Genomic DNA, 70130 nt, shown 5'->3' on the forward strand with positions numbered 1-70130 from the left:
CAATACCATGCAATTCACTAATAGCTCGAGAATTTTCCATTAAATGATTCTCTACTCTCATATTAAAATTTTCTTGTTTAACAATATAATTATCAAACTCATCTAAGCATTGAGTAGGAGGTTTTGAATACGGAATATCTTCCCTAGTAAAGGGTTCAAGAGAGTGTACCTCAATCATGGATGAAGGGGGAGTTATCTTGCATAAATCTTCTATGGGAGGTAAATTCTTCACGTCTTCGGATTTAATACCCTTCTCTTTAAGAGACTTCTTGGCTTCCCTCATATGTTCATCATTTAATTTAATCATACCCCTCTTCTTCAATATTGGTGTCGGGGTTGGTTCAGGTGTAGACCAATCATCATGATTCCGGCCTATTCTAGCCAATAATTCTTCAGCGTCGTCTGGAGTTCTTTTCCTGAAAACACAACTAGCACAACTATCCAGGTATGCCCTAGACTCAATGGTTAATCCACTATCAAATATATCAAGTAAATCATGCTTTTCCAAATCATGTTCAGACCGAGCTCTAATAAGAGAGCAAAATCTCGCCCAAGGCTCAGGCAATTTCTCTCCATCTTCCTGATCAAAATTATAAATTCTCTGCAAAGCAATATGTTGAGCACTAGCAGGAAAGTATTTCCGGAAGAAAACATCAAGCAATTCTTTTGGACTATTAATAGAATCAGGTGGCAAACTATTATACCAAGTTTTAGCATCATCCTTTAATGAGAAAGGGATAATTTTAGCAACAAAGTAAGTACGCTTCTTAACATCACCAGAAAACAAGCTACTCAGAGTAGACAGCTCAATCATGTGTTCTACAACACTTTCTTTTTCAGTACCACAAAAAGGTGTTTTCTCAACAATAGATATATGAGATAAATCAAGAGAAAAATCATAATCCTTATCCTTAATGTTTATAGGAGATGTGGCAAATTTAGGATCAGGAGACAGTTTATATCTAACAGTATGTTGTGCAAGCAACTTTTTAATTTTTCTTGCATCAGTAGTAGCATTGCATTTATCAATAAAATCATCATCAAGTTCCACATAATCTTCATCAGGATCATCACTAGAGTATTCAACAGACTCAGGTGAATTAACAGGTGTAGCAGCATTTTCATTAGGAGTTTCAGTATTTTCAATTTGTCTAGACCTAGCAATTGTAGCATCTAGAAAAGATCCTAACGAACCATCATTATCAAGTACAGTAGAAGTATCATCAAAATTATAAGAGGAACTTTTAGATCTAGCAGAAGTACCAGCATGTGAAGCTTGTGGTGGTGAAACAAGTTTATCTATCACAGATGGTGAATCAAGAGCAGCAGAGGTACTCAGAGTTGTACCTTTTCTTGTAGTGGATGGTAATATGGCGACTTTAGTATCGCGAGGTTTACCCATGATGGAGAATTTGCAGCGAACAATATCAATCCAAGTGAACTTCCAAATAAAGCTATGCTCCCCGGCAACGGCGCCAGAAAATAGTCTTGATGACCCACAAGTATAGGGGATCGCAACAGTCTTCGCGGGAAGTAAAACCCAATTTATTGATTCGACACAAGGGGAGACAAAGAATACTTGAAAGCCTTAACAGTGGAGTTGTCAATTCAGCTGCACCTGGAAACAGACTTGCTCGCAAGAGTTTATCAGTAGTAATAGTTTTATAGCGATGAGTAGTGAAATAACGACAGTGAGTAACAAAGACAGCAGTAGTGATTTTAGTAAACAGCAGGATTAAAATACTGTAGGCACAGGGATGGATGACGGGCGTTGCATGGATGAGAGAAACTCATGTAACAATCAAAGCAGGGCATTTGCAGATAATAATAAAACGGTATCCAAGTACTAATCAATCAATAGGCATGTGTTCCATATATAGTCGTACGTGCTCGCAATGAGAAACTTGCACAACATCTTTTGTCCTACCAGCCGGTGGCAGCCGGGCCTCTAGGGAATCTACTGGAAATTAAGGTACTCCTTTTAATAGAGCACTGGAGCAAAGCATTAACACTCCGTGAACACATGTGATCCTCATATCACTGCCTTCCCCTTCGGTTGTCCCAATTTCTGTCACTTTGGGGCCTCGGGTTCCGGACAACAATACGTGTATACAACTTGCAGGTAAGATCATAAAACAATGCATATCATCATGAAACAATAACATGTTCAGATCTGAGATCATGGCACTCGGGCCCTAGTGACAAGCATTAAGCATAACAAGTTGCAACAATATCATAAAAGTACGAATTACGGATACTAGGCACTATGCCCTAACAATCTTATGCTATTACATGACCAATCTCATCCAATCCCTACCATCCCTTTCAGCCTACAGCGGGGGAATTACTCACACATGGATGGGGGAAACATGGCTGGTCGATGGAGAGGCGTCGGTGGTGGTGATGGCGATGATCTCCTCCAATTCCCCGTCCCGGCGGAGTGCCAGAACGGAGTTTCTGGTCCCGAGATGGAGTTTCGCGACGGTGGTGGCGTACTGGATTGTTTCTGGCGACTTCGACTTCTTGTCTCGCGTTTTTAGATCGAAACCCTTAAGTAGTCCAGAGAGGGGCGTCAGAGGCCAGCCGAGGCGGCCACACAGTAGGGCGGCGCGACCCCCTCCTGGGCCGCGCCGGCCTGGTGTGTGGGGGCCTCGGGCCTCCACCTGGCTTGCCCTTCTTGCTCCGTAATTCTTCTGGAAAAATAAGACCTTCGACATAAATTCCGGGGATTTTCCTGAAAGTTGGATTTCTGCACAAAAACGAGACACCAGAGCAATTCTGCTGAAAACAGCGTTAGTCCGTGTTAGTTGTATCCAAAATACACAAATTAGAGGCAAAACAATAGCAAAAGTGTTCGGGAAAGTAGATACGTTTTGGACGTATCACCCCCTCCCCCCCTTCCTCTTCGACATTATTGTTGATGTCCTCAAGCAAATGCTCCTCCAAGTTTCCAGGGAGGGGCTCCTCCTTCACCCTTTAGTCGATGATCTCCCCTGTCCCATCCCCCAGTATGCGGACGATACCCTCATCATCATCAGGGCCATTAGCATGTCGTCAACCTGAAAATGGTCCTTGATGCCTTCTTCGCGGCCACTAGACTCACCATAAACTTCCATAAAAGCATGTTCGTCCCCATCAAGACTGACCCGACTATCTCTCTTGCTATGGCTACCTCCTTTGGGTGTGTCATCTCCTCTTTCTCCCAGACCTATCTTGGCCTTCCCCTCTCCACTCATAAACTTCGCTTCACCGATTTTGCCCCTATCATCTCCAAGAGTGACAAACGCCTCTCAGGATGGAGAGGTCGCTCCCTCCCCATCGGCGGGCGCCTGATTCTTGTTAACTCCGTTCTCACCTCCATGATCTTCCACGCTATGTGCACCGGCCTCGTTCCGGTAGGCGTCATTGAGGCTATTTACAAGCGATGTCAGGCGTTTTCTGTGGACCGGCAACGAAACTTGCAATGGTGGGCAGTGCAAAGTTGCCTGGCCCGACGTCTGTGCTCCAAAATCTTTTGGGGGCCTCGGCATTCTTTCTATTTCAGCCCAAAACTCAGCGCTTCTCGCGAAATTCCTTACCAAGCTCCACTCTGATTCCACCGCCCCTTGGGCCTGCTGGTTCCGCCGGATGTACGGTTGGGGGACATCCAGGGATCTTGGCGATCACCACTATCTCGATACTCCTGTTTGGAAGGATATTTTGGCCGGGCTTGAAACCTTCCGCTCCGTCTCCAAGGTCGTTGTTGGAAACGGCGACTCCACTGCCTTCTGGCTTGACCTTTGGCTTGGATCCACCCCCTTTAATATCCGCTTCCCCTGCCTCTTCTCCCATTCCATCCGTCCCCATGCCAATGTCGCTTCCATCCTTCGCTCTGGCCTCCCCTTGAACCTTGGGCCACGCCTTTCGACCGCTGCTGTGATCGAGCTTCGTGTGCTTACCTCCGAGCTTAGCTCCTTGGAGCTCCGTGATAACCCGAACTTTCGCGATAACCGTCTCAATAACAAAAAGCTTTCAAACAAAAGTTTCTATGTCAATTCTTTCAGGCATCTGCAGACTAACGAGCGTCGTGGGGATCTGGAGGAGCGCTGCCCCCCCCCCCCAAAGTGCAAGGTTTTCTGCTGGCTTGCTAGACGTTGGCGCCTCCCAACCAATGAGCGACGGTTCCGACATCACCTCTCCACCTCCGCCACCTGCCTCTCCTGCCCTGAAGACGAAGACATTGATCACCTCCTGCTTCTATGCCCCCGCGCTCAGGAAGTTTGGCATTTCTTCCACATCAACTTCGGCTCCCGCGGGGTCGCCCGCTTTACAGACATTTGGTTGGCTCAAGACCACTCCTACGAGGAAGCTACGATCAACATCGCCATCGCTTGGACCATTTGGAAGAGGCGGAACACGCTCGCCTTTAACAGAATTGTGGAAGACCTCTCCCTCGTGTCCCGCCGCTGCATTGAGGATGTTAGGCTTTGGGCCTATCGTTGTAACACCCCCTCCTCCTATGACGCTCTTAATTTTTGGTGTAATAGCTATGATCCCCCTAAACTTATTCCCGTTCTCCTCCCCTCCGCCGTCTAAAACTGTCGTAACACTCCCCGGTTTCGCTCCTTTCCGGAGTGGTTTAATATAATCATTCAGGCTGGCGCAAGCCCGCCGTAGTCCAGGTCAAAAAAAAGATAGACAATGATGTGCATGGTTGGGAATGAAATGAACGTTACCTCCCCCCCCCCCCCCGAATTTTCCATTCTTCCTTACAACATGTGAAAACATGAATAATTTTAGGTTCAAGCATCACTCCACACATCATATATCAAATATCTCTTAACAATCATGAGAAAAAAGTAAAGCGACAAAAAATGTGATTATCGATGTGCACAATGAATTTTGTCATTTTATCCTTTTCCATTCACAGTTTACGTGGTTAGGAATTTTAAGTAACATCTGATGGGTTAGTAAACAACTCATCTGGTAGAGACTAGGGTTCTACCGGGTCTAGGGCGGAGGTTGTAAGGGTGGAAGTGAGGGCGGAGAGGTTGGAGAGCTCGGCGCCGGCGGCTGGGCGCCGTCGCGGAGGAAGGAGGCGGCGGCTAGGGTTGGTGCGGCGGGCTAGGGTTCTCCCCCCTCCCTTCAGGAGACGAGACAGGTAATGATACTGAATTATTGTCTGATTAATCTCGAAGGGATACAAGTGTTTATATAGGAGGACGGCCTCCTCTAAACCCTAATTTACTTGGGCTAAGCCCCTAATTTACTTGGGCTAAGCCCATAACTAGCCACTAGTGGGCTTCCTACGTGTATAGGTCAAACCGACCATAACATCTCTCCCCGCCTTCTCAAACAGCTCGTCCTCGAGTTGAACTTCTGGAAACTGCTGGCGGAGATCTTCAAGCTTCTCCCAAGTCGCCTCGTCCTCTGGCAGGCCTGTCCAATGCACCAAGACGTGCCAAACACCACGGCGCTGCTGGGCCTTCAACACGCGAGCTACACTCGCCGGGGCAGGCTCGAGACGCCCATCCGAAGTAGGTGGAAGAGCTGGTGGTGCAGAAGGAGGGTCGCCCCGGTAGGCCTTCAGGAGACCGACGTTGAAGACGTCGTGGAGGCGCGAGCCCGCAGGCAACTCAAGGCGGTAGGCGAGCTTGCCGATGCGCTCCAGCACACGGAAAGGACCGGCGTAACGAGGGCCCAACTTGCGCCGGGAGCGCGGGTCCAAGGACTGGGTCGTCCGGTGAAGAAGGCGGAGCGGACCCGCCGTCCACCGCAAACTCCGCCTCGCGATGATGTGCATCATAGTACCTCCTCGCCACCTGCCGAGCTCGAAGAAGTCGGCGGCGCGCCTCAGCCAGTATCTCGTCGCGGGTACGCAGCAGGTCATCCGCCGTCTCAGTACGGGCCGTGCCAGACGCATAGGGAAGCATCGCCGGTGGTGGCCTCCCGTAGACCACCTCAAAGGGAGTAGTGTGCAGCGCGGAGTGGTAGGACGTGTTGTAGCAGTACTCGGCCCACGCTAGCCAGTCCACCCAAGCTCGTGGACGATCCCCGGTGATGCAGCGCAGGTACATGGCGATGATCTTGTTGACGACCTCGGACTGGCCGTCCGTCTGAGGATGAAACGCCGTGCTCATGCGGAGCTTCACGCCCGCCAACCCAAAGAGGTCCCTCCAGACGTGACCCGTGAACACCGGATCACGATCACTGACGATGGAGGACGGAAACCCGTGGAGGCGAACGATGCCGTCGAAGAAGGCGCGTGCCACGGACGCCGTCGTATAGGGATGGCCGAGGGCGATGAAGTGTGCGTACTTGGAGAAACGGTCGACCACCGTGAGGATGACGGACTTGCCGCCAACCTTCGGCAGCCCCTCGATGAAGTCCATGGAGATGTCCGCCCATACCTGGGACGGCACGTCCAGCGGTTGCAGTAAGCCCGCCGGACGGAGCGTCTCCGTCTTGTTCCGCTGGCATGTGACACACGCTCGCACCCAGTCTCGCACCAGGACGCCATCCTGGAATGTAAAAATCAGCGCGGAGACGGTGCAGGGTCTTTTGGACGCCCTCGTGACCTGCAGAATGCGCCAAGGACAAGGCCTGGTGGCGCAGGTCGCCATGATCTGGCACGAAGATGCGGCGCCCATGGAGGAGTAGTCCCTCGTCCAAGCGCCATGGCGCGGCCAGCTCGCCGTCGACCAGGCGCTGGCGCAGCTGCTGCGCATCCGCGGCCTCGGCAGTAGCGCGGCGAACCTCGTCGATGAAGGCGAAAGATGGCCCGGAGTGGATGCAGAGGGCCGCACCGACCGTGGGCGCGTCCGCGGCGTCGTCGATGTCGCGGCGGGACAGGGCGTCGGCGACTGTGTTGAGGCGGCCGGGGCGGTACTCGACGGTGAAGTCGAAGCCGAAGAGCTTGCTGATCCACTAATGCTGCGGCACTATGGAGAGGCGCTGATCCAGCAAGAACTTCAGGCTGTAATGGTCCGTGCGCACACGGAACGTCCGGCCCCAAAGATACGCCCGCCAGTGGCGCACTGCCTGGACCAGCCCGATCAGCTCGCGCTCATATGCGGCGAGCTTGTGGTGGCGCGCGGCGAAGGGGCGGCTGAAGAAAGCGAGTGGCCCCTCGCCCTGGTGAAGGACGGCGCCGAAGCCGATGCCGGAGGCGTCGCAGTCCACCACGAACGGCTCGTCGAAGTCCGGCATCTGAAGAACGGGGCCCGTCGTGAGTGCCCGCTGCAGGGCGGCGAAGGCCGTGGCCGCCTCCTCGTCCCAGGAGAAGGCGTCGCGGCGAAGCAGGCGCGTGAGAGGCGCGGCGATGAGGCCGAAGTCCTGGATGTACCGCCGGTAGTATCCCGCGAGGCCCAAAAATCCGCGAAGAGCGCGCGGCGACTGGGGCGTCGGCCAGGCGGCGACTGCGGCGACCTTGTCCGCGTCCATCGCGACCCCGTCGGCGGAGATGACGTGGCCCAAGTACGCGATGGAGGTCGTGCCAAACGAGCACTTCGAGCGCTTGAGATGAAGACGATGCGCTCGAAGCTCGTTGAAGATGATGGCCACGTGCTGCAGGTGCTCCGCCCAGGATGCGCTGTAGATCAAAATGTCATCAAAGAAAACAAGCACAAAGCGTCGTAAGTAGGGGCTGAGCACGTCGTTCAACAGGGCCTGGAAGGTCGCCGGCGCGTTGGAGAGGCCGAACGGCATCACCAAAAACTCGTAGTGGCCGTGGTGAGTGTGGAACGCCGTCTTGGCGATGTCGTCCGGGTGCATGCGCACCTGATGATAGCCCGAGCGCAAGTCGAGCTTGGTGAAGAAGCGCGCGCCATGCAGCTCGTCCATGAGCTCATCCACGACGGGGATGGGGAACTTGTCCTTGGACGTGACGGTGTTGAGGGCGCGAAAGTCGATGCAGAAGCGCCACGTGCCGTCGGCCTTGCGCACAAGGAGCACGGGGGCGCAGAACGGCGACGTCGAAATCCGGATGATGCCCTGTGCTAGCATGACCGCCACCTGGCGCTCGAGCTCGTCCTTCTGCAGCTGGGGGTACCGGTACGGCCGCACAGCGACGGGCGCCGTGTTCGGCAGCAGGTGTATGCGGTGGTCACAGGGCCGCGAGGGAGGGAGGCCCTGCGGCTCGTCGAAGAGGTCGCCGTGTTGCTGCAGTAAGTCGGCCAGGAGCGGGTGTGCCTCGTCAAGCGCGGCGGCCATCAGGTGGAGCTGCGGGGATGCGCCAGTGCTGCCCAAGCCCGTCCAGTGAACACGGCGGCCACCCTCGCGCCAGAAGATTAGGGACAGCACGTCGAGGTCCCAAAGGATGGGGCCTAAGGTGCTCAGGAAGTCGAGGCCGAGGATGAAGTCGTAGCAGCCCAAGTCGATGCCGACGCAGTCGATGGAGAATGGCTCGTCGCCTACGAGCACGGGAACCTGTCGCGCCACGCCCTGGCACGTAAGACGGTCCCCGTTGGCGACGGTGACGCTGTACTTCTCCGATCCCGCCGGCTGGAGAGCGAGGCGGCGCATGGCGGTGTTGGATAGGAAGTTGTGCGTCGAGCCCGTGTCCACCAGCGCAGTGAGACGCTCCCCATTGATCGTCACCGGGAGCAGCATCGTCTTTGCCGTCTTGATGCCCGCCATAGCATGAAGAGAGACGACGAAGGCGGACGCGTCGACCGGCGCGTAGGTCGTGACACCGGCCTCAGTGACGGTGGCGGCCGCGAGCTCGGCGGTGAGGGCCTCCACGTCGGCGTCGTCGACGGTCTCCAGGTAGAAGAGGCGGGCGCACGTGTGGCCCGGCACGTACTTCTCGTCGCAGTTGAAGCACAGCCCTTGGCGGCGCCGCTCGAGCTGCTCCGCAGCCGTCAGCCGCTTGAAGGGGCGAGTTGGCGCAGGAGGGCCCGCGGGCGCGGCGGCCGGCGCGGGGCGCGGCGGGCGGTGGGCGTCGGGGCGGGTCGGAGCGCGGGACGAGCGCTGCCACGTTGCGCGTAGACCTGCTGCATGGCGATGGCCCGCTGCTCGTAGGCCCGTGCGTAGTACATGGCCGTCTGCAGGTCCGCAGGCTCGCGCATCTCGACGTCGACGCGGATGTAGTCGGGGAGGCCGCCGACGAAGAGATCGGCGCGCTGCCGCGCCGAGACGCCCGGGGCATGGCACGCGAGCGCCTGAAAACGGTCGGCGAAGTCCTGGACCGTGGTGGTGAAGGCGAGGCGTCCCAGCTCGGCGAGGCGGCTTCCGCGTAGGGTCGGCCCAAACCGCTGGAGGCACAGGTCGCGGAAGCGCTCCCAGGACGGCATCCCGCCCTCGTCCTGCTCGAGGGCGTAGTACCAAGTCTGCGCGGTGCCCCGTAGGTGATAGGAGGCGATCCACGTGTGGTCGGTGCTGAGCGTCCGCTGCCCCGAAAGAACTGCTCACACTGGTTCAGCCAGTTCAGGGGATCGGTGGCGCCGTCGTAGGTGGCGAACTCCAGCTTGGTGAAGCGGGGCGGCTGCTGTGTCAGAGGCGGGACCTCGGGGGCGCCCTCTTGGCGGCCCGGGTTGAAGGACGTGCTCGCGGCGAAGGTGTGGGCGGGCTGCTGAACCGTTGTCCGTGCCGCAGTCTGAGTGTAGACGGGCGACGCATCGATCCATGTGGGAATTGGCGAAGGCGATGGCGGCCACCACACGGGGCGCCCGTTGCTGGCGGCGGAGGCGGCCGGTGGGGCCGGCGGCGGAACGACGGCCGGTGGGGCCGGTGGGTGCTGGCCGGCCTTGATCTCCGCGAGCTCGAAACGGATGGCGCGGAGATCGTCGGCGAGGTCCGCCAAAGTAGCGGGCAGGAGGTCGAGGCCCGTGGGGCGGCGGCGGCCTGGTCTCCGTTGCCGCCGGCGGCGGCTCCCTGCAGCGCGTGGGCGCCGGTCATGGCGGCGGCGGTGGCGGTGGTGGTGTTGGTGGCGGCGGCGGACGTGGCGGTGATGGGGTCGATGGGGGGGCCGTTGGAGCCCATGAGACCTAAGCAATCTGATACCAAAGTGGTAGAGACTAGGGTTCTACCGGGTCTAGGGCGGAGGTTGTAAGGGTGGAAGTGAGGGCGGAGAGGTTGGAGAGCTCGGCGCCGGCGGCTGGGCGCCGTCGCGGAGGAAGGAGGCGGCGGCTAGGGTTGGTGCGGCGGGCTAGGGTTCTCCCGTCTCCCTTCAGGAGACGAGACAATAATGATACTGAATTATTGTCTGATTAATCTCGAAGGGATACAAGTGTTTATATAGGAGGACGGCCTCCTCTAAACCCTAATTTACTTGGGCTAAGCCCCTAATTTACTTGGGCTAAGCCCATAACTAGCCACTAGTGGGCTTCCTGCGTGTATAGGTCAAACCGACCATAACATCATCATTTTTGGGGAATTTCCTGTACTGATGTGGTCCTTGAATCATAAATTAAATAACTTTATCTATTCACTTGACACATCGCCATTTATCTGACCATAATTAATTCCACTACAGATGATCATTATTTTTACTTTTATAAACAATACAATATGATGATTCCGAGCTTCTCCTTATTTTATTGAATCTTTAAGTAGTAAATCTTGAGGCAATCAAATGTACTAAAAAATCATGTAGGCAACAAGCTATTGCATGTTGGGTTGCCTGGACACGGGCAATCAATGTCTTTCACTCCTCGTCTCCTTCCAGAGTACCAACCTCCAACGGCGTCTGCAATAGTCTGCTCCACATAATGGCAATCAAAATTTACATATCTAAACAACAACATTTTGCAGTAGCGATAACACATACCATATGGTAGTGGATTCTTTACTCCATACCTTATTTCCAAGCCTCGGTGAGGTTGGTGAATTCCAAGACATGCTAGAGAGTGTTTGGCAGTGAGTGAAGCATGAATCGATGAACATGCCCCAATCCTCCTTTTCTTTGAGGACCTTCAAGTTAGTAACCATTGTGTTCCTAAATCCTATGGAAGGAGAAAAAAAGTATTTAGTTTTGCAGAGCACATAAAAGGCACACATACTAAATGAAGAGGACAAAATACATATTGATAAGCTGAGCCGCCAACCATCAATTAATGAATTCAATCTGCGTGGAATTGCAGTTTCGGATGTTGTCTTTGCAACTCAACCATGAATTATCAGGAGCAGATGAGTTTGGTACAAGAATGTTTTGTATCTGCGGTGAAGAACCACAGGTAGAAATAGTGAGAAACTTAAAACATAGAAGTGGATATAAGAACAAGAAAAAATATATTTAAAGTTACCTGCCATGAATCATATCCAGAGTTGATTATAAACATGGGTGTTTGTATGGTTTTAATAACCTCAACCGGAAAGAAACACTAGGAACAACATTATGTCAGCTACTGAACTTACTGAGATAACCTTATCGGAGGCATAAGTGCGGGAAGAAAGTCGAACTGTACGAGAAACTACCTCGGTTGGCTTCTTGTCGACAAGACACTCCTTGGGCAACACTTCTCTAACATTCTAAAATAAATTTGGAACAACAAGAAAAACTCAATGACTTTTGGTACAAAGTGACATCAATTACATGGACAAATATTGGCTACCGATACAAGAGTAACAACATTAAAATGAGTTCTACAAAGCTTATTCTAGTAATCATGTTTTAGGAAAGTAGAAAAATGATTATCGGATAACCATAAGGTTTGATTAGAAAATAATCGATGTATTTCGAGGTTTCAAGCTTCTACGATAGCTTACCTGGAGCTGAACAACTCCATCATACATAGACCAAAAAGACCTTTCTCCAGATATATCCTTTCTGACAAAGAGAAGGTACTTTAGTTCATGTGCAATTTTAGTGGATCATATTTATTTTCAAGAGTCTTACTCGTCAAGGAAAAGACCAGCATCAATAAGGCATTTAACTGAAACCTCCTGAGGGAATCTTGCACTAAAGTCATCGCAATGGAGTATCGCGGCTAGACCACCAGCAGAACAACCTGTAAGGAGGGCCTGAGATGTGTAGGAAAATGAGATTGATTAATTTTCACATGGTCCTGTCTTGACCTAAATAACTAATGGTCGTTGCTGAAATTGCAAGAATGATATTTATGTACTAATGTCTCTTATAAAAAGGTATGTACTCAAATTAACTGTGACCTGTGTAGCATTGATCAGTCCTTTTTCCATGAGTTCGTCAATAACCGCTTCATAGATGCGCAATCCTCTGAAGTGAAGTGTGCTTCCATCCTACATCATAACATCAGACCATCATCATTTCAAGCAATGAAAACATCGATGTCAGACCAGGATGAAGAAAAATCACCTGCGCCTGATATTCGGCGTCCCCAGAAAATGACGCGCCATCACAATACCTCACATAGACCCTGTTCCAGTTGTAGAAATCTGACAATGTGCCAATCAATATAGTGAAGGACATATCAAACAAATATCTAGAAGGTACTGAAGGTTGTCTTTAATCCTAATGAACAGTAAGATGTACTTACTAAAAAAGAATTAAAAGCCAAAAAGGGCCAAAATCTCCAAATACGAGTAGTTCCTAATTTCTAGCATAGTTACAAATAACATAGGTCTTGGTGAGTTGAATAAATATTTGCATGGGTAGATGTGATTTCTTGGTGAGTGTTATTAACCGCCTTTCCAGGGTTGCATCCGAGGCAACCTGAACCCGATTAAAATCTCGTGTCTATGTGTAGTTGTGTTCTTCATCTGCGTCGATCGAGCTCATCACGCGTTGCACCCCTGGCTGAACTAAAAAGGGGAGCTCACATCCCCAGTGTAGAAATCCTTGACACGACACCGCCGGCCAAAGCGGTTGAATGGCTCGCCTGCGTCAGGCGACGAGCCAGCGCCCATACTTTATGTCCCGTCGGTAGATGAAGGAGCCAGCGGCGCTTTGACTATGGTTGTGATGCTGCCAGGCTGGCCCCACGCGGTGTGCGTTGTCGATGCCCTCATTCGACCCCGAACCGTTGGACCGGCACGGGGTTGCTGGTCGGTTTATCGGGTCGCCCTAGATGCCGACACGGTCTAGGGGGAACCGCCGGGGAGCGATTTTAGGCCTGAACCTCCAAAGGTCGTTTGGGAGGCCTTTGGGGGCTCCCGGTGGCGATGTTCTTATGCATGGAGGCGTGTACATGGTTTTGGAGAGAGAGCAGTGAGAACGCTTATTGCACGTGAATGGAAGCGTAATGTACGGATCAATTCTGCAGTACCTATGATAGGGATTGTGTGAGGTCTATATGATTCTTATAATTCAGCTTTTTTTCTTTTTTTTGTTTCTTTTGAGGCTTTGTATATCTTGACTATGCATATGCTTTTTGTAATCTCTTTTGAATTATATTACTATCTTATTAGTTTAATGAAGCGTTTTTATCGAGAAAATGAATGATTGTGGAACAAATAGATAAGGAGTGGTATGCGAGAGGAAAGCGCCGATCAGTAGTTACCAGGATTCAGTTGCTCATCATCGGCGAGGATCCCAGAACCGGCGAACCGTAATGATCTCATGAAGTTGGATGAACCAAACTTGGTCATTCTGCGGTCCGAACAATCCTTGACTGTGCTGCACCAGCCTCCTCCCTGTGTGGTTTTAATTGTGAAAATATACCAATTCATGCAGGGACTAGGAAGACAGCTTTTGATCGTAAAATAATAATATGGAAATGCATCTGCTTATGGCACGAGAAGCGAGGACCCAGGACAGATTAATTTCAGTTATGACACTCGCATCTTCCAAAAAGTTATGTATGTTTTGGAAATGTGTGCGAGTGGTTGATAGCACCTACCTCTAGGTGGATGAGCCAGCTGTTGGATCCGTCGCCGGAGCCTCTCTGCAGGTGGTAGCCCGGCGGGGTTCCGTCCAAGCACACTGAAACGAAAATGGCGTCGCCGGTCAAACTACCTCGAGCTAGATGGATGGACTCGTGCAAGAGAGAAGACAATCTGCTGCAGCAAGGTCGGATGCATAACGTACCGGCTCCCTTCTCCATGGCGCCGGCGAGGAGGGTGAGCTCGACGCGCGGCGGCGGTGGCGCGCCGAACGGCCTGCTGGGACGCAGCAAGAGCAGAGAGAGCAGCAGGACCAGAACTACTGCGACGGCGGCGCCCCATACGCGGTTGGTCCGCGGAGGCTGGCGCTGCTGCTGGTGCGGAAGGAGGAGGAGCGGTTCGGTGGTCGTCCTCGCCATTGCTGTGTGTTTGGCCGTCTCCACGAGCGGAGCTGGCTACATAAGGTGATAATGCAAGACCAGTACTGTAGTGGTGGACTCTCACAGTTCAAATGCTTCCACCAACTGTGATCTGTTGGTGCGTCGGCGCCACGCCAGCATGGGTCGTATCGCGCCCGTTCGATCGACATCACACAGTCAGTAAATTAGACATGTTTCATTTGCGTCGCATCACGTTGCTTCCCGCCATGTGACGCCTTGCATGTGGACGTCGTGTCCTGCTGCTAGCCAAGTGATCGAGTGAAGCCCAGCACTGTTAGTGCACGTGTGTACAATTCGTGGACATGTTGGTGGCCGGCGACCCTAGCTTGCGGTCACCTGCGCGCGCGGTTGATTTCCGACAATCTCTTTACGATATTTGTCCCCCCACCTTCTAGTGACGGACGCAGGAAAAAATTGGAGGAGGACACATCTTAATTTTTTTTCACCACCCAAATTGTGAAAATCGTTGTATTTGGTTGTTGGGGGTGAAAGTGGATGTGGTGTTGCATAAATTTCAATCTCACTCTCGGTATCGGAATCAAGGCCACCAACTTTGGTTTCCTCATCATCTACAACTAACAAAAGCCCACCATCTTTGGTTTCTTCATTTCTACACAAAATAGAAATAAAACATATAAGTGACAATGTGACAAATACTCCTCTTCATTTTTAGTTTTCTATAATTTGAGTAAAAAACTTTACGAGCAGCTACATTTTTTCTGAGAAAGTTTATGAGCACCTACACGGGCCTCGATCTTGGCTGGGCCTTACACATAATGGCCCACCAAAGCCCAGCGTCCTGGATATTTCCGAGACGCCGGCCTATATCCGAACCTTGCCTCAGTCGTCGTCTTCGCACGCCTGCGAACAGAACCTTGAACCCATCCAGCCAGATCTCACCGGCCGGCCGCCTCCTCCTCCTCATCGTCGCTGCCCCTCCGGCGGCGGCGGCGGCAGCGGGCCCTCGCGCGGTCGACGATGCAGCCGGCGCTGGGCGCCGCACCCTTCGGCGACGCGCTCGTCCCCTCCGCATCCTGCTCCCACCGCCTCAAGCCTTCTCCCCCTTCCTTCACTTGGCACCCCAATCTTCCCTCCTCCTCCTAAACCCCTTCCCCGACACGCCCTACGCAGCTAGTCTCACCCCTACTACTGCCTAACGTCGTCTTCCCTCCTCGTCCCGGCTCGTCTCTCTGTCAGTGCGGTGGCATTTCTCGACTCCTAGGGTTTTGTTGCGGATTGGATCTGACCTCCTGGCGCCTGGGTTTACTGGTTCGCGACTGATTCCACTGAGTGCAGGTAATGGTCACAGTGGCTTATGTCGGCAGAACCGATTTTGTGCATTCATGGTACTGGTAGGGATCATGTCATGGTAATCATCCACAACGTCCTCGATCACGCGCTTATTTCTATGATTACATAAGGCAGCTTCGTTAGTTGAATGCCTAAGGCGGAACGAGAACTAGAGAGTTCGCAAGGTAGAAGGGGAATGGGGACTTCAATTGCTAATAAGCTCTACACAGAAAGTTGAACCGTCACTGGCGAAAGGTGTCTTAGGACCAGCGTAGTCCTCTTTCTGGTAATGTAATAAGTATGCAACGAAAGTCTCCAAGGGCAAGAGTAGAGCAGATGCATTTGACAGATTTGTTGTCTGCTGATATCCGTATAGCATTTGCATTGCCATTCTTGGCATTTGAATTGGGGAAACATGCTACTTCCTGTCCATCTGAGCGTAATGTAGTTAATTTGTTCAGCAAATGCCGTGATCTGCGTGTTAGTCTGATCCTTCAATCCTGTCCTGTTAGTTGTTTGCAAGATGAACCATAACTGGCTAAAGTTGTTTCGGGATTGGTGTTGTTTTCTTCCTGGTAACGTAACAACAGTCTGCAAGAGCATGAGCAGAGTAGGAGTTTTGCTGGTTTGTTACTCTCCGATTCTGTATGACAGTTGCATTGTTGTTTTTGGTATTTGAGTTAGTGGAACGTGTTGCTAGTATCATTCATGTCCATCCTCTATGCCGTGTAGTTACTCTGTCGAAAAATGTTAATTATGCTAAACCAGTCTGGTTACGAATCTAACATTGCTTGATGAACGCAAGTTGGTCAGAAAACTGACCTGTTAATTTGCTAAACAAATTCATCGTAAAAAAACTAGTCTGCTGTGAATTTAACCTAGATTACCAAACGACAAGATGGTCAGAAGTCAAACTTGTCACTTGCACTTATCATCGATTCTTATGACCCCTTGAACATATTCTAAACACACGCGGAAGAGTAAAGAGATACCCTATCACATTTTGGGTGTGAACCATATATTTTATCGATCGATGATATCTAATTTCTATGCGTACCACTAATATCTAACTGCTTTCTTGTAGTGGCAACCGACTTCATGGGTGATTTGGCTTGTGATTCCGAAACAGTACTGATGGAGGGTGGCGGCGTCTCTTTTGTCTGCGAGGATAGCCCGGTTCTGTTAGAGGCACTTCCTCCAGCAGGGCAGACTGTATGTTCTTGTGGGAAACCCCATCATAGCCAGGATGGAACTCATGAACAATGCATGAATGGTGATTCTGTGGAGACTGAAATGGATATCCCAGTTTCTCCCAGCCCAGGAGGAAAGAGAGGTGAAGGAGGTGATGGGAACTCTCAGTCCCATGTAGTCTCAGAGTACGGTGAACCAAAGGAGTCCTCAGCTTATGAGCCTTCGCCGTCCTTTCCGGTGAGTTGAACTTGTTAAATTATGTTGTGTTTCCTTTAGCTATCTCAGCATGCCGTTAGCATTCTCTGTGTCATGGAAAGTATTTCTATGAGTGGAAAAGGGGTGCTCTAGGTCTGAGTAATCACTTGTTAAAGGGAAAGTGGGGAGGGCATCAGAAATAGAGATATTCTATGATATTATATCCTGGCGTTGGTTTTCCAGGTGGAAATTGTATAGAAGTTCAGAGACAGTGACGATACATGGTGAATTTAAAGAAGTTTTGGTTGATTTGTTCGATGCGCTCAGTCAATTTATCTTCGGTTCTGATGCCAATTATAATCATCTAGCAGTGTAGGCTTGTCTTCCTACCTGGTTGAGTGGTATTGGTACATTTAAGCTGGGACTTTATGATAAGATGGTAATGTAATTGTGGCAGCATCTTGACCTGTACTACTATATGCAGTTTTATCCTCTCTTGACTTCAGATTATTGACACCGATTCCCTTTCTATTTAAGTCAAGCGTTGTAGGCTTGTTTTCCTACCTGATGTATTGGTGTTGGTACATTTAAGCTTGGACTTTATGATAAGATGGTAACGTAATTGTTGCAGCATTCGGATTTATGTTCTGGTTCTCTCTTGACTTCGAATTATTAACAACTATTCCCTTTTTTGTTTCTGTCTAGCCGATAGTAAGGCTTGTCTCTGCTATGAAAGGAGGTCGTGAGAGAAGCGGCGAAGCATCACCAACTGAAGTCCGGCGCGTGAAGTGGGCCCCAGATGTCTACGATCCCCCTGTCACCTCGGTCGACCACTCAGTGAAGAGCCACCAGCAGCGTCCCAGGTCCAGGAAGAATGAGAAGAACAAGCAGAAACTGAAGAAGAAGAAGAGGAAGTCACGCGGCAAAAATAGTGGCTTGCATGATGCTGCCAGTAATCTGCCTGCCCTCCAGGATCCTGGGTAAGAGCACATACAGTTCTTACTGTTGGTGGAGTCATGGTTTCACCCTTCGCGGATTGTGATGGCCAAACTTGGACGACATTTTGTTTTTCTCAGGCTGTCATCGCCTGATGACTTTGGAGATTTAGAGCCCGAGGTGGTGGATTCCGATGCCGTGGGCCAAGATTTTGTGCACGGAAGCAGTGCCACGCACGAGATGTTAGATGACGCCACTAGCTCTCACTAGGAATCCTACTCTCCAAGGTTGCCGATGCAGGATGAAATGGTGATCTGGAGGAGGGTAGCACGTCTTCATGTGAATATGGGGTGTGTAGATAAATAAATCCAGGCTGAGATGAGATGAGATGAGATGCCTCTTCTGCTCCAAGCCCTTTTTCTTTTCTTTTGGATGGTGTCCTGTAGTGTGTGTTTGTGTGCACGGTTGATCAGTCGCGTTGTTGTTTGGTAGCGACCGACTGATCTTTGACTGACTCGTGTTGCCACGTTGAGATTATCCGTATTTTCGAGGGATGTTGAGATTATTCCTCTGCTTTTGGAGAGTGATTCTGAGGTGAGATGCCTGTCCTGTTCTGAATTGTTTGTGTGCATGCTTGTGTGCATGGAAACGCTTTGCTGGTGTTGCCACGTTGAGATTGTCCTTGTTTTCTGAGAGGGATGTGGAGATTAAACCTCTAGTTTTTGGGAGTGATTCTGAGATGAGATACCTGTTCTGTTCTGAACTGTTTGGCTGGTGTCCTGTAGTGTGCATGGTCCAGTCAGTCGCTTTGCTGCTTTGTACCGACGGACTGAAGACCAGTCATCTTGTAATCTTGACTGACCGATGTTGCCATGTTGAGATTTTCCCAGTTATCTTAGACGGTTGATGAGATCATATTGCTCTTTTTTCTGAGAGTGATTCTGGGGTTAATCCTTACTGCCCATCCTGATTGATCCTCATTTTTGTTTTTGTTCAACTGAATCCGTTCTGAATTGATCTATTCGTAGGGGTTTTGGATCCTCATTTTTGTAACATTTACACTCAACACTACATGACATAACTGGAATGATTGGACTCGTATTCATTAGACCATTTTAAATGGGTCAAGCTTTTTTTAGCTTGAAGTTTTGGCTGGTTTGTTTGTGCATTTGGGTAGGCGCCAAATTGAGGAGTGGATTCCAAGAGACCGTGATCGACACTACAATTTGAAGAAGCCAAACTGGTGCAGCCGGAGCCTCCAATGCTCTAAACGAAACATCAAAAACCTTGCCCTCCACGGCCATGGCGTCAACGGTGACAGCCACCGAGCCGCTCCTCCTCCGGCAGCAGCAGTGCCACCGTCCGACGGCCAACCGCGCCAGCAGACTCACCGTCATGGCAGCGACAGTGCTGGTCCTGCTCTTGCTGCTAACGCCTGCATCCGGCCATCTCCACCTTGGGCTGTTCTCCCCGCCGCCGGCCGAGCCTCCTGTCAACCTGACCATCGTCGCCGGCGCCACAGAGAAGGGAGCTGGTATGTAACATACGCCAGGGTTCATCCAACGTGTTACCATTGTTTGTTACATTTTCTTGATACTGGCTGACGTTGCTGGATGACAGTGTGCTTGGATGGGACCCCGCCGGGGTACCACCTGCAGAGAGGCTCCGGGGACGGGTCCGACAGCTGGATCATCCATCTACAGGTAGTATCACCACCCATTTCCCACCAGAAATCTCAAAAAAAAAATGTTATGGTAGGAAGGTGATGTTCTGTAACAAACATGTAGAGTTTCAAGTTTAAACTCACATTTATTTGGGAGTAAGTGAAAAATAAGTTACGCATGAATAGTGATGGTATAGTATTTTGTCACCTGTTCATTGCTGATTTGAGTCTCATCCTACTTAACAACGTATAGCTAAGGGAGGGATCATTCCCCCGTTGGTCGACGTTTTTTTTTTGTTCATTGCTGATTTTAGGTTCCTCACACCTCCTAAATGAAATTTATGTTGACCTTGACATAGTAGAACATCACCTTACCAACATTTTTCATATTTTTTAGAAACCGTGAAACATGTTCACTTGGTTTTGGTTTTTTTTTTTTCTATCGTTACTTGGTTTTCCCTTGATATTTTCTCGTTCCTTGCCCAAATGTCTTCTCTTTTTAATTTTTCATGTCTCAAAAAATATAGCCAGCAGAGTGAATAATAGTATGATCTTACAGTGTTCCATAATACGTGGACTAGTGTATGATTTTGCTAACTGAAAATCTACTCTGAGATGGAGATCCTGGTCCTATATATTTCCGGCTGCGATTAAGCAGACACCTTCTGCATGATGGGGATGTTCAGTAAGCAGTCTCAAGGTAGGGTAATCTGTTGACTTTTGTATATTTTTCATTGAGAGTAATCAGGGGGGAGCCTGGTGCGGCACACTCAAGGATTGCTACGACCGCAGCATGACTGACCTCGGTTCATCAAGTTTCATGAAACCGGTGATGTTTGCCGGTGCTGGGATCTTTGATGGTGATCAGCTGCAGAATCCTAGTAATTACTGATGCTTCTCTCATTGCAACTAGTCCCTTTTTTGCATGGTCTCCTCATTGTTTGTTTGGATACAGTATATCAGGCTCTCATACATTTTCTTGTTTAAGTATTTCCTTCAACTAATTTTTATCGGCGTGCCATTAGATTTCTACAACTGGAACAAGGTATATGCGCGGTATTGCGATGGGGCATCATTCTCTGGGGATGGCGAAGGCCAATCTGAGGTGATTTTACTAAATTCTGATACAATGCTGGCATCAATCATTGCTTGCGGTGAATGTTTCGTTGGTAATGGTGTAGAATGGAGCCACACTCCACTTCAGAGGATTGCGCATCTATGAAGCGATTATTGATGAACTCATGGATAAAGGACTCAACAATGCTACACAGGTCATACTTGATTTTGTCAGTTAGTAGTATAAGTCTACTAGAAGAACCATTAATACAGTAGATATCATTCTCGCAATTTCAGAAAGGAGCATCTGTTAGCTAGTTGTGAACAAGGGCATGTGAGATGTGAAATGGCCTTATTTTTCACACATTTCAGGCAATCCTTACAGGCTGTTCTGCCGGTGGTCTATCCACACTTCTACATTGCGACGATTTTAGTGCACGTTTTTCGCAGGAGGTTTCAGTTAAATGCCTTGCTGATGCTGGGTTTTTTCTTGACGTGTAAGGATATTGAAGATAGTTGTGATCCACTAGCACTGGACCTGAACTAAAGTAGCACCTTTTTTCTGGCAGGAAGGATATATCTGGAAAATGGTCCTTTTGGGCTGTTTATGATGGAGTTGTTAGCCTCCAGGTTAGCTTTCTTACACTCCAAAAACTTGTATAAGTTATTTCTTATCTGATTTCAGAGGGTAATTGATGCCACCATATCTTATGTTGGAGTTTTCTTTTTCCATGTCTCTTCTTTTTTTGAATTTATTTAAGAATGTCCGAGAGGTGTTGCCCAAGGATTGCCTTGCCTACAATGAGCCAACCGAGGTAGTTTATTCGAATTGCTCCACACACTTATTTTCTCTCAGCATATTATCCCATGTAAGTATTGCCTGGCATAATGTTTCTCCTATCAGTGTTTCTTCCCGGCTGAGCTTATCAAGAGCATTCACACACCCACGTTTATTCTGAACTCCGGGTATGATTCGTGGCAGGTAAATTTCAACATTTTCGTATTCTTGTTTTCACATCCACTTGTCCATGTTAAATCCTTATTATTCTATTGATGATTCTTCTGCATAGATACAAAATGTTCTTGTACCGGATTCATCGGCTCCTGACGAGTCTTGGTCGAGTTGCAAGGATAATATCCAAAACTGCAACTCCACACAAATTGATATTCTTGATGGTTAGCTTAGCCTGTTCATGCATTTCTTTTCTTTTTTCCTTCTGTCATGAGTACCGATTCCTTTTGGGTCATCTGAAGTGCTAGACATTCCCCTTGTGCATTGCCGATAGGGTTCAAGAACACGATGGTGGATGCTCTAAACGTTGCCGGAGATGAGGAGGACTTGGGGCTGTTCATCGATTCGTGTTTTACTCACTGCCAGACGCTCTCCGATGTCTCCTGGAATTCAGCAGTCTCCCCGAGGCTTGGAAACAAGGTAGCGAGTTCATAAACCCACCGCAAAATCATATTACATGTGTTACCTTTTTATTTGTTTGCCCCTGCCATTGATTGGATTGACACATATATGCTTATAAGAAATTCTGCTTCGTGGAGCAGACCATTTCAGAGGCTGTTGGTGATTGGCACCATGGAAGGAGATTCAGAGAGATTGACTGCGATTATCCGTGCAACCCAACATGCAACCGTTAATTGCCTCCATGATCTATTGTTACTAATTTGGACTGTGTCTGAAATTTAGTGATGTCACGATTCAAGAAAATAATAGGGCAAAACCAGCAATCATCTATAATATCACATTCAAATTTTGAGACCCTCCACGTGCCTCCTAAGTAATCAAAGGAGAATTCAATCCTAGCTGTCGACTGATTGAGGGTGCATTCAGCTATATAACATACCAAATATAGCAAGATATTTAAGAGTTTTGTTGACAGACTTCACGTTCTCTGTATTTTGTGGTCATTGAGGTACAATATACCATGCATACCTCACATCGCATATGTATTACAATATCTGCCTATTCTTTACCTTCGGACAACGTGACATGGTGTGCAGTAGTATTTTCGCATACGAAACATACTTACTCAATTAATTGTTGTGTGACAGTACTTGGCCAAATTGCACGTGGCTATCATCTTGGATACTTGGACTGGTATTTGTATACCTCTTATTTATCTAATGCAAAATAATGGAACTATATCGTATGCTCGTTGGAACAATAAAAAGTAGTGCAGCAAGCATAGTGCAGATTGCCACACTTTCAGTGGCATGCCACACGCACACACCTGGTTTGGTCTGAACTTGGGGCCAAATACCCTATGATATGGCTTTCCACAATTCCACCGAGTCTAAAAACACGTATATAAACTGCACTACAAGTAAATGTAACTTTGCCAATCACAAATGTACACTTCAGAGCTGTGGTACCATACCAAACAGGACATTATGATATATAAACATTATAGCAGACCACATCGAATGCTTCAACCTAAGTGTACAATTCATATCTAAGAAATTAAGTTCAAAACTATAGGCAAGTCAAAATTTATGTTGGCTCAATTGCAGAACACACACACTTTTGGGGGGATGAAGTTAACATAAATATAAGAAAACAAAACTCACCGCAACAGCATTATGGCACCGACGCAATGCTAGTTCGACACTGAAAAATATGCAGGCAGCGGACCAAATGTTTTTGACTCAGTATTGTCGCCATTCACGTCGGCCTCAGCATTCTCAACAAATTGATACGGTACCTATTGTCTAGAAGATGTTCACTTGGCTAGAACTTGAGTGTTGTACATATTATATAATTCTTATCTTGCGTTAACTATAGATGAGATTAAAAATGACATTCCTTCTCACTCAATTAAAATATTAAGTGAACCTAATTGGATATGTATAGCTCCTCCCGTCGGCTATCGTCTATGTGCTAGTGCCACCAACGAGGCGGTGATGTGGCAGCCACGTGAGGGAGACGAAATCGATTTAGGGCTTGTTTGATTCAAAGGATCCTCGAAGGAATTTTGTAGGATTCTTACCCCTAGTATTTTTTTTTCCTATAGAGGCTATTTCATTTAAAGGATTGAACCCTCCAAAATTTTAATAGATTGTGTTTCTATACTACAATCTCATAGGATTTCTAGCAAGAGGTTAGACCTCTTGGAATTTTTTTTCCATGTGTCTATGACAACTATGGCATGCACCCAATTTCTATAGAAATTTTCAAAGTTTTTCCTGCGGTGCAACCAAACGACTTCAGTAACTAATTCATGTAGGATTTCACATGTCATGACATATTATTCCTACGATTTTCCAATTCATGTGCTTTTGAAATCCTTTGAATCAAAAAGGCCCTTAGGGTTCAGAATGTTTCCTTTTTTTTTTGGGTGAACCACACATGTATGAATAATTGGATTTCCTTGGGCCGAGGGGATTTGGGCTGGGGGCTGTTTACGCAATTTTTTGTGTGGTAGCGGATTTTCTTCACCATTAGTCATAAGAATGTAAACTGATCGGATATCGCTATTTTCATATCACGTACCTTATTTTTTTTGTAGCGGATTTGGATCGTAGTGGTGGATAATTGTCGAATGCGGATTATATCGAATTGCGGACATGCAGCGGATTCGGGACAAAGAAGCGGATAATTGAGTAAATATACCCATAAAATTAGAAGTATGTTTGTTTTATGTAAAAAATGTGAGCACAAAGCGTATAATAGCCAAATCTCTACACTTGTTGGTATTATCTTAGTACTACCTGGAGTATTACTACTAAGATATGACAAATTTACATAGATGTTGGATCGCATGGATCATCATGTCAAAGTGCGTGTGGATGAATATGAATGCACCTCCTAGAAGAGAAGCGCGACGATTGGCTATGAGGCGCAAGTTTCCTCTCGTTTTGTTGACCTGAGTTTCCTCCAAGTTCCTGCGGCGGGCGGCGGGAGAGGAGCTCCATCCCAACCAAGACCACCGCCACCGCCTCCTCCCCACGCTGCCAGATCCCGCCGCCGACTCCTCCTCCAAGTTCCCTCGTCCGCCAGATCCCGTCGTCTGCCGTCGCCTCCAACGCAACCTCCCTCGGCCGCCGGCAGTTCCTCCGACGTTGGAAGGCTGGCTTTCACTCCGGTGAGTTCTCTTTCCACCCCTCTAGTCTAGTTGTAGGTTCTTGATTGGCGCCATGATTAGGGTTCTTGATTTCCCGTCAGATCTAGGCCTGCACATGTATGCGCCATGGACATGTTCTTTGATCGATTTGTTCTGCTAGGTTAGTTAGTTATCAGGTCATCTCGTTTCCACAAGAGAAAATAGTCCAAGTTGCAGAGGTAGTAAGCAGCTTGAGTTGTAGCATGTCGTCCAGGTCAAGTGAGAAGCTGATGAGTGATGGCTTGGCAGCAAAAAATACTCTTGTCACAGCAAAAGGTTCAGTCGTTAGTTGGAGTAACGAGCTCAAGACTGAGCAAGCTAGATGCCAGTTAACCCCCCCTCGTCATGAGACAAGACCTGCATTACGAGTATGACACCCTGTGCCAACCACAGTATCAGATGATCAGAAGAAGATGATTGGCAATTTGGCATCGTCTAGGCATGGCATTGTGCCTGGATTTGGCATCGGGGTCTGGGGCAGCAAGGGCTAGGCCTTCGCCAGCTTTATTTTGCTGGACCTCCCCTCGTTGCGGGTGAGATTTGGATTACGGGCTTGCAGAAAGTGGAAAGTTAAGAACTTTATTGAGTCGCTCTCAGATTGGATCCAAGCGATTTCTTCATGTAGCTGTTGCATAAGTAGTCTAAGTTAAACAAGGCCTTTTGTGTTTGTCCAATCTTTGGTTCAGATTTGTGTGGATTCTAAGTTTAGATTCTGTTTTTGTTTGTGGTCGATCTTGTTTGACAGGTTTGAAAGGCTGAAGTTTTCATCGTGTGCTAGAAAAAGCTCGCCATAGAGTTAGGAAATGGACATGGCATTGCCGATTGTCAATGCCACCACGGCGGTGCTTGCTCGTGTCTCAGCTGCATTCAACGCTCCTCTTGCCCGTGCGGTCGTCTTCGGTGTTCATATCGATGGTAAGCCTCTTTTATCCATATGATGACGGTGTTGGTATAGTTTTTTGACATTTTGAGGTGCTGTCATTTTTCAGGTCACTTGGTTGTGGAAGGACTTCTTATTGCAGTCATAGTGTTTCAGCTTTCTAGGAAGAGCTACAAACCTCCAAAGAAGCCACTTAGTGAAAAGGTAGATTGGTTTTCTGTCCATGGACCACTGCCTGTTCATGTTCAAAGTATTGGTATTGGTCATCGCATCATGAAACATTTTCGTAAGAGTTTGGAATTTTATCTCCGCAGGAAGTCGATGAGCTATGTGATGAATGGGAACCAGAACCTTTGTGTCCTCCAATCAAAGAGGGGGCCCGAATTGAGGCACCAATCGTGGGAAGGTTTGTGTGATGTCTTAATTTCATAAGATGTAATCCTATCGGTTTGCTAAATTTGTGCTGGTAGTTTTTCCCTTTTCTTTTTTCCTATCGCTGTTTCGTGCCCGTGCACCTATAAATTTTGGGAATAACTTGCAAACTCCTAGCATTCGCATTGCTCTGCTAAGTAATTCTTACCATAGAACATCTATGTTGTCATTCGTCTTGGTTATTGTGTAAGTATCTGCAAAAGAAATAGATAATGGTAAAGAACCTCTTGCAGAAGTTTATGCAAATGATATTATGTTTTAATCAAAGCACCATCGGCAGATATCATGCTAGAGATTTTTCTTGTATGTGGATCGATCTATTCTAATTCAATTTGCTGAGATCCATGGAATATGAAATGTATATATTTACAGCAGGGCCAGATTATGATTGCAGGATATGTGCAGTTGCTCGACATATGTCATAGGCCCTTTATTTGACTTATGGGGACCACGGCTAACACTGCTAAGTTGATTTCTTATACAGTGCTGCTGGACCACATACAACCATTGATGGGAAGGAAGTTGTAAACTTTGCATCAGCAAACTACCTTGGTTTAATAGGCAATGAGAAAATTACCGTAAGTCGTAACTAAACTTTGAAAGTATTTTTGACAACTAAATTCATCCAGAATATCTTATAAATGCGAGTGGAATGTAGGATTCTTGTGTTGGTTCGTTGGAGAAATATGGCGTTGGATCCTGTGGTCCACGTGGCTTTTATGGAACAATTGGTTAGTATATTTTCTGTGTATGTTCACAGCCAATTACCTCTACTGTGAGTATGGAGGAGCTTACTTTTGAACGCGGAACACTTGCAGATGTCCACCTTGACTGTGAGGCAAAAATAGCTAACTTCCTGGGAACGCCGGACTCCATTTTGTATTCGTATGGGATATCTACCATATTCAGTGTGATACCTGCCTTTTGTAAGAAAGGAGATATCATAGTGGCGTGAGTAAATCTTCCTTTTAATTTGTTGGGATTAGATATGCAATATAGCATATTGGTTTCAGGCGGACAGACAGTTGTTCTCACGTTTTCAGTTTGCCAGCTTATACCCGGCTAGTAATTTGCATTGAATATCATTTTTGCCAGTTGAGCTGAAGCCATTTTTGTATGTTCATTGCAGTGATGAAGGTGTTCACTGGGCAGTGCAAAATGGTCTCTATCTCTCAAGAAGTACTGTTGTTTATTTCAAGCATAATGATATGGCTTCACTCGCTAGCACTTTGGAAAAACTTACTCGTCGGAACAAACGTACTGAGAATATTAGACGCTACATTGTTGTGGAATCTATCTACCAGGTATGCTTTGCTTCCTTTTGTGATTATTTTGTGTTAGATAAGTGTAGGTTTTTTATTATTTGTGCAGGTTTTCAACTTCAAATAGTTATGCTGATTGTAAACCCATGAAATATTTTAGATATAAACCTTCCGATGAAACCCCCTCTTGTGGTGACTGCAGAATTCTGGTCAAATTGCCCCCTTGGATGAGATAATCAAATTGAAGGAGAAATATCGTTTCCGTGTTATTTTAGAGGAGAGTCATTCGTTTGGTGTGCTTGGCAAGTCTGGACGGGGCCTTGCTGAACAATATGGAGTTCCAGTGAGTATTTGGTGTTTACTCCTAGTGTTAAAAAAGAAAATACTCTGCTGCAAAACTGAAGAGCTGGATCCTTCTGGCCTGGTTCTTTCTATTTCTGAAATTTTCTTACATTGTACAGATTGACAAAATTGATATTATCACTGCTGGAATGGGAAATGCATTAGCTACCGATGGTGGCTTCTGTACAGGAAGCGCCAGAGTTGTTGATCATCAGGTAGATGCAATTCCAGATTGCTGAAACATCTGTCAAGATAAACAGAATTTGTGTCTTTAAACATTTTGAGTTTTGAATGATTAAGGAGTTACATTTTTGCAGCGTCTAAGCAGTGCTGGCTATGTTTTCTCTGCCTCTCTGCCACCATATCTTGCCACTGCGGCAGTTTCTGCTGTAAACTATTTGGAGGAGAATCCCTCGGTTCTAGCCAACCTAAGGAGCAACGTTGCTCTTCTGCATAAAGGTAGAGATGTTTGACTTGTCATTTAACAACTTGTGGAACTAGATGTGCAACCCATGATATGTGCCTGCTACCTGTTGTATGGTCACCCACCTTGATGCCTTTTATGTATTTGATTGCAGGACTGTCAGGTACACCAGGGCTTGAAATTTCTAGCCATCTTCTGTCACCTATCGTCTTCCTCAAGCTGAAGAAATCGTCAGGGTCTCTAACCACTGACCTAGACCTTCTCGAAACCATTGCCGATCAGGTATGTTCGAATGGGCTTGGTGATACTTCCAGATGCGAGGTACCTGAATTTTCATGCGCACATATTCACAAATCCTTTCTCCAATAGGCTTTGAAGGAAGATTCGGTTTTCGTCGTGGCATCGAAGAGGTCAACTTTGGACAGGTGCAAGCTTCCGGTTGGAATCCGCCTGTTCGTATCAGCTGGTCACACGGAATCAGACATCTCCAAAGTGTGTTCATCCTTGAAGAGGATTTCCGCGTCGGTCCTTTCAGACCACGTTTGATCCTGGATCCCCTTCAAGACGAGAGCGACTTTGGTCGGTCTTCGATGCCCTGTGTACTCTAGGCTGTGTGTTTGGTATATGTACATAACAGTTATGTACATTTCTAGATCTGATCAACTCGTGTTGTTGCTGAAAATTTTGTAAAACTTTGTGGCTAGAGATGCCACGCTTTTGCTGTACATTTGACTGATTTCCATGTTGTAAACTAGATATTTCTTCAGTGCCCCTCGTCATGTCTCTATACTCTCTCTCCCTCTGCACCTTGGTAGCGTGAATACACATACAGTCGTCATTTATCTCTGCAAAAAACAGCGACATCCACTGTCGGATAAATGCAATGCACAAGATATATAGGCACGAACTTTTCTACTCGGTGAATGTACATTGATCTATCTATATACTATATATTAAGGGTGGAGCAAATAGAGCTCCCTCAGTGCTCCACATCAAGGTACTGTAGAGCTCTATTTTCTTCCAATCACAGCGTGCCATGTAGACGCTTGCCTTTTCTTTTCTTTTTTATAATTTTTTGTGCAAGTTTTAGTTACCATTTTCTGATCGTTATTTTTTACGGTAGTTACCCTACGTAGCGCACTTTACTCCTACGACAGTTATTTTTTAAAATACCTCTTTTCATCATTCGATGGTGATTGCTCGACACAACTTTTGGGCCGTAACTTTTTAATGTAGAGCTCCATTTTTTTCCAATCACAACTTGCCACATAGATGCTTGCCTTTATATATATATATATATATATATATAACTTTTTGTGCAATTTTTAGTTACCATTTCCAATCGTTATTTTTTCACGTAAGTTACCCTGCGTAGCGCACTTTACTCCTACGACAGTTATTTTTCTAAAATACCTCTTTTTATCATTCGATGGTGATTTCTCGACACAACTTTTTGGGTCGTAATTTTTTACATTAATTTTTCTATGCTCGCAACAACACTTTTTTAAATTTCTTTTGTTTTAATCCTTTGACAGTCATTTGTCCACCCAACTTTCCGACCATACCTTTTCGACGGTAATTATACTTCCATACTTTTTTGAGGTTGTGTAATTTTCCGACCATAATTCGTCATCAGTTGGCAATAGTATTTTCCCCTCTTTGCCTGGTAATTCTCTGACACAACTTTCCGGCCGTCTTTTTTCCGATGGTAGTTAACCCTACGTTAATTGTTTGTTGGTGATTAATTTCTCGGCAGCATTTCGCTGGTGGTAATTTCCAATTATTTGACATTAATTTTTGATATAACTTTCCAGCTGTAATTTTCCATGGTAGTTACCCCATGGTATCTCTTCGACGGTCAGTACTTCTCTGTCCGTAATTCGTGAGCTGTTATTTCATTTTTTTTTGTCCCTTCTACATTGTTTGGCAGTAGTTTTTCCTCACACTTTTGCATCTGTAACTTCCCCACAGTAACTATCCTTCAGCAAATTTTTGAGGGTGGGTAATTTTTCGCTCATAATTTAAATTTTTTATGCTTTTTTACTCTTTTACAATAACTCCACTGTCGGTTGTCTCTTTTATTCGGAAAAAAAATACTATTGATGTCTTGCTCTCTTCTGCATTAACTTTAGACAACAATACTATATTACACATCATGCAATCTCCAACATTATTATTAACCGATTAATCAACAACGTTGTCCCATCGCGGGCGCGGCGTGCGCCGCATCTTCCTAGTACATAATACTATATATTATAGGGTAACCAACATCTTTTTTCTCACAATTTTGATTTTTTTTTTAGATTACCAATAGGTTGACACGTATGTGATTTTGTGTTTGTTACCGCTGTGCATTTCTTGTGTGCAATTTGGGTGTCCTTTTGCACTTTCTCCTTCTGTAAATTTAGTGTTGTGCTCCCTTTTGTTACGGGTGGATGTAGCATTTTTATTGAACCGCCGCTTTGACTTTTGACTTTTTCTGGAGAGATCGTCTGCGTCCCTCGACTTCCCCCCGCGGTCTCTCTTTCTTTGCCCGTTCTTTTCTTCCTCCTTCACAGGACTACGCGGCGAATCTCTGGCGAGTCACGGCCCCATCGTCTTCCTCTGGTTTCTCCGGTGTCCCTCCACCCGCCATCCTCCACGTCCGGCGCCACTGCCTGCTCTCTTCCGTTTTCCCGGCACCGCTGTGCTCGGCCCGCCCATAGATTCTTTAGATTTTCTCTTCCTCTTTCCTTCCGTTTTGACCAGATCGAGGGAAATCAAGAATCCTCTAGATTTATTCAGATCAATTTCACCGTTCTCCATCTCCTTCGTCTTCTCGCTGCCCGAGCTCCTTTCTAGCCGATTCATATCTAGATCCTGTGCCCGTACCGCCTCCTATGGTCACCGGGTAAGGGTACTGTAGAGGTCTGGGTTCCTTGACTCAGCAACTTGCTCTTATGAGGCACAGAGGCGGCGACGCGGAATGTGTCATTGCCGGCGACGGGGTGCGATTGGGGGCAACATGCGGAGGGGTGGAGTCCTTGGAGGGGACGAGGTCGAGTGGCTGAGCTTGGTCCCCGCGTTTGCCTCCAGCGAGAAGAGTATTGTGGGTGGCACAGCGGCGGGGAGAACCTGCTGCGGGTTCTAGACGTGTGTGTGCCTTTTCACGCCTCCCGTCGGTTTTCCTTGCCCTCCACCTTGCCGCGGCGGTCGCCTGTCGTCGTCTTCTGGTGGCTGTGGAGTATAGAGGATCCTGCTTCCTTAGAGCTGTTCGCTGAGACGACCACCTCCTGGTGAATCCGGAGGAGCAGATGCCGCGCGCCTGGACCGTGCTTGACGCGGACCGGATGGGGGTCGCCCCGTGGCAGGCTGGCAGCGCCGACGTATACTTCCGCTACCTGCCTGGAAATCGAAGCGGAACCCCAAGTGCGTCGATCAGACGCCAAATCCATGGAGGAAATGGAGCAGAGGCGGCCCCACTTTGTCGAAATTCTCAGGCAAGCCTCCATCCAGTACGACGACCCCCATCCTCAGGTACCAATTTATCCACTTTGTCTCTTTATTTCCCTTCCCTGTTTCAGTCCGTATTGAACTTCTGTCGTCTTTACCCTTTCCAAGATTCGGCGATAGCTTGATCAGCAGTCAGCAGCTAGCTTCAGTTACGAAATATTCTTTATTGGCCTTTCCATTTACGTTGAGAGCTAACAACAATGCTACTGATGCATTACTGTCTTCATTCACTGAAATGTTCAACATATTTACTTGATCAATGGAATTGAGCAGCGGGTTTGTTTTTTAAGGTAGTACAAGTATTCATCCCGGCCAAAGATGCAAACTGCCAGTAGTGTGTAGCACAGAGTTACATCCATAAGCCGTTACAAAGTGTCTGCCAAGTGCTGGAATTAAAGAGTTCAGTAAGTAGTTGAAACACAAGCTCGAGCTGCACATATCCTTTGCAGCAGTGGATATTTGAACCACACTTCATTTTCTAAAAGCACACACTGTATGCTCACGACGGGAAATACATGTAGCTGCCCACTTTGAATTAGTAATGCTTGCGGGTGTTCGCTTCTTTGTAGCACAGGCACCCTTACCTTCCTTCTTTGGCTGTGAAATGTTGTTCCATTTGCTGAAGTGAAAATCCGACTCGAGGTTCTCTGTACTCAATCAATGTTGAAAATCGACCTTTATTTTACCATTCAATCTACGTGTATCATGTACCTTTGCAGCAAAGCATCTTACCATCCCTTATTATTTAAATAATAGTGTGCATTGTTAATTCAGGCTGAAGATAGTGCTAACTTCATCAGTGTTGGATATTACAGTTAATGCTGATGGGTTAAATTTTATGATCTCCACACAAGAAAGATTCATCCACTCATACCACTTGAGTTATAATTTGTGACGTTTTTATCTTTCTGCCTCCCACTCTTTTTTTGAGATCTATTAAAGATTATACTGAATACTCGATACCAGTCAGTTATAAATTTGTTGAAGTTCTCTTATTAGCAGCAAAGAAAAGTTTACATGGTGCCATGCTAAAACCCTCGCTTCAATCAGAAAGAATTCGTTACAGACCTGCGGATTTCAAATATAATTTATCCTTAACAATTCATGAAGCAGTATGGTGCTTCCACAAAGGCTGCGCAAGATTTGGATTTAATTTCCAGATCTTGAGATGCCTAGATTTTCTAGCATACATGAATCAATTTGGAAAAAAACATATCTGAATCACAGAGTTTTCGTCTTGCTTTTTGTGTGGTGATAGATTCAGATTTTATCGACCAAATCATCACTTATCTTTACTCTGTAATGTTTCTTATTTCCTGCCGGACCAGTTAGCGTGGACACGCCCGCTCCGTATCCTAGCCAAGGCGGCTGGTGCAGGCACAGAAGGGGTCGACAGGTTGTTGCGGTGGTGTAGTGCCGCTGCGACCAAGGATGTTGGCGGTCAAAGGTGACAGTGTGGAGGGGCTCGAGCTTGCGGGACGGTGCGCCGCCAAGGTGGTGTTGAGCACTTTAAAACAATTTTCAATCGAATCAGCCACCTCCGTCGCCTTGCAAATTTCCGTAGGCTCAAACACTTTTCGGAGCACTTCATGTCTTACAGGTAACTTACTGCGATCTTCTCGGTACTATTGTTTGAGGTAAACTAACAACAAATTATTCTGTATATGCAGACATTTAGCCAATTGTGTTACTTTTATTTCACATCAAGGCTTGAAATCATTCGGCTATGTGGATGATTACTGATAGGCCTAAATTTCCTGACCGGGTTCTTCTCATAGGTTAGATAAAATATGATATCGTCTCCCTTATCCGCAACATACACTTTTTGCATTCCAGTAATTAGTAGTAGAACCTTGAAATTAGCAACCACGTAAAAAGAAGCACTTGTAACTTCATTTCAGTTGTCTTAAATGTGCAGATTTTTCTCATGTGCTTATACATATATAATATGCTAATATGGGTATCTTTCTCATAATCATTACACACCCATAAGTATTAATATTGACTTCTGCTTGCACACTTGGAGCTACCTCAAGGCATTACAGTAAATACAAACTTAGACTTTCTGAAGGCTTGGGAGGCCTCTATATTTTGTGGACAGCTAAATTTTTCAGAAAGCTCAAAAGCCTTGCTTATTGATGCATTTATAGAGTATACTTTTATAGTAGATGTATTTTAAGAAAGTGAATGGTGTGAATTTTGATTTTCCATATAATCAATCCAAAATATGGACATATGTAAGATTCCTGAACAAATCTACTGCTTAGATTAATTACCGGTTAGGTATACACTTTTTAAAGAAAATGAATGGTGCGAATTTTGATTTTCCATATAATCAATCCAAAATAAGGACATATGTATGATTCCCAAAAAAACCTACTGCTTAGATTAATTACCGGTTAGGTATACACTTTTTGCCACACAAATTCAGAAGTTTAAGTAATATGATTGATCCCAATGTAGGAATCTACAGAACTTTCAGGTGAAAAAAACTAGAACACCAATGAGATTTTTGGATGGGAGTCACAAGCATTAATGCAATGTTAAGTTCGCCAAACCTACGAATTAAACAGGCAAGGGGTTTTCTTAAAAGTTATAAAAATATGCATTACTATTCAATTGAAGGGGTGAGGCAAGTTTCATGCTAGGTAGTCAACTTCAGTTTGTAGCCTGCATATTCTGTTGCTTTTAATTAAAAGCATTATAACTAACTTATGTATTTTTCTTTTCTTTTTATACATCACAGATGATTTTGTATTAGAACAATATGAAACAGAGATTACAACTGAATCAACCTCATTTTCCGTTTCACTTGCAAGACACCTACACACTGTTATGTGGTTCTGAGATGTATGGAGCGTTTTGGTGTTCTCATTACAATGAGCAAAAACTGGTACAAGCTCTTTCATCTTCTTAATTTCCTTGCTGATGTGCTGAGCAAAATCTCCCATAACGAAGTTGAACAAAATCACCCTAAGAAATTATTTCCATTATTTTGTAATTAGATCTTCACTCTTTGGTATGCCGCCTACAATTCTCTACTCAGAATTTTCGCTTTAATACAGACCAAAAAGTGCTAAATATGCAAGTCTTGACGCTAAAAGATTTATCATCCCAAGATTCAACTGGAAGGTTCTTGTGTGTGCTGCTCGAATATGAAAGTGTAGGCATCAGAAAAACAAAGCAGAACTTATATGGCTAGAGTTTATTGTCGATGAGGTACTGTTTTATGATCTGAAACATTGTATTGAACTACCTTGCATTGTGCATGCCATCTCCCATGTTGTTTTCCCTCTTTTTTTGTCCCCGGTTATTTTAGAACGTTGCGTTTGTGGACGAAGATAAACCGATTCTTCTATATCTGGTTATCTTCTTCCATATCATAATTGTTTTCATAGCATTACACTTATACTCATGTTTCCTGTTTTGTATGATTTGTTTAACCTTGTGATCCCACAGCAGTGAATAATTTTCGTCTGTACTAATTCATAAGTATGCCTAATCTTTCGAATTACACTTTTCTTGCATTTTGTATTAAAGATCAATGGATGCTCCTATATCTGAACTTTCCTTTCGCATAAAAAATATTTTTTTTGCCACCACCCTTAAACTTATATTTCTTGCAATATATAAATTATCTTACCTTGCAACCTCACAAAGTAATAATTTTCATGCAAACCAATTCGTGAATTTACACACTCTTCTGAATTATATTTTGCATACACTTTATACTAGCTAGCATGGAAACCTCCTCAACCATGTTTTTCGTCTTTTTATATTAATCAGAGTTGATAAGTTATTTGAATGTTCTTTTACCCCTGGTTGTTCTTTTTTTTTTAAGACAGATAATGTTAGAAAGATGCTTCCGAGCTGTTTAGACGAGTTTCTGAAGTCAACTACTTATTTCACGTTATCACTTATCAACATAGAACACAGTTCAGTTTAATAGAACCATGCATACTAAGTATCTCATGTCGCCATCTAGATGTGTCTTAGTCAATACATTGAACATATTTTTTCCTAGGTAACATGTTATCATTTCCAAGCCGGATGTTACCTCTGATGTATTACTTTCTTTTTTTACGCATGTGTCCTTATAATAGTCTACTAAATAAACTTTTCTTGAGGCTACAATGTAAGTTGCCCGCTTCTAAAAGGTGCCAGATATATGAGCTTTGGCATAGGAAGTTGTCTTTTTTGTTACTTATATCTAGGGATCTATTATTGATTTCTTGCAATTCAATGTTTGGAAGTTCTCTATTTTTTCATCTACAAATATATTCAGCTTTATGACCTCTGAAGTAGTTTTAAAAAACATGTTCTTACTAAGTCTGGGTTGCTTCCTTGCTTATAATGGACGAGTTCAGGCTGAAGATCAAAGAAGAAGCACATATCAGGCGTGCCACCAAGGAGTAGGTTATCCCCAACACGGTTGGCAAAGGCATGGAAATTAGCCTCCTTTTCTCTGACAAACAAGAGGTGACTTTGGTAAATACTGATTGCCCTCCAAGTAGAAATAATAAGGTTTTCCAAAAATTGTGTTCTATGTTTTTACGTCCCAGTTACCAAGTGTAATGTGCATACGATGGCTTCCAGGGATTGCATAGTCAGTTTTTATCTTTGATGGTGTAATAAAAGTTGTGACGAGATCCCATACATGTACCACATGCATCAACATTGTTGCCTTTTCTTTTTGCGAATTCATCTACATTGTTGCTTGATAGATGATTTATCTGACAACTTGGACATAAATAATGCTGCGATGAACGAGCATTCAATCAAAAGTATGCGTCCACTCTAAAAATACCACTTATTATTCTTTAACTCACAGGCACATGTTGGGCGCGGCGTGCCGCCGTGCCAGTAGTTTGCTAGCTACTATATTAAAGGTGAACAAACTTCTTTTTTCTTAGAATTTTGAGGTCTGCTATGAATTAAACCTGTGTAAACTTTTGGTGCTCTCTAGGATTTTTAGAGTGTGGGAAACACGTAGGCAGTTATTTTTCCCTTCCTTCGAGGGGTGGCTGTAGCAGTGTTACAAATGGTCAAAGCGGTGGTACCGCTTAACTGCATCGGTTCTTGATGCTCTCTCTTTCTTACCTCCGCTCTGACTTTACTTCACAACGTTAGAGGATCCAGTTCCCTCCGCCCTGTCCTCTTCTCTTCTTCCTCCTCCGTCAAGGCACTGCCCTGTCGCCTTCCTCCAGTTCCTCCAATTTCCCTCTACCTCCACCCTCTTCTATCAAAAAAAATCAACGGTCGCAGGCTGCAGCGACGATGCGGCGCGTGCAGAGGTCGTGTCAGCCATCATCGACGAGGAGGAGGATCGCGGGTACGACGCATCGCTGATGACGGCGGCGGCGGGCGACGGGCACCGCGACGCGCTCTACTCGCTCGCCGTCATCCAGTTCAACGGCAGAGGCTGCTCCAAGAACGACCGTGACCTCCACGCGGACGTCGCGCGCCGCCTCGCTCGGCCACGTCGACGCGCTCCGCGAGTGGGCACTGCCTGCAGGATGGCTATGGCGTGCGCTGCTCGCTGCTCGACAGGCGCCGCCTCCTCATCCAGGCCAACGCCAGGGGCTCGCGGCCGCGTCGGCCTCGCTCTTCAAGGCCTCTCGCGGGCGCCACTCGTGCCTGCTCAGCGACTTCTGATGCCGCGCCGCCGCCGCCCGCGCACGCCACCAACCGGTTCCTGTCTAAGTGGTTCGCGTCATGGCTGCTGGGCGCGGAGAGCGGCCTTGACCCCGCGCCGATGGAGGAGGAGGACGGCGGCTCCGGCGGGGGCCTAAGCCGCGCGGCGCCTCACCACGGGAGGCCGCCATCAGCGTTGGATTTGGACTGCAGACGGCAGCTCCCTGAGGTCGCCGATCTGGGCATGGTGTTGCGTGTCGACCCTGTGCCTGCAAGCGGCACAACTGCTGGTGGATGGAGGTCACGCAGCAGCGCTCCCAAATTGCTCGAGCTGTTCTCTCCCACAGGGCTGCCAAATTGGGCAAAATTCACCTGGTATAATTCATTGTTTGGACTTTGTTTTTATGTCACTGCATTCCTATTTCGATCCTCGAAGAAATCTGCACAACAGCTTCGTTTCGTCTTGCCTCAGTCTCGATCTGGCAATCTCCGTTCATGGAGTCTCTCCTGACGGCGCCCCCTTGCAAGTTGCAGGAGCAGGTGGCGCCAAGGCTAGGGCGCAGGCCGCATGGAGCCAAGCAGCCAACGCAAGGTTCAGCTGAGCTATCCTCAAGGCCAGACAATCACAGCTTCGCCGTTCTTGTGGTGCATCCTAGGTAGGATCTTGGTCCTAGCAATAGCACTCCAGTTTTTAGTCACCAAACCATATTTAATATATACTATATTGTTCTCCCCCGATTAATTAGTTAATTACATCAACACGTACAAGTGCATCCATTCAATTTGATACTTTTTCCAGCTTTTGCGTAATATGTACTATATTGTTCTCCCCCGATTAATTAGCTAATTACATTGACACGTACAAGTGCATCCATTCAATTTGATATTTTTCCAGCTTTTGCGTAGATGTGTATCATCTTTTTGTGCTTGGAAGCAATGTCTTATACAAACTAGGTTTGTAAGATTTATTGCCCAGATATCTCTCGAGAGTTGAGAGTAATATGTTCGAGGATATCAATTATTAGTATATATCACTAAAGATATCTTTTCACAGAATATCAAAAGTAGCATCTGTATATGTTTTCTTCACTTCACACCCCTTCTAGCATAGGACGTAGGTGCTGAAGTGAATTTGTTTTGCTCCAAAAAAAATCATATGAGAAGTCGTGCATGTAGGTCCGAGCACCAAAGCTAGAGATGCTAATGGATTTCTTATGTGGCACGGCCATATTATTATTCATATATCTGCGTACTAGAACTTCTAATTAACATAGATTTTACTCTGTGACAGTGAATTAATCATCTCTGTAGAGGCACGCCCTTTTGACTAAGAGATGAGATCCCCAAAATCATAACAAAAACCATTAATCATCCCTATAAAGACCATTTTGACTAAAATATGAGATCACTAAAATTCCTATGCATTATCTGTTCTATACCCGATTTTCTGAATCAAGGCAAGAGATTATCCAAGAGGACAATATTTGACTGTTTGTTTTTACGTATCAAGGCAAGAGATTATCCAAGAGGACAATATTTGACTGTTTGTTTTTACGTTATTTCCTCGTGGATATTACTCATATAGGTACATGTAAATATTAACTTCAATATTTTTACAATGCAGATATGTCTCATATAGATACATGTGCCTCTGGAATTGTGACCCAAGCAGGAGATAGCCAGTGATACTGCCAAACTGATCTACATGTTATGCCAACCATTTTGTTGCATAATTTTACTATTTCAATGCTGGTATGCAGTATGATCTATGAGTAGAGCTTAGTAGATAGCCTCTTAATGTTTGTGATAGCATTGCCTTTTTAATATAGATCTTGGTAATAGTGTATTTCAGAGAGCCTTTTTGTAGACGGATAGAACTGATATCTAAGCAAATCATATGTTTTTAGAGTCCAGTGAAGAGTGCTTTTGTTCCACACTTGCTGTTGGTTCCTGTAGATTTCCCTGCCGGGCAATGGTCATGTTTTCACCACAAAGCTGAGCTTGTAGGCGTGATAAGTTACTGCCCTAGGAAGGCTGCAGGTCTGGTTTGAATCCTCTCAAGTCACAACTGCAATAATTTGTAGATTTTCAGTTTATCCATCCCCAAAATCAAATTTTGAGTCAAGATTTGGATGAAACTTTTAGACCATTCAGGTTGACACCGGTATTGGAGAAACAATTGTGCTACAGTTTCTTCTTTTCAAAATATAATATGAAACCTTACATATGATGCAATTATCAACCCATAATATTTTAAACTGAAGTGAGCTGTGCATTGTTTAAATTTTTTTGTGATACACTCTGGATTCTGATATTCCTTCCTCATTTCAGGGATTACAAACGCGTCATTCAGCGAACTTCTCTTGAGACATCTGACTTTCTTAAAGATGATTGCTTGAAGATATAATGCACTCTAGGATTTTTGTGTCAACTATTGAATATTGATTACTCCATGCCACAGTCCATTCAGGTCCCATACTTCAACATTTCCTACCGGTAAGGCATCATATTTTAGAGTTGGCAGGGAGGACCATAAATGTTTAAGTGTAGTTGCTCTAAAAAATCCATATATGTTTAAGTGCAGTTGCTCTAAAAAAACAGTACTCCCTCCGATTCATATTAATTGACTTCAATATGAATGTATCTAGACCTAAAATATGTCTAGATACATCCATATTAGAGGCAATTAATATGAACCGGAGGGAGTAGGTATATATAGTGTCTTATGTTATTCTAAGGTTTTAGTCCAGGCATATATGTGGATCCAGAATTAGAACACCATGTATCTATGTGTGGTTTTGTTATTTGCGTGGTTGTGGATGTTTGTAGTTCATTGTCGTTATCAAATTTGACAATTAGTTATTCTTACATGCTATGAGATTTAAATCTAACTGTGTTATAGCAAATCCAAGGATCAATGCGATATGCGGAAGAAAAGAATCATGCATCAGTTTCAGAGCTTGGTACTAAGCACCAAGAGGTAGAGAAAGGAAACACATAAAGTAATTTTTGTACATGCCGGTTTGCAAAAGTATAAAGGAAACACATAAAGTAAATTTTGTACATGCCAGTTTGCAAAATTAGCAATACTGATGGTAACCCAATCTGGCTTATATTGTTCTCTCAAGAATTTAGAGAGCTTGGAAGCACATCTAGCTAGCTGAGGTTTCCACGGAGAGAGCAAAGGCATCTGAAATGATTCAGTCACCGCGGGTATTAATTCCAGTGGTGGGTTCTCTTTGTGCATCATTATATCACATATAAGTTATGTTCTGTCTAAGATATGCCGCTGAAATGTTTTCAAGCATTATCATTTAATGGTAAAACAATAGTGTGATTGTCATTGTTTCAGTTGTAGGTGAGGCATTGCATGACTTTATCCTTATCACCTTGGTTATGTATATTTTCTCTTTTATTTCTCCTCCTTCATACTTTTCTTCTTCTCTATTTATTTATCAAATCAAGTTGTTTCAGTTGTTGACTTCATTTAGATTAAGCAAGATACATCTTCTCACCGCATTGTCTAGCTTGTGATTTATTTATGAATATTGATGCTACAACTATATGCTCGCAGGGAGATTGGAAGAATAATCGTGCAGATTTCCCTGCTGAAAGATTTCTGGCCTCGAGGATACCAATGTGTTGCTTGCATCTAGGAATACAGGGTTCAAACAACTCGACAACAGCCATATGAGGTAGACATTATTGTCGACAACCAAGAGGTATCTTCTGAAAACTTGACACTTGGCTTGCTTATTGTCAAAAACAATATGTAACCATTTACATCTACACTTAGTTATTTGTCACAATTCAGCTTCATGCATCCTACTTTCTGTACCATGCTATCATAATAAAATCAGCTAACTTTGTCCTGATTTTCTTATAGCCATGCAACCCTCTATTCATGTCCGAACATAGACCAAGTTAATAACATGATTTGCCTTCACACTGCACTTCCGAATTGTATTTCTACATTGTTTCTAGATACCCTACTTCCATGAAAGGGTTGCAGCCTTGATTTGAATAGAAGAGCTCATGTCGAAGACCAAAGAAAAAAGGACATATCAGGCATCCACAGAGGAGTCGATCCAGCTGAAACTTAGATATCGAAACCATACAAGCCATCTGCCTATCAGAAGGAAAGAGACACAGAAGGAAGGAGGGCGTCTTCTCCACTAGATAGATGTCAGCTTCCCAAACGGTGCCAAAGCCAAGCCTTCCACAAGGAGCTCACCCGTGGTGCTGTTCCTTACCATAATTGGCGAATGCATGAAAATCATCGTCTTATCCCCTGATTGCAAGGACAACTTCGACAAGTACCGATGGTTTTACAAGTTGAAAGAATCAAATAATTGTCTTGGCATGGTGTTCTAATTAATGTGTTTTTAGGCTATGGTTATTATCAAATGTGTGTCCTGTTTTATTTTTAATTGTATTGTTCCATTTATGTTTAATGGTGTACTAAAAATTATGACGAGATACAGCATATCAGCTAATCTGAACATTATGTACGGCATGCATCTACATGTCTGCTCTATAGATGGTTTCTCTCATGGCGCGTTTGAATGTTAGTGAAAGTGACAAACTAGCATTTTTGTAGAACTAGGCAATGCACTCTTGAAAAAAGACCATCTTAAAAAAGAACATCGTTTATACTTTAACTTGAAGTCACATTTCAGGCGCGGCGTGCCGCCGCGCCGGTCATTGCTAGTACATTAAGGACGGAACAAATAACGGCCTGTTAGTGATCTGAGTTAGTGTAGAGGCCTAATTTTACCCAATCGTTCCGTGACGCGTACTCCGTATGCCCTTAGCGCTGTATATGCGCGAGACTCCGTGTGCGCTCTCCACTTCTTTGCCCTTTTCTCCTCTTCTTTTCCTTTTTTTTCGTGCCTCTTTAACCGGCCTCCTTCCGGTAGGCTATTCCAGATTTTCCGGCTCTTTCCTGTGAGCCAGTGCTTTTCTATTTTTACCTCTCGGCTGTTGCCGGTTGCTCGGTCAAGACGGTGATTGTGTGCCACGTCTGGTCTTCCATATGTTACGTGTCCTCTTCCCACTTCTCTGCCGTAGTCGGTGGTCTGTTTTGACTGCCCTGCTTATTGTTCTTCCGCCCGTGTATCGAAGATATCGATGTGCTTGCCGTGCATCCTCTTTCTTGCTGCTCAGCTATCCCCGTCGGCCAGGTTTGGTCTCTTCTCCTTGGTTAATTTCTCTACTTTCTGTGATTAGTTCGTGTTTGGAGATTTTCTCATGCGTGGCGCTCCTTCTATGCAGGTTTTAGAATGACCAGCCGCCCTGTTTCTGGCCGGAGGCGAGGCGACCCTCCTTCCGTGTCGCCTCCTCCGGCGCCGAGCCATCGCTGTGGATTGCGGGATGTAACTGCTGCGCCGGTTCCTCGCCGTTGGCATCATGGTCGAGGTCGTGGTCGGCCTCCTTCTGATCGTTCCCGCGCCTTCGATTTTCTGGTTCCGCCTGTTCTTCCTTCTGGGGTGCGTGCTATTTCTGACTGGCATGCGGATTCTCTGCCTGTTTCTTCTGTTGCCCCATCTTCGTTTGATGTGCCTCCGCCTGATGGTTCCATTAGGTCTTCTTTTGGTTCCACGGTTCTTCTGCCATCTTCTTCGGCTGTGCCCTCCTTGCTTCCTGAGGTTGCCGCTCCGAGACGAGGGTCTTCTCGCCGACGGGGCCGTCCTGCTTCTACATCGCCTGTTCCGGCTCAAGTACCGCGGAAAAACCATAGCGAGTAGGAGAATAGCGATCAGGTGGGGGACAAGTCCAAGAACAAAGATCATGAGTCGGATGGACTGCAGAAGACGGCACACCAGAAGTAGAAGGCATGTCAGGAGGAGCGTCCACATCACGAGGACGACGAGAATAGTGAAACGGAAAGGGGGATGAGGAGGAATCACCGTAGGTGAGGCAGGAGAGGTGGGAGACATCGGGGAGGAAGGTGGAGAGTCAGGCGACGAAGGAGGTGAGGAATGCGTAGGAGAAGAAGGTGGCAAATCAACAATGGGGGGACACGGGGGAGGGGGAACCCAAGGCACAGAGGAAGGAGTATCAGGGAACATGAGAAAGGAGATGTCCTCCATAGAAAAGGTCGAGGAGGAAGGGCGCGGGTAGAATGGACGAGACTCATCAAAAGTCACATCTCGAGAAATGCGCATCCGACGACCAACGGGATCCCAACACCGATAACCCTTGTGCTCATCACTGTATCCAAGAAAAACACACTCAACAGATTGAGCACTTAGCTCAGTGAGTTCGCGTGGGGCAAGAAGAACATAGCAAACACAACAAAACAAGCGAAGCGCCGAGTAATTAGGAGAATGACCAGAAAGACGCTCAAGAGGAATGCCACCCTGCAGGGCAGTCGAGGCCTGAATGTTGATGAGATAGGTGGAAACCGACACAGCCTCTGCCCAAAAGTGAGGTGGGAGAGAGGCGGCGATGATCATTGCACGAGCCGCCTCAAGTAGATGGCGGTGCTTGCGCTCAATCACGCCATTCTGAGCATGAGCACCAGGACAAGAGAACTGAGCGAGAGTACCATGCTCAGCAAGAAAACCACGCAACATCTGGGAGACATGCTCGCCAGCAGAGTCAGCTCGAAACACACGAATAGGCGTGGCAAACTGAGTGTGAACCATGGCAGAAAAACACTTATATATGAAGAGAACCTCACTGCGAGAAGTCATAAAATAAAGCCAAGTGTAGCGAGAGAAGTCATTGATAAATATAACATAGTACCGATGGCCCCCCTTTGAAGCGAAGGGAGCTGGACACATACATCAGAATGAACCAAGTCAAAAGGACACTGAGACACTGACTCACCAGTGGGATAAGCTAGCTGGGTCTGTTTGCCATGTCTGCAACCCTAACACTATAACGAGACATCTCCTGAGACATGTCCTAGAAGACCTCGATGAACTAAAGACGACAATTGAGAACCACAAAGATGACCAACGCGATGATGCCACTGCTGAAAGGAGGCAGGAGCGAAAGCAACTGTTGGAAATATGCCCTAGAGGCAATAATAATATTGTTATTATCATATTTCATGTTCATGATACATGTTTATATTCCATGCTAGAATTGTATTAACCGGAAACATAATACATGTTCATAGACATGTGTTGTCAAGTAATAACGGGGTCACGTCATTAGGAGAATGACGTGATGGACAAGACCTAACTAAGCAAAGCAATTAGATCGTGTCACAATGTTTAAATTGCTGTAGCTTTCCAATGTCAAGTATCCTAATCCTTAGACCATGAGATTATGTTACTCCCTAGTACCGGAAGAATACTTTGAGATCTCACTTCGTAATTGGGTGATCACAAAGGTGTTCTTGGGTATCTCTGAAAGTGCCTATTAGGTAGCATGTATCGAGATTGGGATTTGTCCATCCACGTGACGGAGAGATATACTCAGGGCCCGCTCGGTAACACACATTCTATATCGCTTGCAAGCACGTGGCTAATGAGTTAGCCACAAGAGAATGTTGTATTACGGTACGAGTAAAGAGTACTTGATATGAACGAGATTGAACTAGGTATGGTGATACCGACGATCAAATCTCGGGCAAGTAAAATATCGCGAGACAAAGGGAATGGAATACGGGATTGCTTGAATCCTTGACATCGTGGTTAAACCAATAAAGATCTTTACTGAATGTGTGGGAATCATTATGGACATCCAGGTCCCGCTATTGATTATTGATCGGAGAGGTGTCTCGATCATGTCCGCACATTCTCGAACCCGTAGGGTCACACACTTAATGCTCGATGTCGCTAGGGTAGAAATGAGATATTAATGATGGTGAGATCGAAGGTTTGTTCGGAGTTTCGGATGGGATCCAGGACATCACGAGGAGCTTCCGAATGGTCCGGAGAATAAGATTCATATATGGGAAAGTCTTTTCAGGGTTTCCGAAAAGTTCGGGATTTTTCCGGTATCGTATCGGGGAAGTTCTAGAATGTTCCGGAGGGGCCACCAGTGGGGCCCACCTATCTCGGAGGGCCCACATGGACCAAGGGGTGGCGCACTGGCCCACTTAGGCCAGGCGCACCAGCTCCCCTTGGCCCATGCGGCCAGCCCAAGGGAAACCCTAAAGGGGGGACTACCGAAGGGGAAACTTAAGGGGTAAGTTTCCCTCCTAGGGGGCCCGCCGGCCCTAGGCTTGGAGGGGAGGCCAAGTTGGCCGAACCCCTGGCCTATATAAAAAGGGGGAGGGGGCAGGGGCACTGCACACCAAAACCCTAGCCGCCGCCCTCTCCTCTCCCTCCTCCTCTCCTACGCGTAGGCAAAGCCCTGCCCGCAGACTTCTCCACCATGGCCACCACCGCTGTCGCGCTGTTTGTTGTAGATCCCATCTACCACTTCCTCTCTCTTGCTTGATCAAGGAGAAGAAGTCATCATCAAGCTGCACGTGTGCATAACTCGGAGTTGCCACTCGTTGCGACGTTGATCGGATTGGATCGCGAGAAGAACGACTACATCGACCGCGTTAAATAAACGCTTCCGCTTTGCGATCTACAAGGGTATGTAGATCTAATCTCTCTCGTTGCTGCATCTTCCTAGATTAGATCTTGGCTCTTCCTAGATTCGATCTTGGTTTCGTTTGCATCTCGTAGTAAATTTTTTGTTTTCTATGCTGCGAATCCCACCAATGGTATTAGAGCTAGATCTATGTGTAGATGTTAGTACGAGTACAACACTTTCAGTAGTGGGCGTTGATCTTCTTGTTGCTACCCAACCCACGTGCACTGATTTGGTTTTGCGGGATAGTGAGATGCAGTGGCCCAGACCAACCTTACAGTCTTCGGATTGAGACCGGTTCTGCGCTTGACATGCAATTTGTATTGCAGAGTTGCGCATCTCGCACCAGCGTGTCAGGTACTCGCGGTCCGTCTCAGTCAGACCTTGCTTGCACATCTCCAGCTGCTGGGGGCGACCCGGCCGGCGGTAGGTGCCGGTGAAGTTGCTGATGAAGGCCTCCTCGAAATCCAGCCAGCCGTTGATACTGCCGGCTGGCAGATTGTTGAGCCAGGTGCAGGCTGAGCCGATCAGCATGAGCGGCGAGTAGCGCACGGCCCAGCGCTTGTTGCCCTTAGCGATGCCGACTGCGGTGGTGTAGTCGAGCAGCCAGTCCTCCGGCTTGGCGGTGCCATCGTACTTGGGGGTGTCTCGGGGCAGCATGAACCCCTCGATCAGGGGCTCGTTGAGGATGCGAGGCCCAAAGTACTTGGGGCTGGCCGGCTCTTCCTCCTCCGCGATGCGGGACTCCATGAGCCGGTCGAGGCGGTCTCGGGCGTCGAAGGGCTCCACGCGCGGGCCCAGCCGGGAGCGGGCCGGCGCGCGATGGCCGCCGGCTTCGGGGCGGTGTGGCCGCCTTGGGGCTGGCCGCTCGTAGGCATGGTCCGACTCCGCTCGATGAGGTGGTGGCCGGCTTTGCCCGGTTCCGTCGCTCTGATCAGCCGGCCGCCGGCTTTGGTAACGGCTGCTGGAGCTGGTATGGGCTCTGCCGGGCGAGTCCCTGGTCCTGCTGGGGCACGGAGAAGAGGACTGCACGGTAGCCCTGGGGCCGCCCTTGGCGCCGCCAGTCGGCTCGTGAGCCAAGGAACCACTAGGAGTGTTGTCGGCATACCTAGGGTCGTTCTGCTGCTCGGTGGCGATTCGGAGCAGCTCAGCCACACGCTCCGTCTGGCGGCGTAGCTCTTCGCCCTCGAGGCGGCTCAGCTCTTCGGCGGCGGCTTGGGCCGCCTGCATGTTCTTGACGGGGGTGCTGTAGACCGGCTTGCCCATGGAGCCGGATGGCGCCGCTCCACCGTCGCGGTTTATCTCCTTGCTGAGGGCACCTCCTCGGCGGCGAACCTCTCCAACCCGGCTGGGGCCGTTTCCAGCCGGGGTGAAGCCGTGGGCGGTGTTGTACTCGCGAGTCGTGATCTCCAGCTGGCGCTTGGTGGCAGCGAGCTCGTCCGCCTGCTGGAGGAGGAGCAAGCGGTGGGCCTCGAGGTCGGCCTCGAGCGTGCTTGGGTCGGTGCCGGCAACGAGGGGAGCGCGTAGCTTCGCCCTAGCTGCCTCCAGTTTGGACGGGGGAGGCGGTGGCGGTGCCGATGTGGAGCCGCCGCCCGTGCCTTGCACGTTGCGCTCTAGCTCTGGGCCACGGCTGCGCGTGGACCTGGCGGTGGTGCCGTCACCGGTGGCCATGACCTCCTGGACGACGCAGGGGCCGACGGTGCCGTGATCGATGCCAGCTCCGCGCGGGGGGCTGACGCAGTAGCGCACCCGACGCGGGTACTGCTGCGGCGCAACGGTGGCAACGTAGACGGCCGGCAGGAAAGGGCCTGTCAGCGAAGCACCCAGCGTTGTCGCTGACGCAGTCCAGCGAGCCGAGCCTCCAGATCAGGCCTGAAGCGACTCGCTCGCTGGTGCAGATGATGAGGCCCGCCCGGAAGAAGACTCCAGCCGCGGACGCTGCAGGCCCCACGGTGGGCGCCAAATGTCGTGGATCTGGCACGGCATATGCCCTAGGGTGGCTTATGTCAGGTGGTTGAGGCCTTATGGCCCGCGTCGGCTTCCGGATGCGGGTTTGGGTACAAGCGACACGACGAAGTACCCAGGTTCGGGGCCCTCGTGTGGAGGTAACACCCCTACTCCTGCCTGATGGTGTATAAGCTGTAAGACTAATACAATGGTGCTCCTTGATCCGTTGCCGGCTGGGAGCGAGCAGGAGGTAGAAGAAAACCTAAGCTCCTCAGCGGTATCTCTAAGTGTGAGAAAGAGAAGTATGTGTCTCTAGTTGATCGTTGTTGTTCTCTCTCTTGTTGTGTCGTTCCCCCCCGGAGGGGGGGTGATGCGGGGGCTTATATAGATGCCCGATACAATTTACAGTGGAGCCCCTACAAGCTATGGAGCCGCTCCCGCCGGCTTCGGCTTCCGCGCGCCTTCCCGAGGCGAGGGGCCCTGATCCTTGTCGCCCTCACGTCCCTCTGTCGCTCCTGACAGGGGTAGGACAAGCCGACAGACGGGCAGGTAGGCGGCATCTAGCTTCCTTTATAGGCCCCGACTCGTAGGGTAGCGCCGCCCGTAGCCTGCGCCGCCCCGGAGAGCCGGGCAATGATGGCCTGTCCCTCACGCTGGCCGCTGTAGCTCAGCAGTGCCGTGGGACAGACGGGACGGGACGTCTTCGTGGACCTAGACCTCCGGATGGGGGTCTAGGAACCTTCTCCCGCAAGGCACACCAACTTCGGAGCCGGCCAGGGGAGAGACGAACCCGGCCGAGGGAAAAGAAAGCCGGCCATGGCGATGTTGAAGCCGGCCGTCCCCTTCCTCGAGCCGGCCACGGCCGAGCCGGCCAAGACCGGGTTCCAGCATGCCCCGAGGCGGCCATCCACGTCCGGTCAGCTGCTCCTCAGCCAGCCGGACCACGGACTGGCGGCCCCGAGCCCGCTGTTCCTAGTCTTTTGGCATACCCGGGGTCTTCCCCCCGACAGTGATCAGGCGAGTTGCATATAAAGCACCTGCATGTCTTATCGTATGATTTTCTAGGATTATATCTTCTTACATTTCTCTTATGTAAGAAAGGAGCTCTATTATCTGACCTTCTTAAGAAATATCTTTTCTTGGCTCTAAAATTTCTATTCTCTCTTCTTTGAGGTTTATAATATTTTTTACTCTTATATCGTTCTTCTCCATATGTTAACAGTATTTGGACAATGTTATTACAGAAATTGTAATCCGATCTCTTCATAGATCTTTGAGCTTGAATACTCGTACATATCTTTCTTAGCGGGTTGAAAACAAATGTTATGGCTTGGGATATATTTAACCCTAATCCTACTGTTTCTTTCTTATATTCCTCAAATATTATCGACCCTAAAGGGTCAAGTAATTTATTAAAATATCTTTCAACCACGCCTACATTATAACCTTGCTTAGTAGTGGTAGCATTATATAAATAATACTGAGAAAACTCTTTAATACCTTTCCAAATTGTTAGGGTTAATTTTTCTATTTCTCTCAACCTTTCATTTCGGAATGCGGTAAATCCTAATTCTGGATCTTCTGCTATGATTATACTTGATATACCGTTAGCAAAGTTATTTCGGTTACTTCCAGCCCTTTTTAATTCTTCATAATTAGTAGGAAATGTTTCTACCCATTGTTCCCATAGAACCTTTGCGGATTCTACTAAAAATATTTCAAGATATGTCAACATATCTTCTACCTTAGTCCATATATTATGCTGATTTTGTATGTATTATTGAACTATTAATCCTTTCCAAATGCTAAGTATATTATGCCAATCTATTGGATCATGGGCTACTAAATTTAATATTGCACCATCATATCTGGTGTTCTAAAATTGTACTAGCTTTTCAAAGTCTCTTCCTTTGGTACCCATATGTCTATATTGTCCAAGAATATAAGATGGTTGAAAATCAACTTTTTCTGGAGGCCATCTTCCAGCTGACCTGCTTGGTCTTTCTTGTGGACCTTCTTCTTTTACTGAAGTATCCCCATATTGAGTTCGTTTTCTTTTACTATTTTCCGTTTACATAGCTTCCATTGCATTTTCTAAATTATGTAGTCCTATATCATCTTGGGAGTTTATGAAGTCGCTATATTCCTCAGATGCATCATAATTTTCTTCTTCTATTAACATTTCTTTCATTAATTCTTCTTCTTCATAAATTTCTGTTAATAATTTATTATTTATGTCCCATTGCTCTTCTTCACTAATGGCTTTATTTTTATAACTTTGGTCAATATTTTTGTTTTTGTCAATATCTTTTTCTTCTGATGCTATGTTATTATTTACCATGGGTGAGCTACTAGTGGCTGTCTCTTTCTCATTTTTAAATTTCTTTAGCCTTGCAATCTCTCTTCTGAAAAACAACTTTTTATCTCTTATCTTAGGCCAATCTTTTATCATAGAATTACCATATTCCCATTCTATATGTTTTAATTTTTGTTCATAATGATCTATTTCATCATTTAAATCTGCCCTTTCCATGCATTCTGTTGTATCCTTGCTCTTATTATCACTAGATTCTGATTCTGACATGAGAGATTCTATGTCATCCGTAGATGCATATTTATAATTTGTAAACCTAATACTACTACTTCCTTCGTAGTTTTGATAGCTTATGTAGGCTTGTGGCTGTTTTAATTCCTTCTTTTCTATTAGTTCACATATATTCCATTCTTCTCCAGCTCTTTCCTCAGACCTGATTTTAAGGGGACTCATAAATTTTATACCTTTTAATTGCATATTTTCAATCACATCATTTACATTTACTCTATATCTAGAACTACTTTTATTAGAGAGCCTTCCTATAAATTCGATGCTTACTAACAAGTTTGTTCCTTTAAAATCTTCATATCCTTTAGTCTCAAACCCAAGACTCATTTTATCAATAAATTCTTTTACATGCATTATTAGATCTAGAGCTATATATGTTATTAACATATTTTCATTCATATCTCCTTCCATGAAACCTAATGCTGCTTTACCTACTGATTCCCATCTCTTGTCTAATAGCGTTATTAAAATCTTTGCTCCTTGATGAATATATTTATACCCACAATATTTGAGTTCACCTTCAATATTCTTGCTCACAATTCTTAAGTCTATTGGATGTGTTAACACGCTTAACTCTACTTCTCTAGATATTCTATAGAGACTACTCCTACTTTCAAACATACCCATATGATATACATGTTGTGGTTTTATTTTTCTTAGCGTATCCTTCTGATATCTTTCTAGATCTCTTTCGAGGTCTATAACTTCTTCTAAATTATTGATATCATCAGCTTTGCTGCATGATAATCTATGTTTCATTGTCAAAGGTCTTGAGTCTTGCCTTAATAACTGGAGGTTTTTTTCTCTTCTAGTGAAGCTTTTAGATATGTCCATTTTTCTAAATCGATATTCCTTGACGATGTTACTAATCCAGATGAAGCTAGCACAATTTATTTTTTATTTTGTACACTATTTAGCTTATCTAAAGCCTGAATTAATAACTGGATGATTGTGTTATTTTGCTTTATAATTATTTTGGAATCTTCCTTTGGTGATTCATGATCAGAAAATCCAATCGGAGGTGTTAAATATTTAGCTACTTCATTTAATGCTTGGTTATATTCGGACATGCAAATTATGAGAGGATCAAATTCTTTACCTCTTGCACTCACTCTTTAATTTTAAAAATATCTTGCCGTGTTTCAGCGCCTGTAAACAAGTCTTTGTTTTTATTTAGACAATGCCCTATACTTTTTCCAATGGATTGCACTTCTTCTTTAATATAATCATTATTCCTACAAACTATGTTCTGTCTTGCTTTTGCTTCTTCTAGCTTATGTAAAGCTATATCAATTTTATTATTCAAACCTAAATACCTTTCTGCGAGTTTTTGATATTCTTTCAATAAATTTTCTAACTTTTGATCTAAGTTTTCCTACCTCTTTCCCCAAGATATGAAAAAGTTATATATCAGATCAACAACTATATTTAACTGGCTATGCGTAGTATGACAATTATGTTCTTCAGAGGGATTTATTCTACACCTTATGTCAATATTTTCCTTGGTTTTTATTATCTTACCTGCGCTAACTTCTAAATTGAAATACTTTAATTTTTCAATGATTAAGCACTGGCTCTGATACCAATATACACAGAATTAAATATAAACAGATGTTCACACAAATTCACACGATATAAATTTACATAGATTCACTTGATATACTTAGAAATTCAAAAAATAAAAATTAGTTTACTAATAAATTCGACATTAAATTAAATTAATTAAATACTAAGATTATTTCTGTGGATTTTTGCAGGATCTTGGAGACTGGCGAAGCCTACGGTGTATTCAGTGGTTGTGTAACCCCTACTTGGTACTCACCATATGCATCGTAAACTATATTTAATAAAGATACGATTCTTTTTAGCTTTTCCAAGTCTTAATTTTACGGATGTGCTTTTATCGTCTTCCTAGGCAGTTCCACCCGAAGGGGACACTTCTCTATGACTACAGGTTCTCTCAGACGCCTCATAAGGCTTAAACGAGAACTACACGTACAGGTTTCTCCTATATGATCCCTAGCGTAAAAACATATTCCACGCAAGAAGACCAGAATTGCATCAAAGAAACTCACTTTATTAAACTAGCCATAGTTACATACGGCTTTCCCTTTCGGGAAGCCCCAAACACAAACACAAAAACTGAAATTACCTTACACCACTCGAGCTGGTCACACTTGCTCGAAGATTATTTTACAAATAGACTACTTATTTTTTTTTGAAACGGAGGCAAAAGCTTTGCCTCATCCATTCATTAAGCAGAAGGTGTCCGGTTTTTAGGAGAAAACCGGGCGAAAACCAACAACAACACAACAGTGCCAAGGCACACCCACAACCACCCACACTCCCGCGAGGGACACACCTAGCCATCCTGGCTACCAACAAAAGCTACACAAGAAGCTCAAATTGGCCTATGCCAAACAGATGGACCATCGAGGAGAGACCGGCAGCTCCGATTCTGAAGACGAGCCCCGGAGAGGAGATGAGAAAGACAAGCGCCGAATAGGACCTTCACCGGACCGCCCCTCGAAGGTCATCGTACACTGCCCAAGGGCAGCTTCGACTTCACAACAAGAGGAGACCACCACGAAGACATCCGGACACGCCGGAACGGAGCCGACTGACATGACCTTGCCGCAACCAGACCTTGGCCACCACCATCGTCGTTGCCTCACAAGCCTCCACTCGGAACACCCGCATCTCCGGTTGACCTCCTGCCAACCCAGATGCCTTGTGTGTACATCCCGCCGGAGTGCGCGAAGGGGATCACCAACTTCAAGACGACGCCCTCAAGAGGGGAAACGATGAAGAAACGACGCCGTCGTCCGATCCCTTAGGATCTAGGCTTTCACCCGAAGAAGTGAACCCGAGGGTAGCGAAGGTCGGAGAGCTCCACGACCGCCCCCAAGGAGGATGGCGACATCCGCGGACGCCACGCGATCAGGCTTTCGCCTGGAGTAACCGAAACCTTCACCTCCTCACGCGGCCGGACAGCAAGACGACACATCGCCGCCAGCCCGCACCCCGCTGAAACACACCTCCAACGCGGCAGCAGCGCCACCGCCGCAAAGGAGCCACCGTCGAGATCCCAGAGCAGCCGCCCAGCACCGCTGGTGCCCCGGCCCGACCAGAAACAGGACCACGGGCGGTAGAGACACCGCGCACGCCGGGCAGAGCCCCACGGCCCGGGCGCCGCCGCCGCGACCTGCCTCCCCACCATCCTTCCTGGCGGCCACCCCGACACCGGGAGAGCGTGCCGCCGCACCACAGCCCAGAGATGGCCCAGGCCCAGGCCGACCCGCACCAGGCCCTCGCGGCCCGCGTAGCAGCGCCGCGGCCGCAGCCAAGCCGACGCCCCGAGCCCGCGCCGACGCCTCCCTGGACCCCCGCCGCACCCTCGCCCCACCGGGCCCGCGCCAGAGCACCTGCCGACGGGTCGCCGTGCCGCACCATGCGACCCCCACAACCGCCGCCTCAACGCGCGCAGGAGAGGTGTCGGGGGCGCCCGCCAAGCCCTCCGCCTTCAGCGGCCAGGCGCCGCCACCGCCGCTGGCGCCGGCGGCAGCAGCGGCCAGGGGTGGCCGGGATCTGGGGCGGCTCTGCTAGGGTTTGGGGGTGCCTCTGGAGTCGCCCCGTGTGAGAGCGACCCGGGAGGTTACTGATCCAATAGACTACTTATTACTACTAGAGAGGGAGTGGATTAGCGCTCTACTCTCTTGGTGCCTCTGATTCTTGATGTGGTTGCTGGTTGCTTCTCCTTCTGGTGTCTCTCTGCAGAGGCTTGGCTCCTCTTTTATAGGGAGGAGGGAGATCTACAACACTGCCTCTGTGGCTCTTCTCGGTCCTTCTGTAAGGACACACCGTGGCACTTCTCGGCTCTTGTTCAATGACACATCGTGGTGCTTCTGTGCTTGACAGTAGGTGTCACAGTATTCACATGAATTATTGGTGTGCTGAAAGGTAGGTGCCATGCATTCGTGGCAACCTATGTAGACTTCATATTATTGATGTAGCCTTTGTAGACCACCATAATTCTGTCCTGGATCTTGTGGCCATCACTTTGCTTAATTGGCTTGTTCTCGTCTGCATACGAGGAATGACTCAATGCCTTTGGGCTGATTATGGAGCTATTTATTATTATCTTTTACTGTAGCAATAGTAGTATTATTAATTTTTTAAGGGGTCTTCCCCGCCCAATTTATTGATAACACGTTATCAATATTCCTTATATTATTTGGGGTGTCATGGCCCATTGATCTTGTCTTACTCCGTAAGTTGAGACGAACGTAAGAAAATATAGACATGACCTAAAAAGTTTTTTTACGTGACGTACAAAAATATGACATAAAATACGTAATTTTTATGAGTTTTACGCTGTCATGACTTATATACTACGTTTCTTATGTTGATTTTTTCGTGGTGGGTCACTATAAATGTAACAATGTAACTATTTGTATATCAAACATAAATTTGTAATGTAACAAAGTAAAAATATATTGGGTGTAGAATAACTTTTTCTGCACCCTGGGTGCCAAATAGGGTGTAGAATAGTCCTGCTCTCTCTCTCTCTCTCTCTCTATATATATATATATATATAGAGAGAGAGAGAGCAGGACTATTCTTGAACCCCCCTTAAGAGAGGTTCTAGAATAGCTATTCTCGAACCCCCCGGATCCCGCTTAGCTTCCTTCTCCCGGCTCCACCCTGACCTGACCACGACCCCCCCCCCCTCCCCGGCCACAAATTCCTCGCGTCCTGCCCTGAGCGGAGGCAACGCACCTCGATCGACGCCACCCCCGCTTCCACCTGGTCGGCGCGGGCGAGCGAGCGGCGGCGGGAGACGGCGCGAGGGAGCATATGACGGAGGGTAGGCGGACTTCAACCAAAACCACCATCTACGACACCAGCGTGGGCGAGTGAGCGGCGGCTGTAGCCGACGCGAAGGAGCCCACGGCGGAAACCGGTCAGTTCATGACTAAGAAGACACTCTTCTTCGACTCTGGGCAGTAAAATCGAGCGGACCGCAAACAGAGCTTGCCATGGAAGTCACCAACAACTCGAGGCAGCTTCTTTGTCTCGGTGAGCATACCTCATCGACGGTGGAGGTCGACGCTTAATCAACATCCGCGACACCAGTGGCTCCAATTAGACAAAAGCCAGATCAAGATTCTTTGGTATCAAACCAGACGAGCTCCTTCAAAAGGCCATTGGTGGAGATATATAAGGTATGAATCACTAGAAGTTCACATAATTCTGTGACTACGTAACTGAACAACACTATGAAGTTCACTTTAATTTGTGATGCGAAAACACAATAGAAGTTCAAATGTCCTTGAAGAAATATATTTGTTCCTTGTATATTTTGTTAACACACAATCAGAAGTTCATATGTCCTAAAGTTGGTAGTTCAGATTAATCAAAAAATATTTAAGTGACTGCATTTTGACCTGGCTTGTTTGTTTTCCTGGAAGTTCATATGTCAGTTTCCCAGGAGTTCACTTAATTGTGTTACTGAAGTTCACTTTAATATGTGATGCGAAAAAACAAACCAGTCATAGAGATACAGATGTATAGCTGATGGAAGTTCATATGTTAATGATTTGAATTTATGTTGCAGGAGTTTGAACAGAGCAAACGTCCAAAGTTGACATCAGATCAGCCTTGTAATGGATCGAAAGGTGGAAACACAGATTTAGAAGCAGGAACTGAAGATGAGATAATTAGCTGGTCAAGCCCAAAAAAGCCTCCGCGATCTCCTATATGCTTTGATGAGCCACTATCATTTATTGAGCCTGTGGTCCGTGTTCCTCGGCGTATAATACTTGGTGCCACTCATCAAAGAGAGGTTGCAAACGCAACTACAACTATGAAGTGTCATCAAGCTGCTGAGAAACAACATGTTGACAAGGAGAACAACAAAAGGAAGCATAGTGCAATATATGATCTTCCCTTGAAAACAGTCCCATCATCCAGCGAGGATGAAGATGAAGAGATAATGTCTTAGATGGGTCCACCAAAAAACCCGTTCACTAATACAGTGCACTGAGGAGATCATTGCTACCAATCCTGTGTTTCATCTACCACGCCAATGACAATCTAGAGCTACATCTGAAACAGCCACAAAAAGTACCAAGAACATGAACATGGATAGTGGGCAAAGATCAAGTTCCAATACTGATACTTCAAAGGAGCAGTTCAGTTCTGCAGATGATAAAGGTGACGAGCTTCGCCACGCTGGTCAAGGGCCTGAATCAAGCCAGATGCCTCCTTGAGATCCACTATGTCATATGCCAATTGTCACCCCGCCATGCCCCATACGACCATACCAGAGAGAGACACCAACAGAACTGCGAACATACACACACGTAAGTGCATCCACCCGCTTTACAAACATAACGAAGGATGAAAAAGGGCACTTGTATTCTGTTTTGCTGAAGTTCACTTTAGACAATTACTGAACTTCATTTACATGGTTTCTGATTGACAAAATCATTATGTTTGTTTAGCTGATGTTCAATTACATTTCTGATTGCTGAAGTTCAGCTGTTATGTTGGGTGAAGTTCACTTGTATTGTTTCCTCTGATATATGTTATCTCAATTGCATTTCTGGTTGCTGAAGTTCAGCATTTATGTTTGATGAAGTTCACTTGTATAGTTTAGCTGGAAATTAACTGATATCTTTTGTTATGCTTACTGAAAGTTCACCTGTTATATTTGATGGAAATTCACTGACACAAAAAAACATAAAATGGGAACTTGCAGGCTCCAGACCTTCAAGAGAATCTGATAACATTCATCGGTCAATAGTTTAGCACCTATAAAGAAGCATACTTCTTTTACAATACATATGCCAAGCACACGGGATTTGTGTAAGACCTAGGAGTAAGGGCGTAAGAGCGTGCAAGCTATGATGAATCTTTGTGTATGAGGTTACTACAAGGGACCGTGAGGTCACCATGCAGTCCGGAGTACCGGCAGACCAAGACAAGCTCGACACGCTCATGCTTAACTAGACATCATAGGGCTCATGATTAGCCCTAGACCTGAGTACTACACCTTCTTGTGCACTTCACAACATACACGCACTGTGCACATGATACAAGGGTGATAATACAGAATTAAGTATCACAACATCAACAACTATGACACAAAAGATGGAAATAAGATATATAGCAAACGCTCATAGAGCAAGGTACAAATGACACTCAGAGGACACATGTCCCAATAGTACATCATTACATCAGTGGAAGCAAATGCGTCTGGGTACAGACAAGATCCAAATGGGACTAAGAGTCCAGAAGATAATGCAAACGGATCCATAACCAACAAGCCACATGCCGCTACCTAGGAACGCTCTCGCTACTCGATGAAGTCGGTGTCTGAGAACTCGACGTAGTAACCTCCTGAAGACTGCTTGTATCCTATCGTACCTGTAACATCGGGCCAATGGTTGCCGGAAAAAGAAAGCAGAGCATGAGTACCAAAGGCACATGTACTCAACGAGACTAAAACCTGGCTATGCACGCCGGGCTATATGGTGGACTTTAGCGGCAGCAAAGCTTGTACTAAAACTTATAGAGACACGCTACAACTTCTGTCTACTCACAGAAGGTAAGAGAGCGCATAAGGTACCAACTAGATACTACACAAACATAACCCAGCCAAATACATATATCCCCTTCACTCAAATTGAAGAAGCAATGTACAGGCACTCACACGGTTGACAAGTTTTATTAGAGATCAGTTGTAGTAGTGCTAAATTACTACGCAAATTATTAGCAAGTTATTAGAAACAATTATAAGGTGTACGTTGTTCTATGATCGAGTTAAACAGCTCCAAGTCGTCCATAACCGCGGTTATGGCTTTCCAAAAAGATTTACCCTGTAGGGTTGCACTACTGGTCCCATACACGCACGTTCAACACTACTGGATCAAAATAGAGTCTCACGACGAGACCGTTCCCAGTTCTACATGAAAGTCTAGGGTGGCCACCCCACTAAGCTACCCGTAATGAAGTTCGGCCGTACTTCAAAGCGGACTCAGGGTTGCGTAGGCGTCTAGGTGGGCATTAACAACCAGGCACTAGATAAGTCATGTAGCAAGGTACGGTACAGAAATACAAACACCTAAAGGCAACAAGAAGTAAAGCACCCGAAGGCAACAGTAAGTAAAACATGGCATACATGGCATAGGCAAATAAAACCAAGGTTGTGGCCCCCTTTTCAACAGTTCTAAGAAAAGGTAGTAAGTCAAGGGGGGTCCCGATAAAACCTCTCGTGAGTGGTTAGTGCGCTCAGCCTTAGAACAGATAACAAGAACTTGGGTCCTAGGGGACACAAGTGAGACAAAGATCCGATGGTTGCGCAAAGGGGCCCACCGATGCCACTGCATTAATTATTAGCCCATATCAAATTTTAGTTGTATCAACTTATTAACAACGTTATCCATAAGGTGAAACATGTAACAACCCCAACATATCCCAAAGATATCGAGATAACAACATAACCCTAAACTCGCACTACGACTCGCAAGGCTTGCCAAACATCAAACATCGGGTGATATGTATCGGAAGGGAAACACGGCTCATCAGGGTAAACAAGTGGAATAGGACACGTGACTCGAACAGAATCGCAACATATGGATAGCAATAGAGCAACGAGAGAAAAACAGTAAAATAGGTGAAGGAGGGAGGGCTCTCCTGTCAGATCAGTGGTGGTGGTACAAGCGGGATCCTCCTGAGGGGTGTACTCGTACTCCTGCTCGAACTGCTCGGTATCGGTGTCTACTCGAGAAGAACCAACATCCACATAAAGGAAAGGAAAGTTCGCAAATCAATACAAGATAGTGCAATGCGATAATATGATGCGAGATGAAGTGCAATAGGGTCCATACATGGTCATATTAAGTGGGGCATTTGAATTAAACAAGAAACAATTGGAATTCCCTCACATAGCATTTAGTTTTATTTGAATTTACCATTTGGCTGAATAGTAAAAGGGGTCTATGATGCATGAAAAGTAAAATTTGTTGAATTTGGAGTTGTAGAATTCAAGTTATGATTTTTGCAAGATTCAAATTTTAAATTGAACCAAAATAAAAGCTTGTCAAATTTTAAATGTTCAAAAGTTGAAACAAACTTTATAATCTTGTAGATTAGGTTTTTTTGATATTCCTAGACATATCATTTATTTGAAATGGAATTTGAAAAGTTGGTTTGAAGTTAATTTGAAAATAGGCAGAATACAAAACCAAAAAGAAAAAGGAAAAACTTGGATCTTGGACTTTTTGCAATGGGGTCATTTCTAGCCTTAGATGCTGACAGGTGGGACCCACTACCACGTCAGTGCCCGCGTGGCAAGGTGGAAAAAGGTTGGTTTTAAACGGCACCGGAGGGGATCGAACCCAGGTCAATCTGGATCTGGCTCGGGGGGCTACCACTGCGTTGCTCGTTCGTTTATGAGAACACACAAGCTTCAGCAAAGTTAAGGCTTCGATGCGTTATCTGACGAAACTGACGAAGGGACAGTGCTGGCGGAGACATCGTCGACAGTGGCCACGCCCTGTCGGCACGCCCGTGACAGAGAAGAGGACGTTGAGCTGCGCGGAGCTCCGGCGCGTCGATTCAAATCAAAAGGCACGGCTTTTGCGCACGGAAACGCGCTGCTCACATGCTACTTTGGCATGGTGATGCTCTACGACGCTACGGTGATGGACAAGAAGTGGAAGGAAACGACACAGCTCACCCATATCCTCGGTGGCAAAACTTGTGCTCGGGGTCATCAGACGGAGAGGAAGAAGATGAACTCATCGGTGACCGCATCGAGTGCGGCGGCAGCGTGGATGAGGAGGACGTCCCAGAGCTGCTCCTGCTCCGTGGACTCAGCAAGGAGGAGGAAGAGGCCATGGCGGTTCCATCCCCGCTCTCGGCACGACGAACTACAACTCCAGGCGATGGCAAGGACGACAAACTCCGGCGGTTTTCCTTCGGTGGAGCAAGGAGAAATGGAGAAGAGAGAGGGAGAGATGGAGGTGCGTCATGGCACGGGGAGGGAGAAGAGGGCTAGGGTTTTGGGGAGCGGTGCTTAAAAAGGAGGAGGGAGCTCGGTGTGGTGCGGTGGGGCCCACGATGGCAGAGCAAGCACGAGAGGCTCGTGCTCTCTCACGAGGACGACGACAAACAGAAACATGCCAGATGGGCTGGGCTTGGTCCAAGGAAGAGAAAGGGGCCAGGGAGAGATGGGCCGGACTAGGCCGGTTCGGGAGAAGCAAAGGGAAGAGGAGAGAGGGGTTGGGCCGGCAGGGTAGGTTAGGTTTGGTTTGGTTTTTCATTTTATTTTATTTTCTGTTTTCTTTTCTCTCCTTTTTTTTCAAATCTATTTTGAAAACCCAAATGAATTCCAAATGAATTCAAATAAATTTAAAAATGAATAGAGAAGTGGTAGAGATTAACAACACTATTGTTGCCAAATTTTTTGTAGCCGAAATAAAATACTTTATTTCATAAAATATTAGCACCATAATTAATGGCATAAAATAAGAAAAAAGGGTTAGGGTTTAGAAATTTTTGGCATGACCTATTTGAAAACTTTAGGTCAAGTGGTGAGATAGGGTTTGGCTTGCTCTTCTTGGAACATCACAAGTGATGTAGAGAGGGAAAACAAGAGAGAGAGAGAGAAAGGCCCAACCACAGCAAATAAAGAGCAAATAAAAACCTAATGCAATTTTAAATAAGAACCAAAATGTGACATGTGATGCATGAGATGCAAAGATGATGCACAAACTTGGCAACCTAAAAGGGTAGCTCACTTGGGATGTGTAAGCCCCAGGAGTAAGGACTCAATAAAACGCGCATGCCATGATGAATCTTTGCGTATGAGGTTATTACAAGGGACCGTGAAGTCGCCATGTAGTTTGGAGTACCGGCATGCCAAGACGAATCTCGACACACTCATGCGCAACTAAACATCATGGGGCTCACGATTGGCCCTAGACCTGAGTGCTTCACCTTCCTGTGCACTTCACAACATACACGCATTGTGCACAAGATACAAGGGTGGTAATACAGAGTTACGTATCACAGCATAAACAACTATGACACAAAAGTTGGAAAAAGATATATAGCAAAGGCTCAATAGAGCAAGGTACAAATGACACTCACTAGACACATGTCCAACAAAACATCATTACATTAGCGGAAGCAAACGTCTAAGTACAGATAAAATCCAAATAGGACTAAGAGTCCAGAAGATAAGTAGACGGATCCATAACCAACAAGCCATAGGCTGCTGCCTAGGAACACACTCGCTACTCGACGAAGTCGTCGTCCGTTAACTCAACGAAGGAAACTCTGGAAGACTGCTCGTAACCTGTCGTACCTGCAACATCGGGCCAACGGTTGCCGACAAAAGGGGGAGGAAGACAAAAGAGGGAGAAAGCAGAGCGTGAGTACCAAAGGCACATGTACTCAGCGAGACTAGAACTTGGCTATGCTCGCCGGGCTATATGGTGGAGTTTAGCGGCAGCAAAGCTTGAACTGAACTTATAGAGACACGCTACAACATCCGTCTACTCAGAGAAGGTAAGAGAGCGCATAGGTAACCAACTAGATACAACTCAAGCATAACCCAGCCAAATACACATATCCCCTTCACACAAGGCGAAGAGGCAATGTACATGCACTCACACGGTTAATAAGTTTTATTAGAGATCAGTTGTAGTAATGCTATTTACTACGCCAGATTATTAGCACAATTATTAGGTGAAAGTTGTTCTATGATCGAGTTAAACAACTCCAAGTCGTCCATAACCACGGACATGGCTTTTCGAAAAGATTGTCACCCTGCAGAAATGCACTACTGTACCCATACACGCATGTTCGACTCCACAAGCAAGGGTTTTGAGAAAACTTGCCAGCGAAACCTCGCAACACAACCCCTCCCTTCACCACATACCAAGTCCAAGAAGCCACCTAACTAAGTTAAACCCGTTTCAGAGTCCGACTGAATCTCCGAGGCGGACCTAGCTAGGTATGTCAGCGTACTAGGTGAACAGTGCCCAGAGGGATGATCACTTCGCAATGGCTCCGCGACCTATATGTGTGTACAAGAACAAGGGGATACATTGTACACTGGCTTCCCCAAAAGTAACATCATCTGACCGCAAGAAACAAGAGCTTGCACGCATGCAAGAACCGAAGGAAAAACAAAACGGTACGAACTAGTTGTGGCACTTGGACAATGGAAGCAGTTCCGGTAATAGGTCGAGGGGGGCCCCAATAAAACCTCCCACGCGTGGTTAGTGCGCTCAGTCTTGGATCAGATAACAAGAACTTGTCCCAAGACATTAGTGGACACAAGTGAGCCGTGGTAAAACCAAAATACAGCTTCACCCACCGATGCCTCTGCTTATCAATTTTATTATTAGCATTAAAGTAAGCCATGATTATCTCCAACAACTGATATAGCAAGTAAAATAACTTCTCAACAACCCAACATATCCTGATAATAGATCGAGATAACAACAGAACCCTAAACTCGCGCTATGACTCGCAAGGCTTGCCAAACAACAAACAAAGGGTGATAGGTATCGGAAGGGAAAACATGGCTCATATGGGTAACAAGTGGAATAGGACACGTCACTCGAACATAATCGCAACATATGGATAGCAAGAGAGCAACAAGAGTAAAACTGTAAAATAGGTGAAGGAGGGAGGGCTCACCTGTCAGATCAGAAGAGAAAACACAAACGCGATCTTCAAGGGTGATGTAGAGGAACTCCTTGCCTTACTCCTCGGTACCGGTGTCTACTCAAAAAAGGCAAACACACATACAAGAAGAAAGTACGCAAATCAATACATGGTTGTGCAATGCGACAATATGATGCATGATGAAGTGCAATAGGGTCCATGCTTGGCAAAATTAAGCGGGGCATTTGAAAACAACATCAACAATTGCAAAATGCCCTCACATAACATTTAATTTTAGTGGAATTACCATTTGGCCGAACATTAAAAGAGGTCTATGATGCATGACAAGTTAATATTTGGATTCCTCACATTTTTCTAATACAAATTGATATAAAATTTGTCAAATTTGGAGTTATGGTTTGAAAGTTATGAATTTTGCAAGTTTTAGGTATTTAAAATTCAAATTTTAAAACTTGTCAAAATTTTATTGTTCAAAAGTTGAAACAAGTTTCATATTTGGATATATTGAATTTTTCGGATGCTCCTGGATATAAAATTTGTTTGAATTGGACTTTTTGAAAGTTGAATTTCAAAAGGTTCCAAATTGTGCTGATAAAAACAAAATTTAAATAAAAAGAAAAGAGAAAAGGGCCTGACTATAATTTCTAAAAAGAGGGGAGGACCCCGGGTTGAATAGCAGAAGTAATAGGGGGTTATCGTGTAAACTATCAGAACCAGGGACGGTGGGTTAATTTGCAAAAAGGGGCTGGGGCTGGATGCAAGTTTTCTAGATCAGATCTAGGAAAACCTTTTCTCACCGCGAGATGGGCAAGCCGGAGACACTGACGGGTGGGGCCGAGGCATTGACATGGCTTGCCACGCTAGTGAAGCTTGTGCGACGAGACGGCGGTGATCACCAGCGACAGACGTGGAACTCGCGGTGGACTTCGGCCGAACCTGGAAGCGAGGAGGCGCGCGTTTGGTTCGTCTCGTCGGGGCGGACCAAGTGGTGGCGGCGACGCGAGCAGGGGAGCACCACGGTGTCACCGGCGACGAGTTCCTGCGGGGCAGCGGACGGTGACCACGGCGAGGAAGAGAGCCCGGAAGAAAAAGGGGGAAAAAGATGTCCGGGAGAACCACGTGGTTACCAGGAAGACGCCGGAGAGCTCGGAACGGGCGGCGCTGGAATTAAAGAACTTCGCCGGCGGCCATGGCGGTTGTCGTGGAATCGTGCGTCGCATACGGGGCTCCAAAGCTCGATTCCTTTCGCCCGGAGCAAGAGGAGAACGAGGCGCACCCACTGGTGGTCTTGGTTCGTCTTAGGGTGGTCGGAGTCGACGGCGAGACGGCGAATGGTGGGGGTGGCGCTCGGTGTTGAAGAAGAAGAGTAAGAGGAAAAGAGAGAAAGAGGCAGCGGTGGCGGGAGAGAGAAGAGGAGGAAAGCGGCTAGGGTTTGCGAGGCACGCGCTTAATAGAGAGGAGGGGGAGCTTGTGGGCGCGCGTTCGGTGGAGGCCACGGCGTCACGCCATGTGCGCTGCGAGGAGGAAGATGACAAGGAGGAGGAGCGCGTCGAGGTACCGGTTCGTGCATGGGCTAGGTCTGCCCGAAAGAGGGAAGGGAGAGGAGAGAGCTGGGCTGGGCCAGGTTAGGTTAGGGTTTAGTTTAGTTTTTCCTATTTTTATTTTTCCTTTCTTCTCTCCTTTTCTGTTTTGAAAACAAATTGAATTCAAATCAATTCTATTTTGAATTGAACCAAAAGAGAGAGGATTCAAAATAGTTTTCCAAAATAGTTACTTTATTTGTAACCAAAACAAAACAGCATTTTATTACAAAAATTAATTGTTGAAAAAGCTTAATTATCAAATAGAGAAATAAGAGAGGGACTAGGGTTTTGGAAATTTTGGCTTGACCAAGTTTGAAATTTTTGGTCAAGTGGTGGAAGGTTTAGGCTTGTTAGCTTGACTTGGAACATCACAAGTGATGTGAGGGAGAAACAAGAGAGAGAGAAAGAAGGGAAAACTCTCCACATAAAATATAGAGCTACAAAACCAAATGCAATTTTGAAAAACCAAGTGACATGATGAAATGCCATGAATGCAAAGATGATGCACAAACTTGGAAAACCAAAAGGGGTAGCTCACTTGGGATGTTACAAATGCCCCCCTTGAAGGAATCGTGCCCCGAGATTCTCAAGAAGAAATGAAGAAGGAAGGGTTTTTGGAACGGAGCTGATCTTCACGTTCCCAGGTTGTTTATTTATCAGAATTGTGCGACCACTAAACCTTGAGGAACTTGACAGAGTTGTTGCGAGTACGACATTCAACATCATCAAGAATGCGAACGGGATGCTCTTTGTATGAGAGATCTTCTTGGAGGTCAATGGACTCGTGATCAACTGCACGACCCGGATCTTTGAAGCACTTCTTGAGCTGTGACACGTGAAAGACATCGTGCACTTTGGAGAGTTTCTCGGGAAGTTCAAGGAGATAAGCGACTTCACCACGCTTTGCTAGAACTTTGAAAGGACCAATGTATCTTGGCGCTAGCTTGCCTTTGATACCAAAACGATGTGTGCCCCGCATCGGAGTTACACGAAGGTAGGCTTGATCACCAGGTTGATAGAGCATATCCCGATGCTTGCTGTCATCAAAGCTTTTCTGCCGAGATTGTGCTATCTTCAGGTTATCTCGAATGATTCACACTGTTTCTTCAGCCTCTTTGATTACATCAGGGCCAAAGATTTGCCTTTCACCGGTTTCAGACCAGTTGAGAGGTGTTCTGCATCTGCGACCATAGAGAGCTTCAAAAGGTGACATGCCCAAACTGGCTTGATAACTGTTGTTGTAGGAGAACTCAGCGAATGTAAGGCATTCTTCCCATTTCATGCCGAAGGAGATTACACATGCACAGAGCATGTCTTCAAGGATCTAATTGACTCTTTCAACTTGACCACTCGTTTGCGGATGATAAGCTGTGCTGAAGAGCAGATTAGTTCCCATAGCCTTCTAAAAGCTTGCCCAAAATCTGGAAGTGAAGATGCTTCCGCCATCAGAGCTTATTTCCAAGGGAACACCATGAAGAGAGACGATCTTTGCAGTGTAGAGATTAGCCAACTGACTAGCAGAGATTGTTTCTTTGACAGGAAGGAAGTGAGCAACCTTGGAAAGACGGTCGATCACAACAAAGATAGCGCCATTGCCTTTGTGAGATTTTGGAAAACCAGTTACAAAGTCCATCTCAACATTATCCCATTTCCACTTAGGAAGCTTTAGGGGTTGTAGGACACCAGCAGGTCTTTGATGTTCATCCTTGATACGACGACAGACATCGCACTCTGAAACATATCGAGCGATATCACTCTTCATTCGAGTCCACCAATAGGTAGTCTTGATATCGAGATACATGTTTGTGCTTCCAGGATGGATAGAAAGAGGAGTGTCATGAGCTTCTTTGAGGATGAGGCTTCTCAGACTTGGATCCTTCGGAACAACGATTCGACCTTGGAAGAACAGAGTTCCTTGATCGTTGATATAGAAAGGCTTGTACTTTGGCTTATGCATGTTCTCCTTGATATTTTTGATACAACCATCTCGTAACTGTCCGGTTCGTATCTTATCCTCAAGAGTTTGCGTGATCACCAAGTTTGCAAGGTAGCCTTGGGGAACAAGCTCAAGATTCAATTTCCTGAATTCTTCACAAAGAATAGGTTTACTTTCTTGAATCATGCGATTGTTGCAATAGGATTTGCGGCTTAGGGCGTCAGTGATGACATTAGCTTTGCCTGGAGTGTAGGTGATAGACAGATAAAAGTCCTTGATGGTTTACATCCATCTCGTTTGATAGAGGTTCAACTTGGGTTGGGTGAAGATGTAATTGAGGCTTTTGTGGTTAGTGAAAACCTCACAACGGTTGCCCAACAAGTATTGGCGCCATGTTATCAAAGCATGTATCACCGCTGCAAGTTCAAGTTCATGTGTGGGATAGCTGAGCTCATGCTTTCGCAACTGGCGAGAAGCATAGGCCACAACTTGACGTTGTTGCATGAGGACAACGCCTAAACCATTAAGAGAGGCATCACAGAAGATCTGGAACGGTTTGGAAGTGTCTGGAAGAACAAGAACTAGAGTCGAAGTGAGCTTCTGCTTGAGGAGTTCAAAACTTTCCTGGCACTGCGGAGACCAAAGGAACTTCTTGTCTTTCTTCAGGAGATCGATTAGAGGTTTGGTGATTTTAGAGAAGTTCTCAACGAAGCGGCGGCAGTAACTTGCCAAACCGAGGAAGCTTCTCACTTGCTTGACGTTCTTCGGAGGAAGCCATTCAACAATTGACTTGACAGTTTCTGGATTGACAGCGATGCCTTTTCCAGAATTGACATTCCCGAGATAGACAACTTGAGGTAGCCAGAATTCGCACTTGAAGAACTTGGCATAGAGGCGATGTTCACGAAGCTTCAAGAGAATGAGGCGAAGATGCTCTTCATGTTCTTCATTGGACTTGGAGTAGACAAGGATATCATCGAGATAGACTACCACAAACTTGTCTAGATACTCCATGAAAATGTAGTTCATTAGATGGGAGAATGTGGCTGGAGCATTGGTGAGACCAAAGGACATGACAGTGTACTCGTAGAGGCCATAGCGAGTTTTGAAGGCTGTCTTCGGTACATCCTCTTTGCGAATTTTGATTTGGTGATAACCGCTTCTCAAATCCATCTTAGAGAACACAACTGCACCCACAAGCTGATCAAAGAGATCGTTCATACGAGCAAGAGAATATGTATTCTTGATCATTTTCTCATTAAGAGGGCGGTAGTCAACAACCAACCGATCCGTTTTATCCTTTTTCTTGACGAAGATGGTGGGACATCCCCACGGAGAAGTGCTGGGTCGAATGAAACCAAGTTTTTGCAACTCATCAAGCTGCTTCTTGAGTTCAGCCAACTCATTTGGACCCATCTTGTATGGCCGCTTGGAGATAGGAGCCGTTCCAGGTTCTAGTTCGATGACGAACTCAACAACCCTATCAAGTGGCATACCTGGAAGTTCTTCAGGAAAGACGTCTGGAAAGTCGCAAACCATCGGTATAGATTCAAGCTCTGGAAGAGGGTTAGCATTCAAAGCAAAGAGCTGAACGGAAGGTGTCTGGAAAGGTGAATAGACTATGTGGCCTGTTGAAGTAGGAAGAGAAACTGAATGCTCGGTGCACTCAATTACAGCTTTGTTGGCCTTCAACCAATCCATGCCGAGAATGAGATCAACGTCTGATTTGCCGAGTGTTATAGCCGGATTTTAGCCACATTGGGAGTTGGGCCGTGATTGAGATGGGCTTAGAGGATATGCACATAAAGTGTTTTTTGAATCGGCCTCCTGCGAGAGTTTGGGCTAGATTGCCCGTGTATCTGTACATTATGGTAGATTACGTTTCAGTTAAAATTAAGAGATAGAGTTTAGATCGTACACAGTTAGGTTTATTCCAAAGATAGAAAGTCCACGGACTATAAATATGTACCTAGGGTTATTGAGAAAGGAGGACGATCACGTTCGCAACAAACACAATCTAGGCGCATCACCACCCCTTGTTTCGAGGGTTTCTTCCGGGTAAGCGCCATGCTGCCCAGATCGCATCTTGCGATCTGGGCAGTATCAGTTTATTCGTTGTTTTGTGTTGCTCGTACTGAAGCCTTGTTGATGGCGAGTAACACCGTTATCATGGATGTGTTGGGGCTAACATCGATACTTTTTTGATATGTTTGCTTAGTTATGCTACCCCTACATATCTAGCTGCCTTTGCACCCATCTTAGGTGTAAAGGTAGCGACTTGCTTGGTCTTTATTTAGTAGATCTGATCTGTTATGGTCGTTCCTTGTTCTCCGAGGATTAGTTTGATATCCGCATGGTTAGGCCTTGCAAACGGGTTGAATGATCCAGTAGTGTGTAAGGTATGGTTTGCCGATCCTAGAGAAGTTGTTCCGAGAATCGACCCTATGTTGGTTTTTAGGCCTTTTCTAGGACTAGTTTTCTGTTATCTTTCGTATCTGCCAGGCTCAACTACGTGTAGGACGTTCCGATTATGCGGTGGAAACCCTAGACTGTCGTAGGTCGATTTAACTTGGTTTTGATAAAGCAGGGCCCCCATGTTATCGTAGATCCAATGCGAACCATGGGTCAATCGGCTCCTTGAGCCGATTCACAGGGTAACCTGAGAGCCGATCGAGGCTCGGATTTAATGTTTACGTGTTTGCCATGCAGGAAAATAAGTGAAGCAATCCATCACCTTCCTGACCAGGTATAGGTCAGGTGGCTCGCCCTCGCAACAGCCAGGACGTGTGCCGGAGTTTTGCGGGCCGTTGCCCGAGGGACCAGGGCCCACCAGCAGTTCTGGGAGCCTCCCGGCTCTTCGTGTTGCTCGTCGCTGCTCGCCGGTGGGTTTTGGCAGGCAACACATTCTGGCACGCCCGGTGGGACATTCTACAGCAACGGCGTCGACTTCTGCAGCTGAGATGGCGGAGGTACCAATCACGTACGAAGAACTGCCTGAGGAGCACAAGAAGAAATATGATGAGATTAAGGCTGTCTTCGAAGCCGATCTCATCGGCTCTTTCGAGAGGACCCGTAAACATGGCATTAGGTGGAAAGGGTTCTCACCTGAAGGCGTTCTCGATGAAGTGGATCTGTCTACCCCTTCAGAAGAACGCACCAGAGCTCTGCGCCAGGAAGTTAATTACATGGTGGCTCATTCTCTACACCGTCATTCTGAGAGCCTGGTAAACGCTTTCGAGCGCATTGCGATTCGCGTGGTTCAGGAAATCATGAAGCATCAGTACTCTCCGTCAGGGCCTGCCCTAGGAACTCACCAGGGAGAGATACCGTTCCAAACCAGACCACAGCTGCCATTCGCGCTTGCAGCTCCAGAGCCGCCGGGTTCACCGGCATACGTCGTCTACAAGATTGGAGGCGATCCTAGCGATTACCAGTTCCTGCAAGAGCCGCCTAAAGAGATCCCACATGGGTACGTGTGCACATACGTGCCGGACTGCAATAACTTGGCGCGCACGAACCAGATTGCAACAGGAGGGATTTCTGGAGCGGACGCCGATAAACAGGCGTGGCTAGCTAAATATGCCACCGGAACGAGTCATGAAAGCTCAGCCCCTGCAGCTAATACCATGGAACAAATCAGTACAATCTTAAGAGACCAGTTCGGCATCCTGCCAAAGAGGAGAATGGTCGGCTATTCCAAGCCGTACCCCAACGAATACGATTTGATTCCACTGCCGCCCAAGTATCG

At 46.3% G+C, this 70130-nt stretch overlaps 4 protein-coding genes, 1 long non-coding RNA gene and 1 pseudogene across 13 annotated transcripts; 4 read left to right on the forward strand and 2 right to left on the reverse strand.

Annotated features, from left to right (window-relative positions):
* Nucleotides 1-3552: 3552 nt before the first annotated feature.
* LOC139838332 (uncharacterized) lies at nt 3553-9960 on the reverse strand (annotated as a pseudogene).
* A 478-nt stretch (nt 9961-10438) lies between these two features.
* On the reverse strand, nt 10439-14176 carry LOC127346156 (pectin acetylesterase 5). The gene is made up of 12 exons (XM_051372702.2): nt 13925-14176; nt 13737-13819; nt 13398-13530; nt 12254-12333; nt 12088-12177; nt 11816-11940; nt 11686-11746; nt 11395-11448; nt 11223-11300; nt 11030-11134; nt 10777-10923; nt 10439-10676 (listed from the first exon to the last, which is right to left on the reverse strand). The coding sequence occupies exons 1-12, from the start codon at nt 14136-14138 to the stop codon at nt 10566-10568; spliced, it is 1281 nt and encodes a 426-aa protein (XP_051228662.1). The 5' UTR covers nt 14139-14176; the 3' UTR covers nt 10439-10565.
* An 834-nt stretch (nt 14177-15010) lies between these two features.
* On the forward strand, nt 15011-18336 carry LOC127346158 (uncharacterized). The gene is made up of 4 exons (XM_051372704.2): nt 15011-15455; nt 16534-16877; nt 17541-17815; nt 17912-18336. Exons 2-4 carry the CDS (start codon nt 16548-16550, stop codon nt 18039-18041), a joined length of 735 nt encoding a protein of 244 aa, XP_051228664.1. The 5' UTR covers nt 15011-15455; nt 16534-16547; the 3' UTR covers nt 18042-18336.
* A 135-nt stretch (nt 18337-18471) lies between these two features.
* Nucleotides 18472-22476, forward strand: LOC127346157 (pectin acetylesterase 5-like). Its single transcript, XM_051372703.1, has 12 exons — nt 18472-19305; nt 19392-19474; nt 20183-20315; nt 20460-20539; nt 20616-20705; nt 20863-20987; nt 21060-21120; nt 21252-21305; nt 21395-21472; nt 21561-21666; nt 21777-21922; nt 22045-22476. The coding sequence occupies exons 1-12, from the start codon at nt 19074-19076 to the stop codon at nt 22135-22137; spliced, it is 1281 nt and encodes a 426-aa protein (XP_051228663.1). The 5' UTR covers nt 18472-19073; the 3' UTR covers nt 22138-22476.
* Nucleotides 22477-24306: 1830 nt separating this feature from the next.
* On the forward strand, nt 24307-28705 carry LOC127346159 (long chain base biosynthesis protein 1a). The gene is made up of 13 exons (XM_051372705.2): nt 24307-24581; nt 25345-25514; nt 25589-25683; nt 25794-25885; nt 26396-26489; nt 26570-26642; nt 26730-26862; nt 27041-27215; nt 27376-27516; nt 27635-27730; nt 27833-27974; nt 28094-28221; nt 28309-28705. The coding sequence occupies exons 2-13, from the start codon at nt 25403-25405 to the stop codon at nt 28483-28485; spliced, it is 1458 nt and encodes a 485-aa protein (XP_051228665.1). The 5' UTR covers nt 24307-24581; nt 25345-25402; the 3' UTR covers nt 28486-28705.
* Nucleotides 28706-30437: 1732 nt separating this feature from the next.
* On the forward strand, nt 30438-41692 carry LOC127346160 (uncharacterized). Of its 9 annotated transcripts, XR_007879375.2 has the most exons (12): nt 30438-31455; nt 32760-33031; nt 33102-33209; nt 34178-34324; nt 34497-34650; nt 35799-37440; nt 37600-37721; nt 38690-38817; nt 39397-39561; nt 39968-40045; nt 40194-40293; nt 40640-41692. It is a non-coding gene; the product is annotated as an uncharacterized lncRNA (long non-coding RNA). The 9 variants fall into 9 exon arrangements; XR_007879376.2 differs by lacking the exons at nt 39968-40045; nt 40194-40293 and adding an exon at nt 38973-39105; XR_007879378.2 differs by lacking the exons at nt 39968-40045; nt 40194-40293 and adding an exon at nt 39022-39105 and having other exon boundaries at nt 40640-41691.
* The last annotated feature ends 28438 nt before the right edge of the window (nt 41693-70130 follow it).

The sequence above is a fragment of the Lolium perenne genome, chromosome 3, assembly GCF_019359855.2.
Source record: "Lolium perenne isolate Kyuss_39 chromosome 3, Kyuss_2.0, whole genome shotgun sequence".
In the NCBI taxonomy this organism is placed as follows: domain Eukaryota; kingdom Viridiplantae; phylum Streptophyta; class Magnoliopsida; order Poales; family Poaceae; genus Lolium; species Lolium perenne.

Excerpts from the sequence above, each read along its gene's own strand:
- LOC127346156 (XM_051372702.2), bottom strand. The coding sequence starts at position 14,138 with ATGGCGAGGACGACCACCGAACCGCTCCTCCTCCTTCCGCACCAGCAG. Across the intron at positions 13,820-13,924 it reads CGCCATGGAGAAGGGAGCCG|TGTGCTTGGACGGAACCCCG; the intron begins GTACGTTATGCA and ends TTTTCGTTTCAG. Across the intron at positions 13,531-13,736 it reads GCTGGCTCATCCACCTAGAG|GGAGGAGGCTGGTGCAGCAC; the intron begins GTAGGTGCTATC and ends AAAACCACACAG.
- LOC127346158 (XM_051372704.2), top strand. The coding sequence starts at position 16,548 with ATGGGTGATTTGGCTTGTGATTCCGAAACAGTACTGATGGAGGGTGGC. Across the intron at positions 16,878-17,540 it reads AGCCTTCGCCGTCCTTTCCG|CCGATAGTAAGGCTTGTCTC; the intron begins GTGAGTTGAACT and ends GTTTCTGTCTAG. Across the intron at positions 17,816-17,911 it reads CCTGCCCTCCAGGATCCTGG|GCTGTCATCGCCTGATGACT; the intron begins GTAAGAGCACAT and ends TGTTTTTCTCAG.
- LOC127346157 (XM_051372703.1), top strand. The coding sequence starts at position 19,074 with ATGGCGTCAACGGTGACAGCCACCGAGCCGCTCCTCCTCCGGCAGCAG. Across the intron at positions 20,988-21,059 it reads GCTGGGTTTTTTCTTGACGT|GAAGGATATATCTGGAAAAT; the intron begins GTAAGGATATTG and ends TTTTTCTGGCAG. Across the intron at positions 21,121-21,251 it reads ATGGAGTTGTTAGCCTCCAG|AATGTCCGAGAGGTGTTGCC; the intron begins GTTAGCTTTCTT and ends AATTTATTTAAG.
- LOC127346159 (XM_051372705.2), top strand. The coding sequence starts at position 25,403 with ATGGACATGGCATTGCCGATTGTCAATGCCACCACGGCGGTGCTTGCT. Across the intron at positions 27,216-27,375 it reads TTGTGGAATCTATCTACCAG|AATTCTGGTCAAATTGCCCC; the intron begins GTATGCTTTGCT and ends TGGTGACTGCAG. Across the intron at positions 27,731-27,832 it reads CCAGAGTTGTTGATCATCAG|CGTCTAAGCAGTGCTGGCTA; the intron begins GTAGATGCAATT and ends ACATTTTTGCAG.